This window comes from Chenopodium quinoa, unplaced genomic scaffold (assembly GCF_001683475.1).
Source record: "Chenopodium quinoa cultivar QQ74 unplaced genomic scaffold, ASM168347v1, whole genome shotgun sequence".
Classification (NCBI taxonomy): domain Eukaryota; kingdom Viridiplantae; phylum Streptophyta; class Magnoliopsida; order Caryophyllales; family Amaranthaceae; genus Chenopodium; species Chenopodium quinoa.
In genome coordinates this window covers 8,183,403-8,246,618 of record NW_018743252.1, presented here as the reverse complement: position 1 = coordinate 8,246,618, position 63,216 = coordinate 8,183,403, and the positions used below count along the sequence as shown (strand labels likewise).

At 38.1% G+C, this 63,216-nt stretch overlaps 2 protein-coding genes and 1 long non-coding RNA gene across 3 annotated transcripts in view; all 3 read left to right on the top strand.

The window, feature by feature from the left end:
- Window positions 1-3,749, top strand: part of LOC110735167 (cystinosin homolog) — an 11,028-nt gene extending 7,279 nt beyond the window's left edge. Inside the window, exons 5-8 of the mRNA XM_021915334.1 lie at window positions 2,317-2,359; window positions 2,943-3,060; window positions 3,157-3,206; window positions 3,293-3,749. Coding sequence (XP_021771026.1) covers window positions 2,317-2,359; window positions 2,943-3,060; window positions 3,157-3,206; window positions 3,293-3,439 — 358 coding nt within the window. The 3' untranslated portion in view covers window positions 3,440-3,749. The remainder of the gene's footprint in view (window positions 1-2,316; window positions 2,360-2,942; window positions 3,061-3,156; window positions 3,207-3,292) is intronic.
- Window positions 3,750-35,652: 31,903 nt separating this feature from the next.
- LOC110734857 lies at window positions 35,653-36,521 on the top strand. Its single transcript, XR_002513933.1, has 2 exons — window positions 35,653-35,846; window positions 36,144-36,521. It is a non-coding gene; the product is annotated as an uncharacterized LOC110734857 (long non-coding RNA).
- Window positions 36,522-38,308: 1,787 nt separating this feature from the next.
- On the top strand, window positions 38,309-43,326 carry LOC110735166 (protein WVD2-like 7). The gene is made up of 8 exons (XM_021915333.1): window positions 38,309-38,634; window positions 38,932-39,519; window positions 40,677-40,976; window positions 41,080-41,135; window positions 41,610-41,694; window positions 41,788-41,850; window positions 42,334-42,444; window positions 42,808-43,326. The coding sequence occupies exons 1-8, from the start codon at window positions 38,563-38,565 to the stop codon at window positions 42,955-42,957; spliced, it is 1,425 nt and encodes a 474-aa protein (XP_021771025.1). The 5' UTR covers window positions 38,309-38,562; the 3' UTR covers window positions 42,958-43,326.
- The last annotated feature ends 19,890 nt before the right edge of the window (window positions 43,327-63,216 follow it).

Below are 63,216 nucleotides of genomic sequence, written 5' to 3'. Positions count from 1 at the left end.
ATCAAAACTACAAAGTTTTTAAGAAAATACCAGCAAAATGTACATTTAATATTGTTTATATAAACTACACTGATTTCCTCAAAAAAAAAAAAAATATTAACTACACTGAAAAACTCTAGCAGTTATCAAGCTCAGTCTTCAACGTGTAGGTTAGATGTTGCAACCAAATTGATTTGAGAACAGTTGGAAGAAACCTTAAACAAATAAATACATAAATAAAATCTTATACATAGCATACCAAAATTACCTACCTTAAAATGATTATCGAGCATGGAAGAGCACAATGCCACCATAGTATTTTATCAGGCTGCAAATACATGAGTGTTCTTCAAATTTGCATTTTCTACTTAACTAGTAAAGTAGTCTAACTTAATACGTAATAATTGATAAAATCGAACAAAAAGCACTCATATGTACAGGGTGGTGCTGGTTGCACTCAGGCTATATTTCAGGGTGTTTAGACCAATTTTGCTATTAGTTTCTATAATTTTTACTTATCAATCTTAATAGGGGTAGAATTGGAATTGCACAACAATTTAGCAACGAAGCTTGAGGAAAAACTCAAAAACTAATTTAGAGGGAAAGGGGATTCAGGAAGTCTATATTTCACGGTGTTGAGGCCAATTTTGCTATTATTTTCTATAATTTTCATTTATCAATCAAGATCAACATTTCTTGTTCATCATTTAAACAACCTTAATTGGGGTCGAATTGGAATTGCACAAAAAACTCAAAAACTAATTTAGAGGGAAAGGGGATTCAGGAAGTCTCTATAATTAGAGGGTGGGAAGTTTATTTTGGTTTTGTACAGTTAACTTTGTAAGAGAGGCTAGTCTCTCAAATGCTTAAAATTCATCTTTAATTTTCTGTAATGTTCACATTATTGATTAACATCGCCATTTCAAGCTTTCAACATTTCTTCTATATGGTGGCTGCTAAAGCTTGCCAATGACTTAAGAGTTGTGCACCAGTGATAAACTAATTCGCTGTTGGAACAACTCCTCACAGGCTTAACATGTGCTAGGAACTTATCAAAGGCTCAAGTTCAGGTGTCCACTTAATATGCTAACTTTGACCCCTTAGCCTAGGTTTTTACTCATATTAGGTCTGTTGGACGTCTGATCCTCCTTCAAAGATGAGTTTGATTTTTTATTTATTTATTTATTTTATTTATTTTTTTATTCTCTCAATTTCAAACAAAAAGTTCCAGTCCTCTAAGTTCTCATACTTTTGGAGCTCTATTCGGCACTTTCTCAAGCATCAAATTGTGTTGTATTCACTAAACATTGAAGCATAATGTATTAGTCAAGATGATATCATTCAATTAGAAGCTAAATGAAGAGAGTTGTGTGTGCTTTTTATCAAACATGCTAATGACAGAATCTCTGGGTTTGGCCATAGTCTCATGCTTCCTAAAACATGCAAATGACTGATTCTCTAGATTTGGCCAATGTCTCCCATATCCTTAAAAGTCTCAACCCACTTTCCCATGATATCTTAAACTCTAGATTGTGTTGAATTCCTTAGAATTATAGGGCCATGGTTAGATCCTTGTTGCCCCCTTCTTTACAATATAGTTTCAAAGTGCTATAATGGTTGTTCCAAAAGAAGCTACTTTTATCTTTTCAACGTGATAAACTTACTTGTTTCCTCATCAATGATTGGTTGTTTGGAATTTGGATTGGACCAGTGGTAGTGTGTAGCTTTTTTTTAGTTTTGGTCATATTGTGTGTACCACAATTGAGGAAGCTAAAGACTAGTATGAGAAACTATATATATGTCTTAAACTGATTTACTTCCAGAGTTCCAGGTAATGTATATCACCAGGTACAAACAAACTTTCATATTACAGTAGGATTTTACTTTGACACTCTTTATTGATGGTTGTGTACAGCACTTTTTTACCTATTTAAATTTGCATTTAGGTGTAGATTGGAATCGACCACATTACCATTTCATTGTTGAATGATTTGGCTTCTGTCGTTAACTTCTCCAGCTCTTGTAGTTGGCAGCTAGATATAATGTGCAACGGTGTTGTTATGCACACATTATTCTGTGACCGAGTGTTTCAGCATTTTAATCAGGATATAATCATGTATTAACCCCTAATGAATTTTGAAGGGTTTCGTTTCAGTGTTGATTCTTATTATATTATGAAGACAAGTGGATTACATATTTTTTCCCTATAAAAGATACATGTATGCCATATTGCTTCTTGTTGTGGGCTAAATACTCAAAGCATTTGTGGAATGATAACTTTATGCAAACTCTCTGATCCCTTCATAACATGATTACCTTTTTGTTTTAATATTGCAGCACTATTCAGGTTACCATGACTGTCATTAAATATATTCCCCAGGTTGGTATTGGCTTCTTTAAAATTGTCTTGTATTTCCGTTGATGATTTGATCTTTTATCTAAACTGTGATGTTGTAAGTCTTAGAATTAACATGATGTCCAGTAGTCATAGATTAACTGATTTGGCCTGTTCTAGGAAAGATTAAAGGTAATAATGTTAGGGGCAGGCGTCGAATGCAAATAATCTACATCCATCTAATCTTGTTTAAAAACCTGATTTCATATACATGTTGCATCAACTCCTTGAGTTACTAGCTTTTTCACATAGTTAACCACCCTGACAGTATTAGCCTCCCTCCATAGTGTTGTTACTGCTGTACATTGAAAGGGATGACAACCTGATTGCTTGTTCACTACTACACTTTTACCATACTTTATTTTATAGTATACTCGTTTGATTAATTTCGAGGAAGAGTTGATTGTTTCAACATCTATGGAGGATCAGCAATAGCTCTTGCAGTATGTAAAATAAGTGTTGGACAGTATCTGTGTACCATATTTTCTTTCCTGTTGCATTGGTTTATTCAATTCTAATTTTTGAAATTTTGAAAGGGTACTCAGTCTTTTACTTTTTTGGAATTTAGGCATTTATGAACTTCTATAGGAAAAGCACAGAAGGATTTAGTATAGGAAATATTTTACTTGATTTTCTTGGAGGGGTGACAAACTACGGACAAATGGCTACCCAGTCTATCGATCAAGGTGAATTTCTTTTTATAGCAGTATATTGTTTTTGCAAATCTAAATTTATCTCGTAAAGTTGCCAATTTATATATTTTAATCTTTTTTTGCCTGTAGGTTCTTGGGTGAATTTCTATGGAAATATTGGGAAGACACTGCTGTCTCTTGTATGCGGTCCATCTGATTTCACGCCTTCTATTTACTGATCTATCTTTACTTTAAAGCAGTTTTCTGATGTCAAATTGTCATGCAGGTGTCTATCTTCTTTGATCTCCTGTTTATGGTACAACACTACGTGCTATATCGCAATAAGCCAATCCATCGTTCTTCTAAGTTGGATGAGGCAAACGACGAGGCACTATTGAAAAGCTCAGATCTAGCAACGTCTGACCTCCCCTAAAGCAAGAACTGGGATGTTCTGCTGCATTGATGTAACCATGAGTATGTTAAACATGATGGGTCTAAATCAAACGAGAACTTTATATACATTGATTGCCCAAAATGCTCTCCTATCTACAAACTACCTCATTCAAGGAACTCCCACACCACAGTATTTTTTATTCAAAAATTGTAGAACATCTAAGAAAAATTGTACATACTGTAATTAGCTTTTCAATTTGATAGTGTAAAAATGTTGGTATCCAGCATTCTAGTTTTAATACAATATATACAAGTTTGGAAGGAAATAGCAAGGGTTTTCATTTACCATATCTATTTTCTAGGTAACTAATGAATTTGTACAACCTCCATTTTTCCAAGTCTTACTCACTTTCCGTTTTCATTTATTTTCTATGTTTTATTTACCTGTACTTTATTCCTTTAATGACAACTTTTCATTTATTTTTTATGATCCATAACCTCATTTTGTGGAGCTTAATTTTATTTAATAAATTTTTTACTCTCTATCTCTCTCTTCTTTATTACAAAAGTACCCACATGTATGATCTTCATTTTTCCTTTTTCTTAGTTTGCGTAGCTATAATAACTGAGTAAGATTTAGCAAAATGGAAGTAGTAATAGAAATGATTAAATGATTCATGAAAGAGATATCATTAAGGGGGCATTTGGTTCGCAGAGTGGTATGGGTTTGGAATCAGGAATGGGCTTAAGGTGGTATCGAGTTGGAACTTGATACTTAATACCATGTGTTTGGTTTAATTCTGGAATGGAATCTCTCACTATTCCCTCCTTTTTTTTGATACCTAAGGGAATGGAATGAGCCAAACCCACCTTCCCCCAAAGATTTCTAAATCCTATATCTCATGGGTTTGAGGTATGGGTTTAAAATTCATACTTTTGACAACCAAACATATGGTATGGGTTTTAGTCATTCCAAACCCATACCTCATACCTATATTCCGCAAACCTAACGCCCCCTAAATAGGGTTATTTGGCACTAACAATCAACCTGTACAAGATCTAAATTCTCAATAAATATTAAACACCCAAAGACAAATGACATCACTTTAGTTCTACTCTTGAATAATGTTAGGGAAAGTATTGTGTTAGTTTGACCACATAAATATGATTCTCCTCATCTCTTCTTCACGGGAAATTCCCTGTTTCTAATAGTGAGAAACGAAATTTGTTTCTCATGGGGGCATTTTGTTTCTTACTATGAGAAAGTGGGGCTCCCTCCTTCTTCACCTTTTGCAATAACAATGGAGTTTACCATTTTCCTCTCCAAACCCCTTCCCACCACCATCAAACCACCACTCTCTCTCCTTTTAAACAACCCCAACCGCCATACAAGGCCGTCGGAGTTTTTTACGGATGTGCTCTCTTGGGTACTCTTCAAGCTCACAATGTCGACGGTGATGACTAGGTGGGCAAAAGTCATATTCATTGAAGAACCTAAATTTGAAAGTTACTCCTTTGTTATTCTTCTTAGTCTTTCAACATATTTCTATGAACCATTACTTGTCCACCAACCCCAAAATACCTTCTACTAGTAGTAAGGAATACAAGCGATACTAATCAATTATTCAATATGATCTCATCTCACTACCATTGTGTGATCATAATATTCTTTGTGCCTTCTTTATGCCCCTTTTGTGTTTGCTTTTGTTTGACCCGTTGCAGGAGCCCTATGAGTGGTTCAAAGGCACGTTCATACCTTAAGGAAGCATAGGAGCTAGCAAAGGGGAGACATAAAGGCTAAGGGCATGCTTGGATTGGGGGTAATATATGAAGGGGGTAATAAAAGTCAAATTTGAAAAAACATAAATAATTAGAGGTGTTGTTGTAGGAGGTATGATGCTTACAAATGAAATAAGGTAATGAAGAAAAGAGAGAGATGGAGGAATTATTACCCTCATAATGAAGGTAATAGTTACACATAAAGGTGTGCATCGTGCCGTGCCGTGCCGCCGCGGGCCACGGTCTCCGGCGTGTCGTGTCGTGCCGTGCCACCGTGCCAGAGTAGGCGTGCCGTGCCGTGCCGCCCAAAGTCGCAGGCCAGCCCACGGCACGACACGGCCCACGTGCCAGGAGGGCTCGTGCCGTGGGCCTGGTGGGCTGGCACGCTGCTGGCCTGGCGGGCTGGCCTGCTGGGCTGCTGCCTTTCCTTCCTTTTATTTATTTATTAATAGTTTATAACTTATAATCTTATATTATTATTTTTCTAAAATAAATTAAGTTTAATATTTATGTTTTATTATTTTTTATATTTAATATTTAAATTTATGTATTTAGTTTATACTATCACTTTATATTTTAATGTTTATAATTTATTACATTTATTTTTGTATTATTAATTATTTATTATTATAATTTTATTTTTGTTATATTAATTTACAAATTATAACTTAACGGGAAAAAAAGGCAAATTGGACTTTGGATGTGAATAATGCATACTTCATATTATTATTACTTGAAAAAATTGTACAATGATAATAATGATAAAAATCGTACAAGGATATTAAACAAAAATTGGATAATGATAAAAATCGTAAAATGATAATATTGATAATGATAAAAATCGTACAATATACAAAAATTGTCTTCTTCTTCTTCTTCTTCTTCTTCTTCTTCTTCTTCTTCTTCTTCTTCTTCTTCTTCTTGTGCGTCTTCGTCTTCTTCTTCGTCTTCGGCTTCAAGGTCATCGGCTAGTTGCATAGATTGGGAACTAGCCAAACCCAAAAGGTCGGAAGCGGAGGTTCCTTCATCGTTGTCGTTGTCGTCGTAAGGACGGTCTTGTGAGCGATTTTTCGCATCCAACCAATCTTTGAAACACACGCACATTTCAAGTGTTTCGGGTTTTAGACTTGTTCTTCTATCGTCTAAACCCCTCCTGGATGCGCTGAAAGCTCGTTCGGAGGCAACGGAGGAAACTTGGATACCAAGAATGTCTCGTGCCATTTCCGCCAAAGTTGGATGCTTCATGCTTTGTTGTTTCCACCATGCAAGGAGGTCGAGGCTGTTTATCTCATCGTCGTCCATGCCCTTGGTGAAGTCGTAACTTAGGTACTGACAGGCTAAAGTCGTATCACCTAATCAAAAGTAATTCCTAAGTCCTCTAGCTAAAGTAGATAGGGAAGTAGGGTCGAATCCATAGGGAAACAATGTTCTTTTACTCCTAATCAATTATTATAATCTAAATTATCGAGTAACCAATTTGTATTGTGTGAATTATACTAATAATTAGACTAAGCAAATTAAACAAGGGAATAATCAATAATAAAAGGTCTAGGGTATAGGTTCACCGTACCAATAAATAATACTCCAGGGTAAAACATAACAATCAATCATCAATGCATAAATTAATCAGATTATAAAGGGCTTTTGCTACGTATTATAATCACAAAATTAATCTACCGGTATTAAATCACATCTCTCGAATCTTGACCTAACCATTTATAGATTAACATGCCTATTGAAACTAAGCCTAAACATTCTCATCTCTCGAATCTCGAATCAATATTGCATAACTCATACAATTAAACCTGGCCAAATCTAATTGCATAGCATTAAATCAATCAATAGGAAATCAATCAAGCATTAACAATCAACAATAATAATTTACCCATTCATATTATTTATGGATCCCCAAGAACCCTAGAAATAAACTACTCACACATAATAAAAACTAAATTAATCAAAGCAATTAAAACAAGCATGATAAAAACAATAATTGTTTAGGGGATTTTCCCCCGCCACGTGGACCAATCAGCACCTGCCACGTGTCAACCATGTGGGCTAATCAGGGGGCTGCCACGTGTCATACTCCAGGAGGTCCAACATGGACCAACCATGTCACGCCACGTGGCATCGAGAATTGCCAACCTGGAAAACGGCCAACGAGGCCCGAATCCCGAGGCAAGCCCAATCAGTCCTAGGTTTACTATTTAACCTAGTATTGGGCACGTACTTCGAGGCTATAAATACAGTAAACATATTCAGAATTAATTAATCATCTCACCAAGAAAGAAACCTAAACACACGTGCATACTAACTGCTAGACCAGACTTAGCGTTAATTGCACACCTCGATCACTCCTCCCCTTAGAGGAACCAAATCACTTTTACTTTCCGCACCTTTACTCCTTAAACACGTTCTAACTTGATCGTCGGAGGCGGAGCTCCCACCAATTTGGTTTCCGTTGTTTTGCAGGTACAGGCGCACGGATCTAGTCCCGGAATTGTAACTCTCCCGCAGGACATCAAAAAACCCCGAAACATTTTGGCGCCGTCTATGGGGAGAGTACTTTCGAGATGGAATCACAGTATGTACCAGTTCTAAGTGAGAAGTGTCCCATGGACGACCCCCTGGTTCAGTCGGACCAGGACACTGACAAAGAAATTGAAGTCGAGACTCACACGGCCTCTGACGGGACCCTAAGAGCTCGACGCACCCGTCCCACTGAAAGGAAGGAACGGGAAGACTGCCCGGCTGGATCAAGTAAACCAGCTGGCCCGCCGCTTGATCATCAACAGGTGGTCGAGGAATCTACCCCCATCACCAGAAACGAACTCATGACCTTCATGAATAGTTTCAAAGGGGAGATCCAGGAACTTATCAACAAAAGGACGATTGTTCCACCAAAGGAATAGTCGGCCAGAAGACCCTCCCAGTCTGGGAGGAAGAAGCCTGTAAAGGATCGGGAGGCGACTCCTTACCCTAGGCCTAAGGAGAGAGAGCCACCAGTGATCGATCTAACTAAGTACCGCTTCCGCTCACCAGGGAAGAGGAAGCCCATCCGTCATGTTCAGCCGGACGGGTCAAAGAAAACATACTCCGATGCTCGAATGTTACTCGAGCAGAAGAAGAATGACCGACTTTCAGAGTCGGCCTCCACGTCTGATTTTCAAGACAGTCTTCACAATACCTCCCCGAGGTATTCAAAATCACACTATGAGAGCCAGACGGCCGGAGCCTCCTCTCGTTCTAGTTCCCAGAAACATCATGCGGCCCCGTATGTGCCCCCTAGCCATACGTTCCGCAGTCCCAATACTTTATGAGCCTACTCCTTTTGGAGGACAGGCGGCAAGGAATGTCCAGCCTTTGCACTGGCAACTTAGGTTGCTCAAACTTGGGGAACAGCCCTCCGCCTTCTCCAAGTAAATAATAGAGGCCGCCCAGCCGGCCAAAGTAAAAAATATGTTGGTAGGGGCTTATGATGGCACTACCAACCCGAAGACCACTTGATGGCATACACCAACCTTATGTACCTCCAAGGGTTGGATGACGCCACATGGTGTAAGTGTTTCACGGCCACATTGAAGGGTATCGCCCAGCAATGGTTCGGCAACTTTCCGAACCATTATTAACAATTTCAAGACCCTCGCCTACTTGTTCACATCAAATTTTGCAATGAACATTCCTGCTAAAAAGACCACCCTTGACCTGGGGGCCATACGGCAGGGAGAGAAGGAGGGACTGCGCTCCTACATCAAGAGGTTCAATCTGATGAGAATTCAGATACAAGGACTACCTGATGAAGTAGCTTATATAGACTTTTTCAAAGGTATAAAGGACGGGTCGGACTTTAAATTCGACCTCGTCAGAAAGAGGGTGACCACCCTCCAAGAAGCAATGATGGAGGCGGACACCTACATTCAGGCGACCGACCTCTGTAATGTTGGAAAGCAGTCGGACCACAAGAAGTCTGACAAAAGGAAGAGTCGGCCAAGCAGTCGGCCAATAAAGAAGAGAAAAAGAGAAAAGAAGTCTGGGCGGCTGATTCCTCTGAACAGCCATCCAGAAGAAGAAAAAAGAATTCAAACTATACTCCCCTAAGTATGAGGTTAACAAAGATAGCTATGCCATCCTCAAGGAATTCAAGGACCAGATCTCAATTGAGAAGCCGACTGCCATGAAGAGTTCCGTCAACAATCAGAACAAAAATAAATATTGCCATTACCATGAGGACATTGGTCATGACACCAATGAGTGCATCAGCCTCAAGCGCCTCTTGGACCACCTGGCAGACAAAGGAGACCTCAACTCCTATGTCAAGAAATAAAAGGGTATCCAATACCCCAAACAGAAACAGGCGGACAAGAAAAGGGCGACGCTTGCTGAAAGCTCGGACACATACGAAGCACTAGTCTATACTATAGTAGGCGGCTTTGCAGGAGAAGGCCCTACTATCCGGGGCAACAAAGACAACATCAGATGTTTAGATGTTAAGTCCGTCGATCAAGGACGGACCTCCAAGAGTTCATTTCCAGAGGTTGTTATTACTGAGGAGGACTTGGGAGGAATCAGGGGGCCTCATGACGACCCCATAGTAATTGAATGCAAGGTGGCCAACCAGAGAGTTGGCCGGATCTTAATTGATACTGGGAGTTCATCTGATCTCATCAGCCATAAGTACTTGGCAAAGCTCAAGTACAAGCCCGACAGCATACACCCGGTCTCCCATCCCTTAGTGGGATTTGGAGGAGGGGTCGTACACCCAGTTGGACGGGTGGATCTACCTATCCCCTGGGCGAAAAAGGGGAGGGCCGTCACATGGTGGTCCGGTTCTTGGTGGTCGACGAACTATCGGCCTACAACATGATCTTAGGACGACCCACCCTGAATAACTCAAAAGCTGTCATCATTCCCTCTCTCATGCTTCTCAAGTTTGAGAGGGATGACGGAACAGTCGGCTCCCTAAGAGGAGACCAAAAGATGGCGAGGGAGTGTTACCTCTCTGATATCAAGCCCATTGTGGCGGCATCCGGCCCCAGTGGAAAGACTACGGACCTTGAGCAAGTCAAGGGAGCCGAGCTTGCCCCAATAGCAGCCGGCAAGAAAAGAAAGGCCACCCATCTAGAGGCCGAGAGAAAAGAAAAACTATAGCAATCATTGGCCGAGGAGCGGTCAGATGAATTCCGCCCTCAGCCGGCTGGTGAACATGTAGACATCGTCCTAGACGACTCTCGCCCTGAGCAAACTGTTAAGGTCGGGACGGCTGCTTTTGCTGAACTTGGTGCTGACCTACACCCACTGTTAAGGGAATTCAAAGATATATTTGCATTTGAAGTTCACGAGATGCCAGGCATAAGCCCGGATCTGGCCGTACATAAGCTTGCTTTGGATCCCAAAAAGAAGCCGGTCAGGCAAAAAAAGAGGAACCATGGTGAAGAACGAAGCCAGGCGGCAGCCGCCGAGGTCATGAAATTGCTGGACGCAGGATTAATTCGACATTGTTACTTCCCAGACTGGGTAGCGAATGTAGTACTAGTCAAAAAGTCGAATGGGACCTGGTGCATGTGTGTAGATTACAGAGACTTGAACAAAGCATGTCCCAAGGATAGTTACCCGCTCCCAAAAATCGACAATCTGGTCGACTCTACAGCCGGCCATGCCTTAATTAGTTTCATGGACGCCTACTCAGGCTTCCATCAGATACCCCTGTGGAAGAAAGATCAAGAGAAGACGGCCTTCGTCACAGATCAGGGGTTGTTTTGCTATACTATCATGCTGTTCGAACTAAAGAATGCACCTGCAACCTTGCAAAGAATGATAAATATGGTCTTCTTCAACCAGATTGGAAGGAATGTGGAGGCGTACATAGATGATATGATTGTTAAGTCTAAGCTCCGGACGGACCACCTAGCTGACCTCCTAGAAACATTCACCACACTCAGGCGGCACCAGGTCATGCTCAATCCCAAGAAATGTGTTTTTGGAGTTGAGTCTGGGAAGTTCCTCGGATTTCTAATCAATCAAAGGGGGATAGAGGCTAACCCTGAGAAGGTACAGGCGGTCATAGACATGCAGTCGCCTCGCACTGTCCGAGAGGTTAAAAAGCTTACGGGTTGCCTGGCGGCATTGGGGAGGTTCCTCAGCCGGTCGGGTGACAAGTGTCTTTACTTTTTCCAAGCTATCAAGAAGAAGACCATGTTTGAATGGGCCGGATGCAGAGGCGGCCTTCCAAAGATTGAAACAACACTTGCACTCCTTGCCAAGGCTGGTCAGCCCTTTGCCCAAGGAAGTGCTATACATGTATTTAGCGGTCTATGACCATGCTCTTATGCCGTCCTTCTTGCTGAAAGGGACGGCTGCCAGCTCCCGGTCTACTTCATCAGCCACGTCTTGAAGAACGCCGAGTTACGGTACCCTATGGTGGAGAAGTTTGGCCTTGCCCTCTTCATGGCAGTTAAAAAATTGAAGCCTTATTTTCTGGCACATCCGGTTGTGGTCTACACTGACCAGCCAATCAAGCGGGCACTGACAACCATGGAGTCGTCAGGTCGGATGATCAAATGGGCCATCGAGATCCAAAGTCTAGAGATCACTTTTGAGCCAAGGAAAGCAGTGAAGGGGCAAGCATTCGCTGACTTCATAGTGGAACTAACCAGGCCGACTGATTCAGAGAATTTTGAGCAAGTCTGGAAAGTCTATGTGGACGGGAGCTCTACAATGAATGGTTGTGGTGCAGGCGTCATATGTCAGTCTCCTGAAGGGGACAAATACGAGTATGCACTATGATTTAAGTTCCAAGCCTCAAACAATGAGGCGGAATATGAAGCCCTATTGGCTGGTATCAACATGTGTAAGGCGGTCGGGGCAAGGAAGATAGCCGCCTGTTCATACTCACAATTGATCGTAAGCCCATACCATGGTGACTATGAAGCCAAACATCCGGCTATGATCAAGTACCTACAGGCGGTAAAGTAGGAGGTCGGGACACTTGAAGAATTTCACCTAAATCAAGTGCCAGGTCTGAGAATAACCAGGTGGACGCCCTCTCAAAATTGGCATCATCAGCTTCCTGCGACACACCCAGGACGGTTTTCTGGGAAGTAATGGATAAACGAAACATCAAGGAGGACCCTATTGGGATCCTAGACAAAAGCTCCACCTGGATGGATGACATCCGGGCATACCTAACAGACGGCACCCTGCCGGCTACTCACTCAGAGGCGGTCCTACAGAAAAAACGGGCGTCTAACTTTGAAATGCATAAAGGGGAACTCTTCAAAAAGGGATATCTCCAACCTCTCTTCAAATGTGTCACCCCTGAAAAGGGGCGAGAGATCTTAGAAGACTTGCACTCGGGATACTGCGCCTCCCATGTAGGCGGCAGGTCCCTAGCTCGTAGAACCAGGCGGCAGGGATATTTCTGGCGAACCCAGGAAGCGGACGCTATGGAGATGGTGAAAAAATGCGACAAGTGTCAGAGGTTTGGCAAGCTAATCCATCGTCCGGCCACTGATCTGACGGCCATACATAGCCCCTTACCATTTGCCAAGTGGGGCATGGACGTCTTGGGTCCGTATACACCTGCAACAGGCGGCCGGAGATACATCCTGGTAGCGGTCGACTACTTTACCAAATGGGTAGAGTCCGAGGCTGTTAAGGGTATCAAGACCAAGGACATTATCTCATTCATGTGGAGGAACGTCATTACACGATTTGGGGTGCCTATGTCAATGGTCTTTGATAATGGTCCTCAGTTCGAGACTCCTGTTCTTAAGAACTGGCTGGGGGATCAAGGAATTGCATACAACTTTGCATCAGTTGGCCGACCCCAAGAAAATGGCCAGGTAGAAGCGTTCAACAAGATTATCTCTGACGGTATCAAGAAAAAGATTGAAAAAGCAGGCGGCCTATGGGCAGACGAACTACCACATGTTCTCTGGGCCATAAGGACGACTGAAAAAGGGGCGACTGGGGAAACCCCATTCCTCCTGACCTATGGGGCAGAAGCTGTTCTACCCATTGAGCATTATGAGCCGACTCTTCGTGTCATGATGTATGACGAGGCGGCCAATTGGGAATCCATGCGCCTAGCATTAGACTCACTCCCTGAGCATAGGGGCAACGTAGCCCTACGCCATGAGATCTACCGTCTGAGAATGACCAGAGCCTATAGCAAGAAAGTACACAGGCGTCCATTGAAAGTGGGGGACTTTGTACTACGGAAAATGGAAGCAGTCGGTAGGGCTAATGAGTTGGGAAAGCTAACTCCCAACTGGGAAGGACCCTACTGGATCTATGAAGAGGTTAGAGACGACACCTATTGCCTAAAAACACTAGATGGACAGCTCCTACCTAGAACATGGAATGTAGACAATTTGAAGAAGTATTACTTCTGAATGATGTAATTATACAAGGGTTATTAATAACATTGCAATTATTTTCACTACTTTGTGGTCATTAGAGGGGCATGCCGCCTGTACATCTGCAGACGGCTACTCTCCAAAGTGTATTTTACTCTTTATCATTAGAGGGGCATGCCGCCTGTACATTTGCAATCGGCTACTCTCCAATGTGTTACTTATTAGAGAGGCACGCCGCCTGAACCTAAAACAGACGGCTACTCTCCAATACTTTAAGTCTGAGGTAACTAAGCACCTACGTTCACCATGAACTAAACTAGGCCAATGGTCGAATGATCAGCCCAGGCGCTAGGCCGACTGATCCTACCTTAAAATTAAACTAATACAACCTGTCCCAATATCATAGCAGACGTCCGACGACATCCATCCGGATGAGATTCGTCGCAGAGAGCAGCTCCCTTTTGGGTGGAATAATGTTCTATAAACCAAACAAACGACCCCTAACGACTGTCCCCAAGGACAACCACGTAACCGTTTACACTTGAGACAAATATAACCCTACTACTAACCGAACCAGTGATAGCCAGTTCACATCTGAGTCGGATGACCGCCTGTCATTACTTGGGATAAATGCAGACGGTACCTTTTGAGTTAATAGCCAAGCAAAACTTAGCGAATCAAGGGGACCAGCCGGTCTACGCCGCCTGGTACCTCTACTACTCAAATCAGTGGCGGAGACTAAGTATCCCTAAGGGAGTCTCATAGTCACCCAGTCCAGTTTGGAACCTAAAAGGTACAAGAACATTTTTATTTTTTGTCAAACAAGGTTACTTAGCCACTGTTCCAACTAGGTCCGCCAATAGAGGCGCAGTTGTACAGACCAGACGCCTCGTCCGCTTGAACAGGCGGCCTGTCTCTACCAAACATCAGCGCCCTGTACACTGCCAAAACATTTTGGCATAATTTGGGTTAATAGCCAAGCAAAACTTGGCGAATAAAGGAAGTCAAGCGGCCTCCGCTGCTTGGACCCTCTTACTACTCAGACAAAAAAAGTGTTGACTGGATAACCAGTCGCCCTCCCTAGAATGGAACCAAAAGTATGAAATGACCGCCTGTTCTTGAAAACAGGCGGCCCTTCAATATTGTTCCCTCTAGACCTAATAATGGAATGTCTGTAGCAAATATAGGCGGGTCCTATCAAATAGGCGTCCCGTTTACAGATGGCATGTTTCCATCAAACTTGGAAAATAATTAAAATAAAAATAGGCGCCCAGCCACCTAGGTAGCGCCCTTACAAGAACAACGCCAGGCCTACTGAAATAGGACAACTGTTCCTCAACAAGGCGGCTACCCACAATGGACCAAGTCAAACGCTGACTACCATTGTGCAACCTGAACTAAAGCTTGGGGGAATCCTGCTAAGATCTTGGTACTTAGCCCCTCAACTACGCCTACTACGATCATTGCTCAAAACCCTCAAGACAGCCGCCTGTGCCCAAGCGCGACCAACAAACGGCCTGGGTAACGTTCCTGAAAGAATCCAAGTTTGGAAAGTCTGCTATCCCAAGCTTTCAAGGGACGGCCGACTGAACTCATGACCGACTGACTGATAAAGAAACAATCAGTCGGCCAGGGGAACAATATCAGTCGGCAACGACACCCACTAAGATGTCTTCTATACTTAGCAACATTCAAACTTTCAAATGGCAAACTTTGATGCAAAAAGGAAGACAACAAGCAAGAACAGTCGGCATGATAAACAAGCGACTATTAAAGACATTCTACACTTGGCAAAGGGAAATATCAAATTTAAGATTGCTGGACAAGACGACTAAACAGTCGCCAAAATTCATTCACAAACAGCCGGCCATGGAGGCCAGCAAAAATATTCATAGACCCCAATCCCTTGGTCGGGTAAAGAGATATAAAAAAAGAGACGCCACGCAGGCCAAAGAAGAGTTATAAATATGCAGCTTAAGCATTCGAGAGAGGGGTTTCAGTAACGGCGGCCCCTAATCAGCTTCGGCAATGGGCGCCTGCTCCTCTAGCACACTCTCTTGTGGCTCATTAGCAGGCGCCTGTTCTTGATTGGCGTCCGCCTCCTCTTTCTCAGTCTCCCCCTTGTCGACGTCCGCCTCCTCCTCCTCTTCATTCCCAACCTCACCACCAGAAGAGGAGCAGGCCGCCTCATCCTTCTCTTCATCATCATCAGCTGCTTGCTGCATAACCTTGATATTATATTCTTCAGTACAGGCGGCGAATTTGGACTCCCATTGCTCATAGTCTAAGTCTGGGAAGAGGGTAGTCCAGGTCATCTTCATGATGGAAGAAGAGTCCTCCATCCCTAGGCCAGGGCCATCCTCTCGGTCTCAGCCTTAGCGCTGAGTTGCTGGGTCAGGGCCGCCTCCTAGTTTGACAGGCGCTCCTTGAGCTTCTATTTCTATTTTTTAAGCTCTTCGGCCGCATGTTTTGCATGCTTCAGCGGCTGCAACTGGTTTTGAAGGTCTTTGACCGCCTTCTCCAGCTCCAAGTTTTTCTTCTTGGCTGCCTCTAATTCAATTTTGACCAACAAGATGGCAGTCGCCTGATAATACAGAATGTCAGTTGTCAAAATATCATTTTGGGCAATCTGAAACATTGCCCAGTCACAATTAGAGGCGGCCATGGCCTTCGCAGCCTTTACCTCCTTGTTCTTTTCGTTGATGGGGCGGCGGAGACCATGAACACGAAGCAAGGCCTGCGAATCAACAAAATAGGCGTCAAAATTTTCCAAGAAACAGGCGGCACTTAAATGCCAATGTTGCCCAATGTCGAAGAAAATTCATCAAGTCTACCTCAGAGAGTAGACCCATGATAGAGTCCAAGTCAAGGGTGCCGACTCCCCTGACTAATTCCCTGTCATCTAAGGGAATAGCCTTGACCATAGACTTGGCCATCGGAACTAAGTCTGGCTCCTGATGGCCGCCTGCAATAGGAAGCATGGAAAATTAGACAAGGGGAAAGCATCAGGCCGCCTGATCTAAGAAAGATTGACAAAGAAATCTAAAACCAATTATACCTCTTGGAGGCCAAGTGTCCCTAGGGAAAGTTGTCTGTTTTGACCCACTTTGAGGGGTCCACGCCTGCTTTCAGTCGGCTGCTTCCTGGCAGAAACAGGCGTACTCCCAGCCATCTGTTTCCAAACCTTGGGGTTCGGCTGTTGGGAGGGAGAAGATCTGGGTGCCCCGCCCTGCAACAAGAAAAAGTTATTACTATGGTAAAAAGGGGGAAAACACAAATAATATTTTTACAAGTGTGGGAAGCTCACCTTGGACTTCTCCTTTGAGGGAGAGTCGGTAGAGGGCCGCTTCCGGCTAATGATAGCCGTACGCAGGAGGGCGGCCGCCGTTTTGGAAGCAGTGATTCTGTCCATGGCTTCACCTACAAACAAAGCATCTCAGAGTTAGTAAAAATTCAAGCAAAACAAAAAAGGCAAGAACATAAAAAGGGTCGACTACCTCTAGTGGTCCGGTCACTAAGGCCACAGGTGGCCAGGAAATACTCATCATACAACCAATTGAATTTGGGTATGCATTTAAGGGGGATAAGCTCTCGGGCCCCAATATCAGGTTAGCCCTGATTTCTACTTTGAAGAGTCCTCGATCAAGGATCTCCTCCCTAGCTTGACGAGGAACAGGCGGCAGGCTAGAGCCGCCTGCGAGGAGAGGTGGATCCCTATTCCACCTATTGTACCTCTTGTTAAGAAGTTTGATGGGGCTGGAAACAATGAAGAAGGTGTTCCTCCAGTCCTTCCACTTGTTCTCCTTCCCCCTTGTCATCAAGTAGCCCTTATGGCTGGAAATCTGGTACCAGCCGGTACCGCTTGCTTCTGGGGTCCGACTCAGATAGTTCATTTGGGCGAACGCTGCAAAATTTGGTTCAACCCCATACATTTCATAGCCAGCTACAAAGCCCAGAATGTTGAACCATGAGTTTGGGGCCAACTGCCAGAGCCCCACCTAGTACCCATCCAGGATTTGTTGAACAGCCGGATGCAAAGGGAATCTTATTCCAGCCTTAATGGCCGCCTCATAGTAGCGAAAGCAGGCGTCCCCAAAGCTGGCCCCCTCAGGCCAGACTACTGTATCCTCAACATCCGGCACTGATAGAGTATAATCAGGACCCATTACATGGTCCGCTTGAAAGGTCCCTAACCTCTCGGTCATGGCCTTAATTCGGCCTTTTGGGACATGACAATAGTAGGGAGTGTTCAATTCCCTATGAGAAGCAGACGACTGATCCCAATCGTCCCCCTTCTCAACAGTGTGAGATGCTCTCGCCTCGTGAAGACGAGAATGCCTCTCTTCTGAGTCTGGAGAATGCCGGCTGGATGAGCTAGACTCAGAGTCGCTTGAACTCCCATAAGAGGATGACTCCTCTTTCTTAGTAAGGACTGGCTCTTGTCCGGACATATCAACAAGGATAGGAGCGGTCCCCTGAACCTCCTCAAATTCTCCCAAAATTGAATCACTCGGAGTGCTTGGGGGACCAGGCGGCCGGTCCGAAAGCTCGCTCATTTGAACATAGTACGAGGAGCCGTCTGAATTTGTATATCTGGTCGTCTTCTTTGTTCTGGCCATTGTATCCTGCACAGACACAGAGACAGTCAGACTTGGAGCACAGGGCAAAGTTTTGTCCAAAAAGGGGCAGGCGGCACTCTTAGTCCTAGATTCAGCCGTCCCCGGTGACCAACTGGTCACTAACTTAGGTCGTGCCGGGTGCTTTTGGGATACCATATTTTCAAAAGAAAAATGCAAAGAAATGAAAAAGTGCAAAGAGCGAAACAGACGGTTACCCGAAGTGTGTTTTCTGAGAAAAGGAGATGGAAGTCTGAAGCAGTCGGTCACCACAAACAGTCGGCTAGCGCAAACAGTCGATCGATTATCAGTCGTCCAGAAGTCTCAGAGCACAAGTTCAGGGTTCCGAGTTCTCTTGCAAAGTTCACAAAATGTGAACTAGACTTTGGTCAAATGCCCTTATATAGGGTTATCCAAGAATTTGAAGGGTCACACCCTAAATTCAAAAATGGGCGGGAAAAATCAGACGGCCTACCACAGGCCGACAACTGTCACAGGCCGTCGCCTGGTTACGAGCTGACACCTGTCGCAGGTGTCACGTGACGAGCCACGTGACCCCTGTGAGGGGCAAATATTTAGGGGATTTTTCCCCGCCACGTGGACCAATCAACACCTGCCACATGTCAACCACGTGGGCCAATTAGGGGCTGCCACGTGTCATACTCCAGGAGGTCCAACATGGACCAACCATGTCACGCCACGTGGCACCGAGAATTGCCAACCTGGAAAACGGCCAACGAGGCCCGAATCCCGAGGCAAGTCCAATCAGTCCTAGGTTTACCATTCAACCTAGTATTGGGTACGTACTTCAAGGCTATAAATACAGTAATTAGCCTTCATTAAACATATTCAGAATTAATTAATCATCTCACCAAGAGAAACCTAAACACACGTGCATACTAACTGCTAGACCAGACTTAGCGTTAATTGCACACCTCGATCACTCCTCCCCTTAGAGGAACCAGATCACTTTTACTTTCCGCACCTTTACTCCTTAAACACGTTCTAACTTGATCGTCGGAGACGGAGCTCCCACCAACCGGAGTTTCCGTTGTTTTGCAGGTACAAGCGCACGGATCCAGTCCCGAAATTGTAACTCTCCCGCAGGACATCAAAAACCCCGAAACAATAATAATAATAATAATAATAATAATAATAATAATAATAATAATAATAATAATAATAATAATAATAATAATAATAATAATAATAATAATAATAATAATAATAATAATAATAATAATAATAATAATAATAATAATAATAATAATAATAATAATAATAATAATAAAAGAATGAAAACTAAACTAAGGAAAAACTTCTGTCAAACTAACAAACTAAAATCAAAGAAATAAAAATAAAACTAATTCCTAAAAGTCTAACCTCCCCCCTACCTACGGTACTACTACACCCTATTTATATAAGAAAAGTCCAAATCCCCAAATTCCACTAAAACAAGGAAGCTAATCAATTAGAAGCCCAAATACAAAGAGTCTTGCGCCCAGATCAGGAATTGGGCCGCTCGATTGGGCCCGTTACTTCTAGCCCAGCAGCTCCACGAGATTGGATCTTTTCACTTGCAAGTGGGCTAATTCAAACCCTGAGCCCAATCTCTTCTTTTGGACTTGACCTGATTATTACTTGGTCCGTGATACTAGTTTGTAAAAGTTGGACTTTTTCATCAATCGAGCCCTTAATCACCGAATTAAAATCCCTTAGCTCGGTCTTGGGCTTTAAATATACGGTCATGAAATACGATCTGACTCTAATGCTTCGTAGTGGTTTAAATAGCTCAAGAATTGTCATAATTCTGCAAATTCCTACAAAATAATACTAACTCTACAAAAACACTAGAAAACATATATTGGTAATAAAAATAGCTCCGTAGATCTCAAATAAGCACAAATATGACCATGGGACGGGGAATAAAAATATATATAAAATAGACTTATCAGGTACATTTGCAACTCCGAGACATCGCTTTGCATTCTCCTTATTGATGAATCACCTGAAAACCTTGAAATCAAGTTAGTAGCTTGTGAAAATAGATGTTTGGCCTTCTTACTTACGTTTTTGGATGGTTAGGAAGGGCCTGAGCGAGGAACGGTGTCATATTTGGCTTCATAGACTCTATATAAAGCAAAAAACTGATCATTCACATTACTCTTATACGTTTCTACATTACCGTCAAGAAGCATGCATTGAAAATAAATGTCAACTAACATAAATGTATTTTCATACTTTTGCCTAGGATCTAATATGGAAGCAAAAATATGAATCAAAGGAATTTCAGTATAATATTTACGCCACTTTGTCTCCATTGCTAGAAATACTGATCATAATCACTTTGGTTGCGATGATCAGCGAAAACTTGGGCGAGAAAACATGCATTTGAAAGAAAGTTTTGATCACAAGGATTATAAACAGAAGAAAAACAATACGTCATGTTATATAATAACTGTAAAAATTTCATATATCGTTCACATTTATCCCAATCATCCTCATATATAGCATTGTTTGGAAATTTTTGGTTGTAAAATATTGTCAACGGATTCTTGTACTCAATTGCGTTGGTTAACATGTCATAGGTGGAATTCCACCTATTGGGCAATCGGTTTTGATTTTTATTGCCCTTATCTTTTGTTGTCTTAGAAAACTCTTCCATTCTTGGTATCTCATGTTTGAGCTATTAATAGACATAATAGCTTCTCTAATTTTGTTATAGTATGGACCCATTGCTCTAAGTCCATCCTGTACACACAAGTTAAGAACATGGCAAACACATCTAGTATGAAGTGCGTCATCATCTAATATTACATCGGTCAAGTTTTGTTTGACATAATTAGCAGTATATGTCATCGCGGTTGCATTGTCAAATGTCATAGACATGATTTTATCTCGAACGTTGTATTCATTTATTGCTTCCACTAAATGGTGAGCAATGTTAATACTGGTGTGGGGGGTATTCCAGCATTTTGAAATGGATTATTCGTTTTTGTTACAACCATTGATCATCTACCCAATGGCAAGTCACACATAAATAGTGATATTTATAACCACTATCCCAAGAATCGGCAGTCAAAGACACTCTGAAGTTTAGGTTACTCAATTCTTTTTGTAACCGCATTTTGTACTCTAGGAAGTTTTTCATGGCGGCGGAACGAACGATTTTCCTAGAGATTCTTTTATGTTGGGGATGTAATGCTTTGTTAATGTAAGTGTTAAATGGGTCACTTTCGGAGAAAAGAAAAGGTTGTTCGGCGTGTACTATCATTTTCCCTAGTTCATCCCTATCCCTCTCATAGTTGTAGGTAAAGCCGTGTGGATGGAATTGAGAAATTTTTGGCTGGGTTGGATCACTAGCTAGTTTTGCACAACTTCTCATGTGTCTACTTAAGTGTCCCGTCCCTGATTTGGATTTTTCCGAGAATGGATGACCACATGTTTTACATTTTGCTCTTGTTTGGTCTCTACTCATGAGGAAATAACGCCATACCTCACTTTTGCGGCTTTTGATATGTACCATCTCACTTTCGGTTAACCATTCCTCATGTGTGTTTGGGAATTGGGTGTTTGTAGAATCAGGGATTTGTTGGTTAGTAGTAGAACCGGAGGCATTTAGGGTTTGTTGGCTACCTTGGATAGAATAAAAATTTTGTGGGTCAAAGTAATTTGGTGGGAATTGACCGAATTGTGGATATTGGTTTGGTGGTGGAAATCCGGGCATATTATTCATGTTATAGGGTTGAAAACCGGAAGTACCATCGTGCCTAAATTGCTCAAAGCCTAGGGGGACGTTACCGGGGTCATTGGTTGGAATGGCCGGACTCGGAATTTGGGGGCTCGTTGGATTAGGTGATTCCCTAGAACTACTACCACGGACAAGTCGGGTTTTCCCCTTCCCCCTAGATGATGGGTTGTTCGATGCCATAATTAACAATAATAATTTTAATAATAACTAATTAACAATAATAATAATTAATAACAACAATTTTAACAATAATAATAACAATAATAATAATTAATAACAACAATTATAACAATAACAATAACAACAATAATAATTAATAACAATAACAATAATAATAAATTAAAGATTAGTTTAGATCTTACAACCGTGCTTCAACGCTTTCCACTAATTACGATTACGAACTTTTAATTTTTTCCGATATTAAGAAATAATATTTAGAGAATTTAAGTGAATTATTAGAGAATATAAGAGATTAAGGATTATTAGAGAATATAAGAGATTAAGAGAAGAAGATTGTGAATATTTGATTTGGGAAGTGAATGGAATTGGGTATTTATAGGGAATTTGGGAAAGAAATTGGGGAAATATGGCCGTTGGAGCAACGGGAAAAATGACCGTTTATAGCCGTTTGTTACCGTTGGCATGCGAGCCGTGCCAAAAAAAATGAATTCGATGTCCGTGGCACGGCCCACGGCACGCCCGGCGACCACCGTGCCAGGCCGGGACAGGTGGCAAGCTAAGTTGTGCCGCGCCGAAGACCGTGTCGTGCCATGCCGCCCGCGGGCCAACCCGGCCCGTGCACATCTTTAGTTACACGCCCTCCCCCCTAGTATAACTATTACCCCCAAAATGAGCCTTTTTTCTTCACCTCATACCTCATCATCACTACATAATTTTTCTTACAAGCACGCCATCACCATCTCTTCCTTCCCTATTTACTTTCATTTTACTTAGTTTGACTTTTATTACCCTATTAATACATTTCCCTCAATCCAAGCATGCCCTAAGAGTTAAAATCACGAGGACAAGGTGTTTCGGGGTTTTCTATGTCCTGCGGGAGAGTTACAATTCCAAAACTAGATTCCGGGAGCCTGTACCTGCAAAACAACGGAGACTCCGGTGGGTGGGAGCTCCGCCTCTGACGATCAAGTTAGAATGTGTTCGGATGCATAAAATACGGAATGTAAATGGGATCAGGTTCCTCTTGGAAGAGAAGTGATCATCCGGCTATAGCGAACAGCCTCAATATCTGAGTGTAAACTCTCAAGTGTATTCAATTCTGCAATTAATGCTCTCTAAATACTTTTGAATGAAAAAAAATGTCTTTCCCCAGGTGGGAACATCTCCCTTTTATATGGTCTCGAAGTACATGCCCAGTCCTAAGTTACGGAAACCTAGGACTGATTGGGCTGCCTAGGAGTTTGGGCCTTGAAGGCAGTCGTTCCTAGTCTAACATCTATCTGCCACGTGTCGTGCCCTGATTGGTCCACTTTGGACTCTTCACTGAGTGACACATGGCGGACTCTGATTGGTCCACGTGGATGACACGTGGAGGGTCTCGATTGGTCCACATGGCGGGGTAAAAATCCCCTAATCACAAGGGAAGATGTTTGTTTAGGTTGAACATGCCTTAGGTTCGCCCCAACCTAAGGGGAGTTTGAGCGAACTTCTATGATTTGACCGAACTTGCCAAAAAGTTTGGTTGAACAATTTTCTTAAGACATTTGAAACTTTTGAGATTTTGGAGGTGTGCCTGAACCACCTAGAGTTTGCCCGTACCAACCACAAGAAGAATCACCCAAACCTACCCTCGATTCGCCCGAACCTCCTCTTGGTTTGCCCGAACCTACCCTTTATTTGGTCAAACATTTCCTCGATTCCAACTTACTATGTATGAAGTATTTAAACACTTGTTAAGACGTTTGGTATAGTAATTTGGTTAGACGATAACTTTCTAATATTAACTTAATAATTTTAAGGAAAATTTGTTAGTTAACACCTTTTATAACCTTTTATAAGTGGTGGTGTCGGCGAATGAGAGGTTGGCGGCTAGGCAGTGGTGTTGGCGGCTAGGGTTGGCTAGGCTGTGGTTGTGGTGGATTTAAGGAGAGAGAAAGGGGGTATTCTAAGCACGTGATCCTCACATGAGGGATCAACGCCGGTAAACCAAGTCAATGGCCTGAAACCGGGGTAAGGTGTGATCTTGCAAAAAAAATCTGGTTTTAGGTGTGTTTTAATAAAAAAAAATTCTAAGGTGGTTTTTCACAACAAAAGAGTTATAAAAGGTTTTATTTGAAAAAAAATTCTAATTTCAAAGAGAGAAACACTTAGTTTTAGCTGTTGGATGATTTTGTAATCAAGATTACAACATTTTTGAAGATCAACCAGGCTTCTTTAATAATCTCTTCCACTCTTACCTTTTTTTGTTTTTTTTTTATTATTTATTTTTATGCTTTGAATATTACAACTTTGATTGTTCTACTTCTGCTAATTACTTGTTCATCTCCTTATTTAGTTGTTAATCATGTTTAGCTTTGTTAATTTGTTGGTTAGTTTGATGTTAATTGTGATTACTGAGTAGATCTTTAGGTAAAGGGATGGTGATGGTTTAGCTTTGTTAATTTGTTGGTCAGTTTGATGTTAATTATGATTAGTGAGTAGATCTTTAGCTAAAGGGATGGTGATGGTTTAACTTGGAACTTGAGTTTATATGGGTTAGGATTGGACTTTTTTGTGATGAAATGCTTTGCTTTGCATGGTCTTCCAACTGTATAATTTGAATAGCCAATCAATTGTTGTAGTTGGGTGGATTGAGCTAGATTACGACCACAGTGTATGTGATCTAATGAGATCCATTGAATGATTTGTTTTAGTTTATGACCTTGTTTCATGCTAGATTATGACGACAACGTGGTATTGTGTGTATGAGAAATCAAATAGCCCTAATAGAGTAATAAGTGGTTGAATTGTGCTTTTTAATCATTGATCATGACTTAGGGCTTGTTTAGTTCACCTTATTTTTGCGTATCTAATCTAACCTGATCTGATCTGATTGTCTAATTTGACCAAACTATGACTTTATGAGTACAATAATCTATAAAGAAAAAAATATATCAAGTGAGGTCTTGTTAAATTTGTAATAATGTGTATTTTATTAATATGTAATTTTCATAAATTTTATCATTACGAAATTAAAGATATTTAGCGATAAAAAAACGCACACAAAATGATAAAGTATGTCCGAACTTTTTTTTTTTCCTGATCTGATCTAATTATTTTTTCTGAAATAAGTAAAAAATAAGGTGAACTAAACATAACCTTAATTAGTTCAAATTCTCTGCCGATATCTTATACTCTTAATATTGCTTAAGTGAATAATATGCTTGATCCATTTCCTTAAGTTTTGTTTATCTAGGTTATTTCCATATATATTTCTTTAGTGCTAGTTAAATTTATTTGGTTTAATTATCCTCCCTTTCTTTCAAACTAGCTTAAGTTTCAAATTTCGATAGGTATTGCTTAACTATTCCTCGAGAGTTAGTCTTAAGTACTCTTGGAGTACTATAAGTATGGTGCTCCTTGGATACCATACTACCATATGCTCCATTGTGTGTTTTTTTTTTTATTATATCTTTTTGTTAATTAATTTCTTTAGATATACATTGTGTTATTTTAAATTTTAACTTTATGTTATTATTTTAATTCTAATGTTATTCTGCTTAAATCATGTGTTATAAATCTTGTATAAACATTGTGTTATTTTGGATTGAACCTTATATTATTTTGCTTATACTTTGTATTATTTATTAATATAAATTCTTTTATTATATTTTAAAAATATGGTACCTGGTATGATTTTTCTAAAAAACTTGTTTATTTTGTTTAAACATATTTTACGTCAAGAAATATCTAAATAATTATAGAGAAATGATCGGTGGACAATAGGTCGTTAGTTTACTAAACTAGATTAAAATTACAATTTGTATCTCCTATCCTAACTCTATCAATTTTACTTTAGATAGCGGTTAGGTAGGGTCGATTCCCAAGGAAACGGGGGTTTAGCACAATTAATACGAAATCTAGGATAAATTGCTAGTAACAAGAAAAAGGGGTATTGAGATTTATGTTTGAAGAATCCTATGGACAAACCAACTACTATTGAGCCTAGAATAAACTAAAAACAATGGAAATAGATTAAACACTCTTAAATGCAAATAAATGGACAAGATTAGAGAGATAACAATGACAAAAGCACTAGGGAGAGGGGATTTCAATCATGAACAAGGAATACTAATGAAAACCGATAAGGAACCAATTCTAGGAGTATAAACTCTACCTAAGATAGTCATTCTCATGCAACTACTCAAGCAAGTGGATGAAATCATTCACACCTAGATTAAATCATTCTTATGCATTCAATCAAGGGCTAGACTCTTGGGATTAGAGGTGCACACACTAACTCCAAGCATATTTTAGCTCAAATCATCAACTCAAGAATAAATCCCAATCAATAATCAATAGATAATCACATACTCATGATTTTCACCCCCTTCCCTAGCTAAAAACCTAAGCTAGAAGGAAGGGAATAGCCATAGCAACTGACATAAGCATATATTCAATATCAACACAACCTAACATGATTCTAACTTGAAAGGAAATCAAAGAAACTAATAAAGCTTGAATATTTATGAATGAAAACTCAAGTAGAACAATAAAACAAAGAGAACCAAAAACTAGATAAACAAAAGTAAAGATTGATATTATAAAGATGAAAGATTACCAAATCATCAAAGTAGTAGCAACAATCTAGAAGAAAGCTTGAATATTTGATTACAAAGATTGATTCTTGAATACTAGTGTTTTCTCTCTCTAGAAGACATGGATATTCTCTCTCTACAAATGATTTTAAACCAATGGAATAGTGAATGCCTCAAAAACTCAAGCTAAAGACTATTTATAGTCTTCTACCAAAAAGAAGAAAAAGGGCAGGGGAGAGGGCTCTCCGAACCGGCTGCCGCGCCCTCTCCAAACTGGATATTAAGTTCGTCCGACCCAGATTGCCGCGCCCGCGGAGGAAAATGCCGCGCCCGCGGGTCTTCTCTGCCGCGCCCGCGGCTCGCCATCTCCACTTTCTTTAGCTTGTATCAGGACCTCCCTGTCCGCGCCCGCGGCTTCCAAGCCCGCGCCCGCGACCATTTCTTAACAGCTCGCCCTCTCCATTTTGGCATCTCCACTTCCTTGGCAAGCTCTTTAGCGTCTCTACTCGAGCTATCAATTCATGATTCGCACACGAGCGCTAGGAGCTATCAAAACACACAAAAAGGAGGTAAAAGCTAAAAGAAAAGACAAAAAGGGAAGGGAAAACATGAGAGGGAGTTAGAGTGACTAAAATCGAGATAACAGGGGTGAAAGAGGCATAAACAAGTGACAAATCCGGGGGAAATCTCTAATGAAAGAGGTTAAAATGGTGGCATAAATGCCACACATCAAGAAAAAAAAGTGAAAGAATTAATGAAGGCAGGAAAAACAGTAAAGAAATAAAACCAAAATATTAGTAGAGATGAATATAATGAACATAACATACAATATAATGTAACAAAAAGTTTCCTACCTAATAACATAGAATTTGATCATACAGAATAACATAATGCACTAAATAAAGTAACATCCATCTGTTACTGTATAGTAAAATAATTAATAATGATATTGATGTTATAACATTACTGTATAATAAAATAACATAATATACATTATTGAATAATATAATTAACACTTGAAATAACATGAAATAATAAGAACCAAGAGTACTATGCTCACGGTACTCCAAGAGTAAGATAGAAATTGCGATTCTTCGAGGCTCAACCCTACTTACCCTAAACTTGTTTAGGTTTGATTTGCTAGGTTTATAAAATTGAATTTTGGTTTAGGGATTTTATTTACGACATATTTCCCTTGATCATCTAAAAGGTATCATTTTCTTTCCAAAAACCAAAAAAAAAAAAAAAAAAATCTAAGAAGTGTCATTTAAGTCCCTTTTTCACAATCAAATTTGTTTTTAGATTCAAATTTGACATTTTCAAGGCTAATACCATTTAAAAAGTATGAGATAACTCTAATAAATAGTGTTTGAACAATTATATCCTTTAAAATATTTATTTATTTATTTTTCCTCATTAATGTTAATTGCCTCTTTATTTGAACTTTTATAAATAGTGTGCAGACAATAATACCCCTTTAAATATTTGTTTACATAATTTTTCCTCACTAATGCTGCCAACATCTAAAGTCGTGACATAAGGTCAAACCGAAAGTGGTCTCCAAACCCATGACTATTTCTTTTTATATATATTTTTTCTTTCCTCTTGTATATATTACTTTTCATTTAAATATTAACCCTATGATATTTCTTTTACAAATTTTTAATGCTCTAAATACCCCACTTAACTCTTATTTTATTTAAGTCAATTAAATTGCATAAATTATGTGCCTGTCAAAGTGTAAGACCTATAAAACTACACAAAGGATGTAGTGAAAGTTAATTTATTTTTACTCCGTACTACATCAGTAAAAAAGTAATAAAAGTTAAAAATTCAAAACATGTCATTTTTTTTTGTTGACAACAGTCGGAAAAGGGACTAATCCTGTTATTACTTTATAACAACAACAAATACAATAAAAAACGGAAAGAGATCTATGAGTCTCTTTAAGATGTTTCGGTGCTCCACTCTTTCAGCATTTGTCCATTGATTACTTGTGTTAGCAAAAGGCTTGGGGCCTTAATCTGAATGTGAAGGAGACCGTTGTTCCTAGCTGTTAAAAGACCTTCATAGATTCCTTCAAGCATACTATAGTCTCTGTCCATACTATTAATAGCAGCATGCCCCCTACCCCAACATGTGTCACCATCTCTCAGTTCCCATTCCCCTCTATTCCAACCCTATCCCTTTTTTGGAGCTCTAATTCTAATAGCGCTTCGTCTGCACTTCGAGTTGCCAGTGATGATGTGTTCCCGTTCGTCGCTCTGTTCTCCGATCATGTTGTTAAAACATGGTGGTCCCTTTTCATTTTGTCAGCCTTTTGCTCTAGTCATTGCCATTGCGTAATCCATGTCTGTAAGCTTGAGAATCCCCTGTGGAGTAGCATGAGTGCCACGGAAAATAGCTTCATTTCTTCCAACCCAAATCGCTCATAAAGTAGCAATGAAGTATTTTGTGGGTCAGAAATTGTCATCCCCTTCCTTTTGCAATTTGACGATCCAGTTGTCTACCTAAATCTTGATATCACTGTTCTGCTATCGTCTGGTATCAATACTCAGTCTTCCTCCGCGCTATACCTGACTCGTAACCTCGCAATCTCTTAGAAGATTACAAGAGGTGGGGAAAGGAAAGTTTCTTCTCTTGAACTCATAACTAACCGGTAGCGCCCTACTCCTAATCTTCCATAGGAACACCTTCCATTTGTTATTTAAATCCTTATTTGATTTGTTTTATTTGTTTGTTTAATCTTTCTTGAATTTACTAACGTGTTTATTGTTTTAATAGAAAGAGATATGAGGCATCAAAGTGAGTATATCTACTATCTTTATTCCTTGCTTTAGATATAGAAATCATGCTTAGAATATTTTTTTAATTTCTAGTATCATGTTAGGATGCTTTTATGATTTTCTAGTATCATGTTAGGGTGTTAATCATATTTTGATGATGATAATTTGTTGTGTGTGTTATCGCTATCGCTGCGCAATGGCTCCTGTTTTCTTGCGTCGAGTTCTTCCGACATCGCGCCAGGAATCTGCCTTCTTGTTTTGACCGATTCTAGTACTGTTTCGCCGAATCTACTTCTTGATTGAATTTTTCCTTCTTTTCTAAACCCCTTTGTGTTCTACGTATGGTTTTAGCCCCTGGGAATTCACGCTCCATCTACCCAATCAAACGCTCCGTGCAACGACGGGTACATCCGAGTTTGTGAATTCACCAAACCATGGAAGTAAGTCTAACTTGCAGGGTCCCATCCATAAGCGCCAACCCTTCCAAAGTTAAGGCTTCAGCGCGATGCATCCGGACTCATAACCATGGACCCTCTTTGACTACCATAACTCTTGAGCTTTAGAGAACTAGAGCCATGGTTAGGTTGCAAACTCATTGCATCATATTGTGACTATTTGACTAGTTGTGCATTCCTTACTTGTGCGTATCTTGCTTGTGATTAAACTAACCTTTTTGTGTTGACTCATTTTATAAAGCCTTAATAATGACTAAAAAATACTTTGCTTAATTAATTAAATTGGATTAATAAAGTCTAAACATACTTGACGTACTAAGACTATAGGCTTCCCTTTTGAAAGAATTACCGAAAACAAGTTAAACTGACGTTCTAGTTCTGGCGCAAAAGTCTGGCTTGTAGCGCAGAACGTTAGTTCTATTGTGACGCAATATTTATATCGCGCTGTGATAGAACCAACGGGATGCGATAGTTCCATCGTTTCGCGATGGTTCGATTTTCCTTTTTGAGTCTTCGCGTCGAGTCTAAACTTTTTTTGATTAATTAATTTAAATAACCAAGGTCTTAATTTGGTTTTTGATTGAGCCTAATCACATAGTCCCATGGTCATTACACGAAGTCTTGAGCATGTCACTTTCACTCACTAGTCAATGCACACACTTTGTACATACCTTTTTCACACTATGACCATGTCTTAGGTCCATGCATGAGTCATCTTTTCCGTCATTTGAGTTGAGGGTCCATTTTATTCCCGGATTTTTCCACATCTTTCCACAAAAACACTCTTTCCTTTTACACCATCACATACCTTACACTTTCTTTCAAATAACACTTTCCACATTCCTTCATCTTACATGCTTTCCCCATACATGTCACTCACCTCATAAACTATGATATTTCCACATCTATGCATGTTGAATCGAGTTCAAGTCATGTGATTGACAATGAGTGTCCATGATTTCCCTTTCCACAACATTTATTCAAGGAGAGAAGGGCGTTTAATCAAGGACAACACTTTCGTTCAAATACTACTATTTGATAGACCGATTCGACGCAGGAAAAAGTTCGTAATAATGGCAAGTCAAGAAGAAGTCGACCAACTTAAAGAAACTATGAATGGACTCGCCGAGATGCTCAAGGGGCTCACTACTTGAGTCAACGACCCTAACAAGAAAGTACCCATTGAAACCATTAAGTGCATGGAGGATAGCTTGAGTCAAATCTCCAATGACTACAAGTACTTTGGTATAAGCTCCAAAGGGGTCTCAGTGGACAAAGAACTTCTTCCGCACAATTTCTCTGCCGATGACATCCCCAAGTTCAAAGCTATTGACAACCATTACTTCTACTTGAGGGCATTTGAGACAATCATGGAGATCAAGGGGATTGACAAGAAGGTTTTTTCCTCGCTCTTCCCATTTTCTCTTGAACCAGTATGCCAACAATGGTTTTTCTCCATAAGCGCTGAGAAGATTGCCACTAGGGAAACTATCACACATGCTTTTTTTGATAGATACAAATGTAATATTCAAGTAGAAACTGATCATAGGGAACTTGAAATGCTTAGACAAAAAGAGAATGAAGGTTTCACAGCTTTCTATAATATATGGAAAGAAACTTCCGCTAGAATGATTGAAGTTCCTAATGAGAAAGAATCTTTAGGGATGTTCATTAAGAACCTCCGAGACAAATATCAAAAGCATTTGAAATATCAATGTAACTTAAATACATTCAAAGTTGTTTACAACATAGGCATTGAAATTGAGGATGACCTTATGAAATCAAAAGCTACTAACAATAGTAACAACAGTGGCTGGAAAGGAAAGAAGAACGACAATCCTTCTTCTTCCGAAAACACCTACTCTAGTAACAATGTTAGTACCTTTAATCTTAATGATGTCTTAGCCATGGATAATCAAGGACCAAGAAAGAAACTAAATCTTAATGATGTCTTAGCCATGGATAATCAAGGACCAAGAAAGAAACTAAGGAAAGAGTTCACCTCTATTGGGATGAGCTAAGACACCGCCTTCGATCGACTCCATGCCAAGGGACTCATCACTCCCATTGGACCTCTTCAAGATCCAGCAATCGAAAATAGATCGCCCAACTGGAATCCTAACGCCCATTGCAAGCACCATCAAGGTAGGGGTCATACTATCCAGAGTTGTTGGAAGCTAAAAGAGGGCCATCCAATATTTGATCGATAATAACAAGCTTCCCATTCCTCCAGCTGGCAAGAAGACCGAGTGATGATAAGCACAAAGCATGAGGCGGGCTTCAATGACAAAGATTTCATGATTCTTTTCTTATTTTTGATTTCCCCTTCCCCTTAATAAGTCTAGCATAGGCACCCTTCATCTTCCATAGATTTATTTTATGAGTTTGTATTACGTTTTCCATTTTAATAACATGAGCATTTATTTCTTTGCACATGATCTCATTGCATTGCATTTTACTCATTAAAAAAAAAAAAAAAAAAAAAACCACACCGGACTAAGCACAAGGTATACCAAAGGAATTTTCGCTCATTTGACAAAATAAACAAAAAGTTGTTGCTCATTTGATAAATGAGCAAAGAATTGTTTGCTCGTTTGACAAAATGAACAAAGAATTGTTACTCATTTGATAAATGAACAAAGAATTGTATGGTCATTTGATAAATGAGGAAAGAATTGTTTGCTCATTTAATCAAATGAGCAAACAATTGTTTGGCTCATTTGATATATGACCTAGGAATTTTTGCTCATTTTATTTTTGTTTGCTCTTTTTTTTTTTTTTTGCTCATTTTATTTTTACTATATTACTTGTCATATTTAGTTTGGCATCTTAATTATGTTTGCTCACTTTACATATCTTCTATTGAATTTATCAAATTTATAGCATTAAGGTTGAATGATATGACAAAAAAAAAATTACAAATTAAGAACATTCAATAGGAAATTTCACAAAAATTAGCTTTAATTAATGTAAAAGTAACATGTAATAGGAAATTTTTAATGAAAATCCTAAAGTGAGAACACTCAACTCAAAAAATCTAGCAAAAATCATAATGTCAAACTCAAATAACCAAAATAAGAGCATTCAAATTCGAAATTTTCCAAAACACTAAAATTTGATAAAATTAGAACATCAAATTCGAAAATTTTGATTAAAATACTAAATTGAGATAATTCAATTCGAAAATTATAATGAAAAACCAAAATTAAGGGCATGATATCCAAAAATTACTTACCAAAATTATGTATAAATGAAGCTTCAAGCCATTGATGTTTCACCTTCAACTTTGGAGAGAGAGAGAGATAAGTTGGGTAATTTTTTCTGGAGAGAGAAAGAGGTTATGTGTGATGTTGGATTTGGGTGGGTTTTGTTAGGTTGCAAATTACATTTTTGCTATTATTATGTGAATAATATCAGTAGTTGGATCTTGTAGTATCTAATGGTTGTGATTAGTTCTCATATACTATAGTGGCTTCACATAAAAACCTACTCTCACCAAATCCCTCCCACAATGCATCATTTTTTAAATGCATCATTTTGACTTTTGCACTATTCACATGCCATGTTTAACTTAGTTGTTTTGCTATTATAAAATAAATAGATATTATTTTATAATATTTCATTAGATTCGCCACAATGTACTAATAGACAATTAAAGATATTAGTGATCAAAGTTACGTATTGGCAAATGTACCGGTCAAATTAATGCATTTAAAAAAAAAACAGAGGGAGTAGATTACTTAATGAAAATATATACATATAAAAATATTTCACTTGAGGAAAAAAATATACCGCAATTGCCAAAGTGGAAGGTGAATATTATAGGCTATAAATACTTTTACATGAAAGACGGACAAACCCAAAAAATAATAATAATAATAATAATAATAATAATAATAATAATAATATAGAGGGAAATTTTCAACCATTGAATGATATGTGTCATCGTTGATTTCACTTCTAGTATTAAATTATTGATAGATGATTATACCGATTGTATAATACATTTGTTATTTTTATTTATAGCCGTCAAAACTTAATATTAAAGCTGAAAAGAAGTTGGGCCAAGTTAATGAAAGATTAGTAACTTGTTCGGTTTACCTTTTGCTTCAATCCAGGACAATGTCACATGCAAGAGCAACGGCAACGGTAATCTTTGTCATCAAATTTTCAAATTAAAATATAAACCAATTTCACACTCTAAATTCTAAAAGTAAATTATCTGACTCTTTCAGAGTTCCTTTGTTATCTCTTCAAAAAAAAAAAAACAAAAAAAAAAAACAAAAGTTCCTTTGTTATCATTAAATCCTCTCGTTAGGTAATTGGTATGGCTGTATTAAAGAGTACATTGGAAGGAAGTTTTTAATCAATACTCCGTATTACAGTACAAAGATAGATTTTAAAACTATCAGTCCATATTTGACGTTATATTTTTTTTTCTTAATACTATCTCTGTTTTATATTATGTGCAATAATGAGGAGAGAGATAAAGAGAATGACATATTAAAAAGAAAAGAAAACATTTATTGCATATCATCTGTAATAATCATTTATGATAAATGTTGTACATAATATGAAACGGAATTGGTATAATTAACATGGACATTTTATTAAAACAAATACAAGTCCGTCAAAGTAATAGTTATGTTTTGAGGAAAATTATCCATACAAAGTTACAAACATACTTTTAGTTTCTTTCGATATCTATGATAATGGGTAATATTTATTTCGTATAATCATTTAGAAGAGATGATACGGATTACAAAGTATTTTAACTCTGATTAAAAGTCGATTATGAAAATTTATAAATTCCATTAATTTCGCTACTTTGCTTTAAACTTATTCCAACATAATAGGGGTACGTACTTTAGTATTGGAAGTTAATTAAGCAAGTATAACAAGTAGGGGTGTACAAAAACTGGACCGGACCTGAAACCGGACCTGAACCGACCTGATCCGGACCGGACCTGACCCGGACCTGTTGATTCAGGTCCGGTCCCGGTCCTTGAAAATCAAGGTTCCCGATTCCGGTCCGGACCCGGTCTAAAACCGGGGGTTTCAGGTCCGGACCTGAAACCCGGTTTTTTTTTTTTTAAAAAAAAAAAAAACAAACACAAAAACTCAAAAAATCAGAAACGCTGCTCAGTACTCTACTTCAATTTTTATTTTATTTTCTAACCCTAACTCGTTGCTCACCCTGCTCTGCCTCTACGTTGCGCCTCCTCCCTCATTCTCACTCTCTCCTCGCCTCTGCCTCTGCACTGCGACATCTCCCTTGCTTCCTCACTCTCAGGCGACGCCCACCCAAGGCTTGCTACATCAGCCACCGCAAATCTCCGGTAAGTTTTTTTTGCATATTTAATTATTCTTTATTCTTTTGTTCTTGTTTGAAATTCCGAATTATGGTGTATTGGTGTTCATGTTCAGTGTTCTTGTTTAATTTATATACATAATTCGAATTTATATATGTTTAATTTTATTTATATACATAATTCGAATTTATATATGTTTAATTCGTATAAGATATACATAATTCGAATTTATATATGTTTAATTCGAATAAGATATACATAATTCGAATTTATATATGTTTAATTTTTGGAAGTATGCTTAAATTTATATATGTTTAATTTAATTTATGTGGGTCGAATTTTTGTTCATTTTGGCCGAATTTTATTTATGTTCAGAATATATATTCGAATTTATATACGTATTCGAATTTATATATGTTTAATTTTATTTATGTGGGTAAGCTCTTATGTTTAATTTTATTTATATATGTTTAATTTTGGTTGTTAAGCAGGTTTGATGATTAGGGTTTATTGTTTTTGAATTTATGAACTTGAATTTGTGTTGGGGGTAATTGTGGAAGTTTGATTTTGTGAATTGGGTTTTAATTTGCAGGTTTCGATTGCTTCTGGTGGTGCTTCTAGAGAGAAAACTCAGGTTAGGGAATCAATTCAGGGTTGTGATGAATTTGAAATTAGGGATTGGTTTGTCTTGATCTATTAATTTTAGTTGAATTTGAAATGGAATTATTCAATTGAGACTTGTTTGAGCATGCAATTCACAATTTTTCCTGTCTTGGATGGTTAATTGTGTGAATTTGCCGTGTTTTTGGATCATTAATTTTGATTTATTAGTTTGATTCTTATTGTTACCTGCTTTAAAGATACAAGATTATCTACATTCTGCTCCTATAAGTTGATTGTTTGATTTATTTTTGTTTCGAAATGAGAGTAGGCTCACATAAGGGAGCTGGAAGAGGAAGTGAAGCTGCTTAGGAATATATCACACACAAATATAGTTGCAAGTATTTTATCTTTTCATGTACCAAAATACGATCCGATATTGCTGGATTCTGAGCTTAATTTCCATGCTAGAGATATTTGGGGACTGCAAGAGAGGAGGAGGCTTTAAATATCTTATTGGAATTGGTTCCGGGTGGATCCATTTCCTCACTTCTTGGCAAGTTTGGATCATTTCCGGGTGAATCTTAAGAGACTTTATGTAATGTTATGAGTTTTCGTGGACTCATTTGTATTTTCGGTGGACTCATTTGTATTTTTGGTGTTTGGAAATTGGAACTTTAGAGACGTTATGTAGTTTTGTGATTGATAATTTTGGTTAGTATGTAATTATTAAATTATGCAACAGGTCTAAAAATCACAAAACAAGTCCATATGCAGGTCCAACAGGTTATTTATAAAAAAAACGAAAAAACCACAAAACAGGTCCATTCAGGTCCAAACCCGGACCGGACCTGATGTTTCAGGTCTGACCCGGAACCGGACCTGTTAAATCAGGTCCGGTCCCCGGTCCTCAAATTTACCCAATTCAGGTCCCCGGTCCAAACAGGTCCGGTCCAGGTCCGGTCCGGTTTTGGACCGGTGTACACCCCTAATAACAAGCCTAGCTATCGTTTTAAATGGAGTAACAAATATTCATCTTTAGTACTGTATACTTTTTTTATTTACAGTGAATGAAATTATATATTGTCATAAATACACATTAAAATGGGGTAAAAGACATGATATGAGTGTGTTGTTTGGTTGGAGGTAAAAGATATGATGGGTGTGTTGTTTGGTTGACACAAAATTATCAAATTAGAGAAAATGAAATTTCCAAGAGAAGTTTCAATTTCCATAGAACATGGAAATTCACTTACCAAGACCCCCTTAGGTAAGTCACATTTCCCATAATTATTGTGGGTCCTACTTGCATTTTTAGCTAATCTCTTTCTTTTTCTCTCCAAATTAGTTACTCTATCCATTTTATTTTGTTAGTCTCATATACTATTTTAGGCGTTTTAAAATGATATACTCATATGGAATATATTCCTAACATTATTATAGGGTGAATAATTTTCAAAATCTATGAATAATTAATCTAATTGGGTGTTTAAAGAGTCTAAGAATTCTAATTAGTTAATTGTTGATCGACATGGCAAATTCTTCCAATCAAGATTTATTATAGGCGATTTAATTACATCCAATTCCCATAAATAAAACAAATGAAACATGAATAAAACAAATAAAATAGGAAAAATCAAAACATTAATTACAAAGCTTTAATCAGATTCCAAATTATTAGGATTCTTCCTTTTCTTATTTTAAGTGATTGATTCCAAAGGTGACTAACAAAGGGAAACAAGAAGTAACTTAAATAGAAATAATCAGGCTAACCAATAAAACATAGAAAATCAATTCCAATGAAATTTAAGTTCCTATATTCCTAGGAAATTTAAGTTTCTATATTATCAACCATGCAAAGTTAGGTCAATTCCTAAGAAAAGAGATAAAGGAAATTATTTCCAATATAATATAATTTTCTATGGGAACTTCCTATGGGAACTCATTTCCCATGTCAATCAAACAATACCAATGGACATATTAAAAGATTTCTTATAAATAAAATTTTTATGTGGGTCTTGCTGACAAGCGACACAGGACGTTAGATAGCTAATTAACATATTACTTAAAATAGTACGAGTATTAAGTTCCGAATGCATGACCAAATTACGCGTCTGTCGGTGTAATTAATGTTAATTTTACTTTAAAAAATTTCACATTTAGTTCTCTTATCTAACGCTTTCGGACGCTCGTTAGTTTTTACCTATATAAATATGTTAAACGAGAAACAATCAAACAATCCATACCTTAGTTTAAATTTAAAAGTGAGGAAATTTATTTACTCAATAACCGAAATAATAGTGAGGAAAATTTCCATATAGATTCACCATTATTCCCCATGTAATTATTTCCTTCTTGGTAAGGTTCTCATATGATTTGGTAGCAAAAAACATTAGACAAACAATAATTAATATTGATCCACTAGAGAGGAGTGGGACCAATGAAACCAAATAACAATAACAAGAAGTTGGATAAAAATTGACACTTTTAAACCAAGTTTAATCACTTTTTTTTTTCCTCATCAAACACAAACAACGACATTTTTCCCTCTCTATCCTCTTGGTTGCCTTTTTCCCCCAACGAATAGGACCTACTGTATGTCTTTCTCTTTTCTTTGAAATTTCAAATTTAAAAAACACAAAAATATGAATTCTTACTTTATCTGTTGAACATGCTTGTCAATTTTCAACAAACATTTGTAAATTTGGTTTTCTCACTCAAAAAAAGTTTACAAATTATAGCAACGAAACATGGCTGAGCCTACTTGTGTTATGCATCCTTTCTCTTACACCACACCATCCTTCTCCAATGAAACTCGTGAGGTTTGAAATCTATCATCCCTTCTTTATTGTTTTGATATAATTTGGGAATCGGCCCGTTTGTTTTTTTAGTATAGAGAAAATCACAGAGTGTAAGATGTAGATGGGATTTGATCAAAATCTTTGGTACCGCTTGTAACGTATAAACCAACTTAGCTAGTTGGCATTCACAGAATGACCATCATTAGTAGTTCTATCATTTTTTGGCTTTCAATCTTTCATTTTACAGTACAAGGTTCTTTTTTTTTTTTTTGTTTTTTCTTTTTAATAAATTTCGTCTTTATTTGTTAAATTTGGCAGGAAAATCCAATGTATGGAATGGGAGAGTCAGTTTCATTTGGGAGATATGTATGTGAAGAATTGGAATGGGAAAAGTGGTCATCATTTGACAGTAATAATAACAGAAATCGTTATGTAAAAGAGGCAGAAAAATACTCCAAACCAGGCTCAGTAGCACAAAAGAAGGCTTATTTTGAAGCTCATTTCAAGAGAATGGCAGCTCTTAAGGCTGCAGCTTTACTTGATGAGGGAAATGGTTCGGAAAATACGTCTGATGAAACTAACATAGACCAATTTAACGGCGATTCTGCAGTAATTACGAGCTTGAATCTACATGTTGACGATAACAGTTACGAGCAGGCCAAAATTGTTCCGAAAGAAGGTGAAATTAATAATGCAGGGGAATTTGTGGTTCACCAAAATGAACTTTACTCAATTGGTGTAGATGATGGGAATGGTAATGATGACAAAAATGTAAATCCGCCATTACCGGAACACAAATCTTCCGACAAAATTGATATTTACTCAGCTTCTAAGAAGGATGAAAATTGCAAGGCAAGCAATGAGGAGTCAAGTGGGATTCCCCAAATATGTAAACTTCCTTTGCAGGTGAATCTCGCTCCTTTGGTTTTTTTTTTTTTTTTTAATTAACAGATGCTAGATTATATAATTGGTTAAATGGGATAAGTAAAATGGTACGGAATTATTATTATTACTAGATGATACCCGAGCTATGCTCGATTTTTAATGAGGGTAATTGAAATTAAATATAGTGAAAATTAAAGTATAAAGTTTCTAGACACATTAATAATTCTGCAAAAAATCTAAACGAAAAAAATAGAGTTTAGTAGTGAAAATTTCCTGCAAAAAAAATTCTACTCAGTAATATAGTTTAGGTATATAGATAGATGGGCTTAGCATTTGAGCGGGAAAATTTTTCATGAGGTAACACCACGTGTACAGTTTTGGGAGAAGATGACATTAATGGTTGCTACTTTATTATTATTATTATTATTATTATTATTATTATTATTATTATTATTATTATTATTATCATCATCATCGTAAACACTGTTACTGAATTTCTGTTTTAAGTTAAAGCTTTTTTAAATAAAATTTGATGCTGGGTTAGGTAGTTGCAAAATTTCTTATAGATAAAATTGGACGGGGAGCATTATTATTGATGTAAATATTGTTTCTGACTTTTATTTTATAGATTTTATAATAATTTTTGAATTTTGATGCTTAATTTTGTAGTGGCAAAATTTCTTACAGTATAGTATGTAATTGTTCTGGTAAAATGCTTGTTGTACGTATAAGAAACTGAAGTTTGTCTAGGTGCTTGTGTAATATGCGTTACATGAGCTAAATTAATATTTCCTATGCTCATTTTCAGTTACTAACGAGTGATTTATTTTTCGTCGAAATGCATTGTACATAAAAAGGTTGTTACAACTGAGTGTTTGAGAGCCATATAGTACATGAACTTTGTAAAGGTGTTGTGTTTGGGATTTTGGGACTTGATACGACTACTTTTATGATCCTGTATATGTTGCACATGCTTAAGAGCCGTTTGTCAAAGCCTACGAGACTGTCAAATTTCCAATGCCCCCCAACAATGCTGTTAATCGTATCATTTAGAAGCTAGGAGATTGCTTATATAGTAAGATTAACGACGTTGTGGAGTGAATTAAGTAATCCTTACAGTAACTACTCACCAAGAAGCTAAATTCGTTTTCTATTCCTTAATAAAATCTTTGGTGCAGGAGAAGGCTTATTTAACTGAGGAAGCATCTGTAACAATAGTAAAAAGGAATCCACCACTTTCATCCTACATTCCATCCCCTGCTAGATCTGCTAATCCGATTTATCCTGGGAAAGAAAACTACGCAACTCCGGTTAAAAAGAAGTCTTCTGTTAGTGAGCCAGATAAAAAGAAAACTCCACTTCGTATGTCAATCAACAGAGAACTCAACAGAATCATGTCACCAGTCATTAAGAAACTTGGAAGTTCTTCTAAGGTTTCCAAAGATTGCTCCACTGACCCTTCAAGAACTCCTGCCAAGGTCTTTTCTTCCTCTTATCATTATTGTCATTGCATATATTTTTATTTATTTTTTTGTCTGAATAACATGTGCTTTAACAAGAGCATTTTGTAACAAATTGCAGGCTTTCCTGAGCGGTGTACAAGTTCCTCCTATGACTCCAGATTTGTCGAAAAGAGGGTATGTTATTCACACATTCATGAAAAGGAAAAAAAAAAGTAGGCTAGAAAAGGGCTGTGCCTATCAATCTAGCATAGCTGAATAGGAAAGTATTTTCTGTGAGAATTTTTACTGAAGCTATAATTAAGTTTACTATGAAAGAATTTTACTGAAGCTATGATTAAACTATGGGAACTTTGGCTAACAAAATTACAAGTAGTGCCTTATTATTTAGGACCATGTGCTACCTCTGCCCTAATGTCACGAAATTAATATAAACATAACTTTAGGTTAAAGTTTCTAAGATTTGAGTGTATGTTTCCTAATTTCATGACAAAATCATCCGTCTTTCTAGATATGTTTTGATGTACATTTCCAAATTACCAATTTTAAGTACATAATGAATTGATACTAATGGTTGTTAAATGGAGATTGTGGTTAGAAAAAAGTCTCATGATGTTTGTGTATGCCATTCATTGTATCTACTTCTCCCAGTATGAGCAAAAATAAGATAAGCTCACCCATTATTCCCAATTCATTTTGCCTGAGGAGTGCAGACAGAACTGCTAGAAGAAAGCAGGTAAACCTCCAGTTTTTTGCGAGGCTGATTATTATACGAAGTTAATGTTTATATAGTTTTCCTCAAACACGGTTAAATCTTGCTCTATTGCAGAAGCTAGAAGATAAGTTCAATGCCACAGCTACGGAAAAGGCACCTCAACCATCAAAATTCAAGGTTACTATTTCATCGATATCTTTTTCTTGGTTTCAATACTGTGCTCTTATTTCACTGAAACTAAATTAAAAGATACAGGAAATATGCAGCATCAAATTTTTTAGTCTAAAAAACTTAGCTCAGTTCTTATGAAGGTGCAAAATAAAATCTATCATTTGTACCAACCTTATCAATAATTATGTTTGTTGGTTATCAATGGGTGTAATTGAATTGTAAAGCAATAGTTAATTGTTAGGTAAATTTCTCTCCTATGATACCCCCTCGGAGTAAGTGTGACATCATATGGTTGTATAATATCTGATAGGATGGGGTTGGCTATTATAGGATACGAAATGGCTTTTGTAAGCGAGTTTACACAGATGGGTGACTTATACTTCAGATAAAGAATTTGTTACAAAATTTTGTCTTACTTGCCCTTGGTTTGTGTTACTTTGCACCCTCATTTTGCATAATATAATGCTTATTCGAGTCTTGATCTTGCAGGAGAAAGCGGAAGCAGAACTAAACAAATTCCGCCAGAGCTTTTGCTTTAAATCTATGGCTTCTCCAGACTATTATGGAGACAGCGGAACATTCAACAGCCCTAAGCCCAAGGTTGGTCTCTTAATTCCATTTCTTTTCTTCAGTCAAGCTCTATCGCCTTGTTCTAGTCCCTTCTGTATTAATATTTGCAATATAATAACTCCGTCCATTTAGAAATAATAGTTCATATACTCCGTATTACTAATGAATTTTTAATAACAAGGATTGGGAGAGCAGGACTATTAGTTTTAGGTGGAGGGATTATTTGATTGAGATAATCATCTATGCTTTGCATAATTGATCCTCTTAGAAATTAAGCTAGTGACAACTATAGTTTTCGCATTTATATTCTAATTCATTGGCTTTTCAAAGTCCAAATTTCTTTTTTAGAAGATTCACTTGAAGAGTTATAATCTTTGATTGTATCTGTTGCAGAAAGAGTCTACAAATCGTAAGTCCCCTAATGAGGTAGGACAGGCGAACAGAACAGCGTCTCAAAATAAGAGTGCATTACCACCAAGAAGGCCTTCAGCGAAACAAATTGGCTTGAAGAGTACTAAAAGAACTACTCATGTACCCAGCTAACCTTAAGAAATTTTAACAAGATTGCGGTCAAGTGTTTGACAGATTATAGGAACCTCCTCCAACAGACTGACAATATTCGGTACACATTGTCAAGAAAGAGCAACCCTATTGAATCTCGTAAGAGGTAATTGTTTAAGTTCTAAGCATCGAAGAACTTCAATGATATGTATATTAAACAAGGGTGGACATCCAATTTGTTTACTAGAGAGTGCTGTCATTTTACAGTCTTCATTCTGGTTCTGTAAGTGTTCAAATCTTATAAGTTGCACATATGTATTTGTTGTGAATTAGACACTTTGTTACATGGAAGTAACTGCGAGTCTGCAAATAACTCTATTGATTTACGATTTTCTGTTTGTTTGACTTTAAGCTGATTACCTACGTACGATTTTAATGGTCACATTACTAATTTAAATTATACTATTTATCGATGGATAGAGTGAGTATTCAATATCAGATTTTCAGGTATATATTATCTTACGAAGTTCACTAATATTGATTGTTTAGCCATTTGATTATCCATGATAATGTTCTTCCAATTTTCATGATAATGATTTACGAAGAATTTTTTGAATAAGTATTATGATTTATGAGCAGGAAATAGGATTCTCTCCGATTCTTTACCTTTACATTCAATGTAATCTAAGCTGCCCTATTTATTACCAAGGCAATAAAAATTTATTGTAAATAAGTTGAAATTTATTTAGTAAGCACTTAATAAAATCAATGACTGCAGGTCCTACATTTAATGATTTTTTTTTACTCTATTTTTACAAAATTGTCATTAGATAAACTTGGATTTTCGTAGCAAATCCTAAACTAAAAAATCAAGAAACTTGGATCAAATGAGCAATGGATTAAGTTTTTTGATAGAATTGTGATGATTCGTGGGGCAAAAGTTCAAGATTACTTTATATGAGCATGCGGCATGTGCTAATGTGCTAGGTATCATGGTTATGACTTATGAGTTCAAAAAAATGGATGTAATTATTACAAGCACAAGTATTGCTGGGTAGAAGGCCATCAAGTTTTATCCTTCATCCATTTTGTAATAATTGTAATGAGAAAAGTGAACATATTTAACAAAAATATAGGATGACTTTAATAAAAGAAAAAATTGGTAAAAATAATCTCAACTTTCAGTATTCTTTTTAAATAATCCAACTTTGAATTATTTTTAGGAAAAATTCACAACAATAATCTGAAATATAAGCATTCTTCTCATATTAATCCCAACTATGGTTTATTATATTATAATCAAAACTATTGGAGACATCTTCTCAAAATAATCCCGGCGACGGAAAACCTATTAAACTGATTAATTATTTTATTTATTTATTTTTTTTAATATATGCATTTCTTCTTATCTCTCTCTTCCGAATTAACTTAGCCAAGCTCCACACATGTTACCACTCTCGCCACCCTCCCTTAGCCACCATAACTCAACCACCATTGCCATCGTGAACAATACCTTTCCCAATTATCAACCACATTGCATCACTAGCCACCATAACCTAACCCCCACCACTAAAATTGACACATAAACTGATAAACCTCACTCTTAGCCATCAAAATCAATGCCTAACCCCTCTCTTTATCATCAATTACCACCCATATGCTATTGCAAGTCTGCTACTGTCGTCTGTCGAGAAAGAGAAAAGATAAATTAAGATGTTCTAATTCAACGTTTTACAAGAACAAGCACCATCACAAACAAAAATATAGGGAAACTATTTGGGTGGCTTAAGAATTAAGAATTCCTCTTGTTTATGGATTCTTCATTTTAAACTGGTCTAAGATGAAATCTTCACAAAATTCACATAAATGAAGATTTATGGGAATTTTACCAAGAATTGTCATTGCCCCATTTTCACTTTTTTGTGTTAACCAAACAACAAGTCTAAAATGAAATTCATGGGAATTTTAAATGCCCATAAGAAATTAAGCCATCCAAACAGCACCATAGTGTTTTTCATGGGACTACTTGGGCGGATATATATATATATATATATGGTAAGGCTTATGTAAGAACTCTCCTTTATATAAGAACCCAATCTTATATAAAAACCAATCTCAGCCATTTATTAGTTTTGATCCAACCATCTAAAATGATCCTTTAGTAATGACATTTCTGAAATTCTGCTTTTATGTTCTAAATTTTTTTGCCTACTCCTATGTTCTACATTTAGTCTATTTATGTTCTAATTTTTTTTCTTCTTATGTTCTAAATTTAGTCTACTTATGTTCTAAAGTTTTATTTCCTATGTTCTAAATTTTTTCTACCTATGTTCTAAAGTTTGTTTCCCTATGTTCTAAATATTCTTTTACCTTTTGCCTATGTTCTAAATTCAGTCTACTTATGTTCTAAAGTTTTTTTTTTTTCCTATGTTCTAAATTTTTACTACCTATGTTCTAAAGTTTTTTTTTTTTCCTATGTTCTAAATATTCTTTTACCTATATTCTAAATTTTTTTTTCCTATGTTCTAAATTTAGTCTACTTATGTTCTAAAGTTTTTTTTTTCCAATGTTCTAAAGTTTTTTTTTTCCTATGTTCTAAATTTAGTCTACTTATTTTCTGCTCATATAACTTAGTGCTAATTTAATTAGTTTTATTGGATTTTTTTTTCAAAAAAATATTTGAAGTTTTTTAGTTATTTATAAAGATAACCTATGTAGGAATTGAACCTGCATCCTCTATGCATTTGCATAGTGCTCTTCCAATTGAGCTAATAGGTTTTATCATATGTTCTAAATATTATTTGCATATGTTCTAAAATTTATTGCTTAAGCTCTAAATTTTTCAATCTAAGCTCTAAATATATGTATGCTCTAAACTATTTTCCTATGTTCTACATTTTATTGTTTATGTTCTAAAGTTTTCTGTCCATGTTCTAAATATATATCCTATATTCAAATGTTTTTGTCTATGTTCTAAATTTATTTCCTATGTTCTAAATTTTTTCCGTATGCTCTAAATTTTATCCTATGTTCAAAAAATTTTCTACCAATTTTCTAATTTTTTTTTTCCGTACGTTCTAAATTTTTTCTATCTATGTTCTAAATTTTTCACCTTATGTTCTAAATTTTTTCACCCTATGTTCTAAATTTTTTAGTATATGTTCTAAACTTATTTTCTATGCTCTTATTTTTTTTCCCAATATTCTAAATTTCTAATTTTTTTTTCCTATGATCTAATTTTTTTTCCCAATGTTCTAATTTCCTATGTTCTAAATTTTTACTATGTTGCAAATCATTTTTTTATGTTCCAAATTTTTCCTATGTTCTAAAGTTGTTCGTATATTCTACACCTATGTTATAAAGTTTTTTCTACCTGTGTTCTAAAGTTTTTTTTTTCCTATGTTCTAAATTTTTTCTACCTATGTTCTAAAGTTTTTTTTTTGTTTCCATATACCCTCCATCCAGGAGAGACCATTCTGGTACACCATTTTAATGCTGATCAGATCATGGGCTTAAAAAAGTTTAGAATCTTACAGGTTTAAAATCATACAGTTTTTATTTTTTTTTTCTTTTGTATTCTTATCAACTAGAGAGTTGGGATTTCCTTACCTATTTAGATGAATTCAAATTACAATAATACTTCATTACTTAACCATTTAACTAGATATGCATGCTCTTCACTCCCTTTTTAGACAAATAATTCACTATGTTGCTTCAGGTCTCAGCTAAAGACACCCATATGGCAAACATGTTGTTGAACTATGTGCCCGTCTAAAGACAAATAATATATGTATGTTCTAAGCTATTTTCCTATGTTCTACATTTTATTGTTTATGTTCTAAATTTTTTTGTCCATATTCTAAATATATATCCTATCTTAAAATTTTTTATCTATATTCTAAATTTATTTCCCATGCTCTAAATTTTGTCCTATGTTATAAATCTTTTCTACCTATTTTCTAATTTTTTTTTTCGTACGTTCTAATTTTTTTGTGGGTGATGGAATACATTGCGTTGATAAAATTAACAAAGCAGTCTTATCTCTTAACTCTAAAATAGAGAAAGAATTGAAGACTATTGAGACTCAATTGAACATGAAAACGCTCTTTATTGATGCTTATAAAGTCGTTGACTCCGCAATTAACAACCCAAAGAGATATGGTAAGTCCAACTAAAGTTTAGAAGCTAGCTTAGCTTGTGTTGTATGATTTCCTTTTTAATTTGATAAAAATGTGCTATTCTCTCAAAAAATTATTCTCTCCGTCTCTAAGTTGTATATCATATGTCAATTAGGAATACTATAGTTGAAGAAAAATTAACCATGAGTATTAATCATCGAAATATATGCATGTTGATTCACATGAAAAAAAAAACACTAGTGTAGGATTGTATGTATACTTGTCTCAATGTATGTGTAGATTCAAACAATTACTGTTTTATGAGTTTAATTTAATTATGTACACTTAATTTTGTTTTAAAATACATGACAAATGTATGCAATGAAAATTGTACTAAAAACAAAACATGAACTTAAAAAAAAAAAAAAAAAGAAACGATAGTACATTGTAACCTAACACAAACACACACAATACTCATATTCTTGGATGAGCAAATTAAAATTCGATATGATTCACTAGACCAAGTTAAGCTTAATTAGTATAAATAAGATATAAAATTAAATTATTAACTTTAAATTTTTTCTATCTATGTTCTAAATTACTTTACTAGTCTATGTTCTAAACTTTATGTTATGTTCTAAACTTTTTCACCTTATATTCTAAATTTTTTCACCCTATGTTCTAAATTACTTTCTTGTGTTCTAAATTTTTAGTATGTGTTCTAAACTTATTTTTTATGCTCTTATTTTTTTCCCAATGTTCTAATTTCCTATGTTCTAAATTTTTACTATATTGCAAATTATTTTCTTATGTTCCAAATTTATCCTATGTTCTAAAGTTGTTCATATATTCTACACCTATGTTCTATAGGATTTTTTTTCCTATGTTCTATAGGATTTTTTTTCCTATGTTCTAAATATTCTTTTACCTATATTCTAAATTCTTTTGCCTATGTACTAAATTTAGTGTACTTATGTTCTAAAGCTTTTTTTCCCTATGTTCTAAATTTTTACTACCTATGTTCTTAAGTTTTTTTTTTTTTTTTTCCAATGTTCTAAATATTCTTTTACCTATGTTCTAATTTTTTTTTTCCTTTGTTCTAAATTTAGTGTACTTATGTTCTAAAGTTTTTTTTTCCTATGTTCTAATTTTTCCTACAGTACTACATTTTTTATCTAATGCAACGGTATAAAATTAGCTAATACAACGGCTAATTTCATACCGTTGTATTAGCCTAGCTAATACAACGGTTTATACTAAAACAGGTCTAATACAACGGTTTAGACTAACCGTTGTATTAGATGAACGAATCCGTTGTATTAGATGAGCTAATCCAACGGATTAATCATCTAACACAACGAAGTGTATTCTGGGCTAATCCAACGGATTGCCCAGAGACTTAATCCAACGGCCCAAAACCTAATCCAACGGATTAGCTAGGTTAAAAAAAATTGAGTTATATAAATTCATTTAATTTCACTCTCTCTCTCTTCACTCTATTTCGTCCTCCTTTCGTCTCTTCACTCTCTCTCCTCTCTCTTTCCTCTCACTCCTCAATCTCTCAGGCGTCTATCTCCTCTTTCTCCTCAATCTCACTCTCCTTACGCTCCTTACTCTCTCAATCTCTCAGTCCTCTCTAATTGTACAAGGTATTGTTTCGTTTTTGGGTTTTTTTTGGGTTTTTCATAATTTTGCTTTGTTGTTTCGTTTTTTTTTGTTTTACGTTTTTAGATCTTTGTTTCGTTCTTTGTTTTTCAGATTTTCGTTTTTCGTTTTTGTGTTTTTTTTTTTTGTTTTACAGATTTTTCAGATTTTGGGTTTTCCGGATTTTGGGTTCTTCATATTTTTGTTTTGTTTTTTTGTTTTTCATTTTTCAGATCTTTGTTTCGTTATTTGTTTTTCAGATCTTCATTTTTCGTTTTTTGTTTCTTTTTCAGATTTTTGCTTTTTTATCTCATTTTCTAGATTTTTCCCATTTTCAATTTTTTTAGATCTTTGTTTCGTTTTCTCGTTTTTCAGATTTTTTCCATTTTCGTTTTCAGATCTTCGTTTTTCAACTTTCGGATCTTCGTTTTTCGTTTTTCGTTTTCAGATCTTCGTTTTTCAATTTTTTAGATCTTTGTTTCGTTTTCTCGTTTTTCAGATTTTTCAATTTTTCGTTCGTTTTTCGTTTTTAATTTTTCGTTTTTCAATTTCTGGATTATTTTTAGATCTGTCTTCGATTTCTCGGTTTTTTTTTTACTTCAAATTTTCAATTTTTCAGATATTCGTGTTCTGATTTTTCAGATTTTTCTATTATTCTGATTTTTCAAGTTTTCGTTCTCTCAAATCTTCGTTTTCAGATTTTTCGTTCGTTTTTCGTTTTTTCCTTTTTCAATTTCTGGGTTTTTTTCTGGGTTTTTTTTTCAGATCTGGTTTCGATTTCAGATTTTTATTTTTCAGAATTTCAATTTTTCAGATATTCGTGTTCATATTTTTCAATTCTTCGTTCTTCGTTTTTCAATTTTTCATATCTTAGTTTTTCAGATTTTCAAATTCTAATCATCCAGAGATAACAGTACCGAAATTAAGATGCAAAGTGGCAAACTAGACAATCTGATCAGTTGACACTTCTGGACAATCTAGACAGGATAATAATAATAATAATAATAATAATAATAAAAAGAAAGACCTAATACAACGGAAGAAAGGCCAATCCGTTGTATTAGGTTCAGTTATTCCAAAAAAAGGAGAAAGGAAGCTAATCCAACGGATTTGGCAATCCGTTGGATTAGGTATACAATCCGTTGGATTAGGTTCCATTTACCGTTGTATTAGACCTAATCCAACCCTAGCAAATGTGACGGCTGCTAGCCGTTGTATTAGGTCTAATACAACGGTTTTTAACACCTAATACAACGGAAATAGGGGTTTAGCTCTCAAATATAGTAGTGCTATGTTTTAAATTTTTTCTACCTCTACTCTAAAGTTTTTTTTCCAATGTTCTAAATATTCTTTTATTTATGTTCTAAACTTGTTTTTCCTATGTTCTAAACTTTTTTCATATGTTCTAAAAGGGATTTCAACCAATCCAAATTCCATCCATTACAACTAAGATTAATTTTTGGCAAGTTTAATCATTTGGAAAATTGGAATGCTTTCAGAAGAAAAAACACAAAAACTAGGACCTAAGTTTGAAGAGTTGACTAGCCTTTAGGATATATAAATTATAAAAGCATAAATTGCCTCAAAAGCTAAGTTATCAATACAGACACCAAACCACCAGCATTCCTGGACACCCTCCAGCACCATCCGACTCATCGCAAAAGCCACCTGATTACATCAACATCCTCTCACATCCCCTACAATACCCCACAGAGCACAACCACGTACCACATTTAGGCAACGGGACGCCAAGTTTAACCACTGCCACTCTATACCATCAAATGACCTACAAGACCCACTACCTTCACCAAGCACAAATTGACAAACCCCTTCACTCACCCTGCAGAGACTAGTGCGCACACCTCCTGCACCCTCTCATACCACTATAGACATCTCATGTATTTGGCAGACAGGACTGCTGAAATCATATGAGCACTAGGACAACAAATGTATTTCCTTTTTCCTCTCCGAATAGGGAACCATATAAGTAGACTCATCGTTTAGGAACATTTGAACCAATTTAACATGTAGTTTACAAAGTACAACTATTACACTGCACTTAATTACAAAAATGTGCCCTTCAAATAGCAAAGCTCACTTGCATTTAGGTATTCACTCAACCTATTTATTCAACCTGAAGAATCCATCTCATAAAACAAACCTTAAGACCACAGAAAGGTCAAAAGCTAAACACCCTTACATCCCTCCTCTACTGCCAGAATTAAGTCAAATTTCATCCCAAAGCCTCCATCTTGACATTTTAATTTCTTTTTCTATTTTCCCCAATCTGATTGACTAGAAACCAATAAAAACTTAAAAACCATCAAACCAGCACCACACATAAGACAGCGAAACCATTGCATTAAACAAAAACGTGCTTCAACACCGAAGATGTAGGACGATAATGGAGAAATAACATCCAAGAAACCTGCCCCTATATCAACCAGGTACAAACCCTAAAATAACCCCAGTGGACATGTATCAATATACAAGGCTAGACTGGTGGCAAAAGGTTATAAACAAATCCACGGGATTGACTATTATGAAATATGGCAAATGGATGTCAAAACCGCCTTCCTAAATGGGATTTTAAAAGAAACTATGTGTATGACACAGCCGGAAGGTTTTGTTAATCCAAGCAACGCTGGAAAGGTATGCAAGCTTAAGAAGTCCATTTATGGACTAAAGCAAGTAAGCAGAAGTTGGAATCTGCGATGCCATCATCAAGTTTGGTTGTATCAAGAATCCAGATGAGTCTTGTGTCTATAAGAAGGTCAGTGGGAGTGACATCGCATTCCTAGTCCTGTATGTCGATGACATACTGCTCATTGGAAACAACACAAAATTACTAGAGTCCGTAAAGGGCTGGTTGGGAAAGTGTTTTACAATGAAGGACTTAAGAGAGGCACAATACATATTGGGCATCAAGATCTATAGGGATAGATCTAAGAGGATGATTGGATTGAGCTAGAGTACTTACATTGATAAAGTACTAGCACGATTCAACATGGAGAATGCCAAAAGAGGGCACCTGCCCATGTCCCATGGCGTGACTCTCAGCAAGAAACAGTGTCCGCAGACACCTGTTGAATGAGAGAGAATGAATCAGATTCCATATGCTTCGCTAATTGGATCGATCATGTATGCCATGATATATACCAGGCCAGATGTGTCGTATGCTTTTAGTGCTACGAGCCGATACCAATCAGACCCAGGAGAGGCGCATTGGACTGCGGCCAAGAATATCCTGAAGTACCTGAAAAGGAACAAGGATAAATTCCTGGTCTATGGTGGCCACAAAGACTTGGTTGTTGAAGGTTACACCGACGCTAGCTTCCAGACTGACAGAGACGACTTCAAGTCACAGTCAGGGTACATATTTTGCCTAAATGGAGGAGCGTTTAGCTGGAAGAGTGCCAAGAAAAGCACCACTGCAGATTTTACAACTGAAGCCGAATACTTGGCAGCTTCAAAAGCCGCTAAGGAGGCTGTTTGGATTTGTAAGTTCATTAGTGAACTTGGTGTTGTACCCTCCATCAAGGGTCCGATAGATCTACTGTGACAACAATGGAGCTATCGCTTAAGCTAGAGAGCCAAGAGAGCACCAAAAGGTCAAACATGTCCAGAGGCGATTTCACATGATAAGGGAATGGAAATCTGAAGGTGAAATCAGAATTTGCAGGATCGGAACGGATGATAATGTGGTCAATCCTTTGACTAAACCTCTGCCTCAAGTGAAGCACAACAAACACATTGAGGCAATGGGAATCAAGCACGTTGGAGATTGGCTTTGAAATTGCCTGTACATGTGTTTTAATTAAACTAGTCGTTTTAATGTAAGACACTGTGTTGAAACCATTCATTTATGGAGTAATGAATTTTATATTTTCTATTCACTCCATTGCTATTTAATTGTGGTTTAGAATTAAATAATAAGTCCATTCTATTTATGGAAATATTCAAAACAGGGTATCAAGACCATGTCTTGGATAAAGAAACACCTGTTAAGTGAACATTGAATATTTAAATCGAAAACTATCCCTAATCAAGGTCGCCTAACTGATGGACGATTGATGACCACTAGAGATTAGTGTGTAGTATGATTTACAGCACCGTTTCTTGTGCTGCAAGGATGTAATGGTCACAAATCATTTGCACAGGTGCTAGTTTAGCACTGCACTGGATAGACTTATGAGAGTATTTTAAGAGATTCAAAATTGTCATAAGTACATTTCTCATTATAGCTATCGGAACCTGTTTCCTCAACCATGAGTATTGTGAAGTTTTCTTGTTTGAGTACTAGTCTCTTTGATGTTGCCTAACGTCTGCCGTAACTGGGGATCATAACGGGAACACTCGGGAGATTAGGTCCTCTTAGTAAGAGAAACTTACAGTACAAGACTGGGAATGTCCCCTTATTAACATAGGGAACATGTCTTTGTTGTTTACAAGGCCGCTCGAAGAGCGAGACTGTGAAAATGCATGGTCGTGCTCAGATGGATTTTAGAAATCATCTGCTTATTGACAGTCGAACTCGGAGATCGAGAAACACTTCTGAACGTAGTAAGGATGACAACGTATCTTACCTTATAGTTCACGAAGAGACATTAAGCGACATAGGAAATGGGCTATACACTGTATGCACACTTGTCCGAAAGGACAGGTGGGAGATTGAAAGGAATGGTGTCCTTCCAACAAGTGTATTATTCTGATAGAGGGTTCAGAATTATTACAGAGCTAATTCTTCAGTAAAGTCAAGTGATCGGAATGCCTAGGTGGAGGCCGCATCCGATCACTAATATTAAGGTACATTTAATATTACAACTTAATCTTAACAGAACCCTTCGGGTCGAACCCAATCGAACAATCGAACCGAGACGAAAAATCAATCCGAAGGATTCGATGAGTCGTCGGAGTTTTACGAACACAGACGTCGGATATTGAGCCTAGGGCGTTGAAATCGAGCGTCGCAAAATCACAAGCAACATGTTCGAGCGTAGCCGTAACATCACTATGGCCTAACTATATAGACGCTAGGCTAGCTCGATATAGCATGCACAATGCATGGCTAGGCACAAGCCTATACGCACCATCGCATTGCTAGGCACACCTTGCTTGCTAGTCACACAACACAACACCATCGTAGTGCTAGGCACTAGCGTGTGTGCGTGCGTGTGTGCCTTCGCACATCACAACACCATCGCAGTGCTAGGCACTAGCGTGTGTGCGTGCGTGTGTGCCTTCGCACAGTACAACACCATCGCATTGCAAGGCGCTTACGTGTGTGCGTGTGTGTATGCCTAGGCCTATCGCCACGCACCAACCATCAAGTATATGTGGTGTGTGCATATGCGAGTGCCAGGGGCAGCAGCTTGCGAGGCATAGCCCAAGGCCTAGCAGTGCATGCTAGCTGTGCTGGCTGGTGCGTGCAGTGCATGCTAGTTGTGCTGGCTGGTGCGTGCTGGCATGCTAGCTGGCTACCAGCCCAGCAGTCCTTGTGAGTGGCGGTTTAGGAAAGGTGGGGGCCAAGGCCTCAAGGCTTCCCTTGGGGAGCAAGGCAATGGTCCCCCCATGGGATATGGTCCCCACCTAACCCATTCTCTCCTCTTGCCACTTGTTGCTATGTGATTGCATTTGCTTAATAATTTATTTTGGAATTAAATAAATTAGTGCAATTGCACATGATCCCACATTGATCATGAAATGGGATTCAAGTCCCCATTCTCTATAAATACCACTTGGTTAGGATTTTGAGAATGCACAACTTGAGTAAAACTCAAAAGGTATCTCCAATAGTTGAGAAAGCCTTAAGTTCGTAAAACTCCCTTTTTATTAGATCGGTTCCCGACTAACCTTCAGGACTTGGATCGCTCAGTCGGGGTTCGTGGGTACGAGCGTCGGAGACCTTGCGATTGCGGGGTTCAAGTAAGAGCTCTTTTGGTGAGCGAAGCACGCGTCTAGGGTATAACTCTTTCTTCCTTTTCTCTTAATTATGTATTAATTATGTTTTGCATGCTTTAATTATCGGGGCGGGTCTTGGTGGGTTACCTTCCGCGTAGAGTGGGTCTCTACGAAACCTTACACGAGGAACATTCTTGCTCCTCCTCTGAAAAGGAAAGCAGCACAGCCGGTTAGTATCAAAATAAGATTCAAATCATGCAAACGATAAAAGAGCTAAGCCGGCGCTTACCCCATCATCTTTGGCCACCAGTTGGGCCCTCTTTTTCTCTAGTTGATCCTTCCGGATCTCTGCAACAGACTTAGCCGGTGTCTTTTCGCGAGGCACCATCTTTAATCCTTTCTTTGCAAGGAAGAAAAATAAAAAAATCAGAACCCATTCAAGTATGATACAGACGGCATAAAGTGCCGGTTAACAATCAACATACGTCTGCTAAACATTGTGCTTAGGCCACAGGCGGAAAGGAACGCCTCATCCTTTAGCCAGTCCGGATGAGGGACCCAGTTTTTGGGGATAATGACTTCTGTCCCATCATCCAAAGGCAAGGAGGTCTTTTTGAAGAGACCCATCTCCATTATTTGATCCCAAGCCTCCTCCGGTACTTTAGGAAGGGCGCACTTCTTTCCAAGGAAAGTCGGGTGTGTGTTGTAGCAACGCAACCGGTGGTTTAGTTGCAGCGAGGGGGAAGAAACCATGTTAAACTTGCTCTTCCAGCTGCTCCACTTAGACGGCTTGTCAAGCGTCATCATAAACTCCGGGTGCGTGGTCAATGTATACCACTAGGGGTGATCACTACTGGGTACCCGGTGTAAAATTAAAGACCCAGTCCCGGAACCGATTAGTATCGGGTCCAAGATTTTGGAACCAGATCCGGAACCGGTTAGTACCGGGTCCATAATTTTCAGATCCGGAACCGGAACTAGTAGGAACCAGTTCCAGAACCAGGTACCCGGTTGGCTTATACAAAAATGATTAAAAAAAATAATCAGAAACCGCCTAGCCCCCACCCCTGCTCACCGCAACCCTCAACCCCACCCACTGCCGTTTTCTTCCCCCACCAGGAAATCCACGCCCCACCCCGAAACTCGAACCCCGACCTTGCCCCACCACGGATAACACAAGAACCCCCTCCACCGTCCTAGTTTGGTTCAATTAGTTTACTTTTTTGTTGCTTGAAATATATGTTGAGTAATTGTTAGTAATTGAATATTTGGTTGCTGCTTTGTGTTGGTATTGATTTCATGATTGTTTCGCATGGTTTGAATGTTTGTGGTATGTTAAAGCAATTAAATGTGGTTGATTTTGGAGATGGTGGTGGGGGGAGGTCGGGCATTAGGTTTTAGGGAGGGGGAATGGGTTTTCTGGTGAGTGTAGGGGATGACGGTGGGTGGGGTTGGGGAAGAGGATAAAGGGAATAGAGAGGAGAGAGAGAGGGGTGGGGGCAGTGTGAATGTATGATATTTATGAACTAGGGTTGGAAACTTGGAATAAGTTGGGCTATTTTTACTTGGGCTAATTTTCATATGGATATTTAAACAAAATAAAAAATTCATAACTGGAACCGGGTACAGAGTCCAAATTTTCAGGACCCGGAATTGGAACTGGTTCCAACTGGGTCCGAAATTTTGGAACTGGTCCCGGAACTGGTGAGATCGGATCCGAGTCTGAACCCGTAGATCCAAACCATTTTCGGGTCCGGTACCGGGTACCCTGGGTCTTTGCTCACCCATATATACCACGCATTCCAGCCACATGAGGCACGGCTGAGGTAGTGCATATGCACAAACGCCTCCCAGCTAAGCGTTATTTCCTGCATCTCGCAGGTGGCTATATATCTTAGTATATTCAGCCAAGAGTTGGGTGTTAGCTGCCAGACGCCAAGGTTGTAACCCCTTAGAATGACCTTTATTGTGTTATGGAGGGGAACCGAAGGCCGGCTTTGAACGCCGCCTCATAGCAGCCGAAATAATCATCGGCATGATCTAGGTCGTCATTCCAGACGACGGTTGCCTCTACAGGCGGCACAACAATCTCCCATCCGGGCGCTTTTCCAAAAATGCGGGAAGGGTGGCATTTAAAGTGACCACGTCTCGGGCGGTCAGGTGCGCCTCTGTTGGGTTTTTGATGGAGGGCCACTTATATGCCTCCTCATCCTTTTGAGGGGCATCCGGTTCCCATAGTTGACTCAGTGGAGTCTGATTTTTGGACAGTCTCCTCGCCACCTGTACTCTCGGACTCGTCCAAGCTATCTTACCCGGGCGTGCTAGATACGCCTGGCTGGTCATAAGGTACATAGTCAGCCGAAACTTCTGCTGAGCCGTTTGACTGATACCCCAAACGGTATCCTGGATGTACCCCTTTGAAGAGTAACTGAACCTCGTTGAAGACCTAGACGTTTTTCTGGAAATTTACTTAAAGATACCCCAGACGGTTGTGACCGGCTGTGGGTGTATTGGAAGCTAAGGAAAGGTCAAAGGGTTCTTAGGCGGTTTGAAGGAAATTTGCTTGAAGAGGACCCCAGACGGTTGTGACTGGCTATGGGTATATTGAGAGCAAAGGGAAGAAATGTGAGTATGGTCAGGCGGTATCTAAGAGCTTTGAGCAAAGAGCACTCAGACGGTGACCGGATGAATGAAGAAAGAAGAAGTTTTTTAATGCAATAACAGTCGGTATCAGAAAGTTCTCTCAGAAAATTCTCTCAAAAACTAAAATTTGCAAAGTGTGAAAATGAGAGGGGGGTCTCTACTTATAGAGAACCCCAGAAGGCGAACCGTCACCTTCCCAATTCGAATTCAAAATTTGAATTCAAAAAAAAAAAGGAGAGAAGGAGACGAAGCGTCACCTTCTCAGAGCCTGACACCTGTCACAGGTGCCACATGGCAAGCCACGTCACACCTGTGAGGGGAAAATGTTTAGGGTAAAAATACCCTGTCCACGTGGCTTAATGGCATGCTGACACGTGTTAGTCTTAGAGAGGCTCAAGGGGATCCAATCCTCTACTAACACGTTGCACTTTAACCCTAAAAGGGAAACTGATCCCCTTCCACTATAAATAGAGGAAAATCCTCATTTATTACACATTCATAAACATACACACAAAACCGAGCAATATTAATTGCAGAATTCTCTCGGAATCCGAGAGAAAAACCTTTACATTCCGCACTTTTATACATCCGGATACGTTCTAACTTGATCGTCTGAGGCGGAACTCCAACCGGAGTTTCCCTGGCTTTGCAGGTACAGAAGGTCGACGCGCATTCTTGGAATTATAACTCTCCCGAGGGACTCTAAAAACCCCGAAACAGATCCGTCTTTCAGACCCTTAAAGAAGTCTGTGTAAGCCACTTCGTCAGACTGTCCTTGAATCTGGATTCTCATCTGATTGAACCGCCTGACGTAGGACCTAAGCCCTTCTCTGTCTCCCTGCTGTATGGCACTCAAGTCTAGACTTGTTTTCTTCAGGGATATTCATAGAGAAGTTTGAGGCGAACAAGTACGCAAGCGTCTTGAAGCCGTTTATGCACCCGGCTGGCAAGTTGCCAAACCATCGTTGAGCAATGCCCTTCAATGTAGCCGGAAAGCATCTGCACCAGGTGGCATCATCTAACCCCTGTAAGTACATGAGGTTGGTGTATGCCATCAGGTGATCTTCTAGGTTGGTGGTACCATCATAGGCACCCACCAACACATTCTTAACCTCAGCAGGTGGTGCTACTTCGGTTATCTCCTTGGAGAACGCAGAAGGTTGTTCCCCAAGGTTTAGCAGCCGAAGCTGCCAGTCCATTGGCTAGACATTCTGTGCCGTCTGACCTCCAAAGAAGGCCGGTTGCATGTATGGTGATCCATACGGCATGTATGGTTGTTGGGGCACATACGGAGCCGGTTGGATAATATGAGGGCCAGTACGCGCAGACAGGCTGTGTGAATGACTCTCTCGGTTTGTTTCTGAACACCTCATTGAGGTATTCAAGAAACTGTCTGGGTAGGTCGACGTCGAAGCCGACTCAGACAATTGTTGACTTCTCTTCTCCTGGATTAACATCCGGGCATCTGAGAATGTCTTCCTTGAACCATCCGGCTGAACATGTAGGATGGCCTTTCTCTTCCCTGATTCAGGGAATTAGATCTTAGTTAGGTCGCCGAAGGGCCAGTTCCCATCCTTTGGCTTGGGATGAGGAGTAGGGACACGGTCCTGAACTGGCTTTTTCTTCCCCATGGGAGAAGGCTTTTTAGCTGACTGACCCCTTCTAAAGCCACCAGTCTTCTTGTTTAAGAGGTCCTTGATCTCCCCTTTGAAACTCGTCATGAATTTCATAAGCTCGTCTCTGGTGACGGGAGTGGCACCCTCCGCCGCCTGGGGTTGTCCAGCAGGTATACCAGCTGGATTACTTGGGCCAGCCTTGTCTTTGCACCGTTCCTTTGTTTCCTTGGAACGGGTGCGTCTTGTTTTGAATGACCCGTCAAAGGCCACATAGGTGTCGACCCCAAGGTCGTCACCACTATCTGGGTCCGTTTGGACCTCAACTTTGACCGTAGGCTGCTTGCCTTCGGCAGGCGGTACAGACTCTTTGGATGCCATCTTAGAAGTACTCTCCCTACAAACGGCGCCAAATGTTTCAGGGTTTTCTGTGTCCTTCGGGAAAGTTACAACACTAAGACTGGAATCCGGACGTCTGTACCTACAAAACAACGGAGACTCCGGTTGAGGGAGTTCCGCCTCCGACGATTAAGTTAGAACCGGAGAGGAGTCTGTAATAAATGCGGGTTAGGAATCTTCTCGAATTACGAGATCGGGAGTAAACGATCTGTAATTAATATGCTCAGTTGGGTATTGAATGTGAATGATTTCCAATGGGGAAGCATCTCCCTACTTATAGGGTCTGGAAGTATGTGCCACGTGTCCAGAAGGAATTAATTCTTATGAACACTCTGAAGGTGACACGTGTCACGCATTGATTGGTCCACGTGTCATAGGGTATTTTTACCCTAAACAGGAGTAATGTTATGTATTTGCAAATACATAACAAACATTGAAATATTGTTAAATCACATGAAGAGAAAGAAAGAAATAGAAAGAGAGATAGGAAGAAAAAGATAGATGAGTGAACCCCACATAATTTTTTGTCAGATTGCAATAACGTGATAGGACCACACTTTATTTGTACCACTGATAGCTCATTGCATGTCCAGTGGTATAATATATGCATTTACTTAGTACTATAACGCATATATGTACCACTACATGAATATATAGTACCATTGGATATCCAATGATACTATTTGATCACCCAGTAATACTACTCTAAAATTGAGGATATGCATTTGCTCATGTGTACATGAAATTACTTATATATCCCTTGTTATGTACCAGCAAATGCAGTATTTTACTCCCTTTAAAATGCCTCAATATAATGAATGTAGGTATGAAATCGTAAAATGGCAAGGCTGTGTGATAAAGTTAGTGGTAAGTGATGTGAATTAATGATATGATGAGAGAGAAATTATGGGGAGCCCCCATGAATGTTGATGCTCTTAGATGAAGTGTCAAAAATACCATCAAATTATTCTTATTCTTTGTACATTTTTTTTAGAAACCTCTTATTCTTTACACATCATTAATCCACTTGTTTATTTTAATATTTGTTCTCATTAGAAAAAGCAAAAAAAAGCACACACATTTCCTCTCTCTTCTGATTACCAATTTTGTTTTCCCATGTACTTTTAGTACTTAGCTTCCTCCTTCCCTTTCATAATCCTGTGTTATTTTCCAAATGGGAACTATATTTAGGGATGGATGGAGTAGTATGTACAACCTTGTTAAAGAGACAATCTAACGATCCCTAGAAAATATAACCTTGTTGGAGACATAAAGTGGAACATCGCCCGCTTATATCGCTGGAAAATACAGCCTTGTTGGAGAGACAAGCTAACAATCCCTTGTAGTTGTGAGGATGATTTACATCGGATTCATCTGATCGTATTTGAAACTTTAATAACTTTTGCGACCCCGCACAATTTTTCACCAGCGAAACAACATTACGACAATCCATCAGACCTATTATCCCATATTTGAAGCTAAAGAAATCCCCCCTCGAAAAGAGGAGAAAAACTCTATCTTTCGAAGGATGTCAAAAAAAAAAAAAACACGTCTTTCGAAGGAGATAAAAAAAAAAAACCCTTGTCTTTCAAAGGAGATCCAATATCCTTTTTTTAAGGAGAAATCACTATTATAAACATAAATAACAAACGAACAAGTTTAAGAACAGAGGTTGATAGAACAAAAAAGTTGGAAGCAATTTAACCATAAACCATTACAATCAAAATATATGAGCATAATAACTCACATTGGTTGTGTTTGCTTGCAGCTATAAAATAAAAATGCTACTAACTTCAAGGGAAATAAAATTAAAATTTAAATAGAACTAAATTAAAACGATAATTAAACTAGAGGTAGCTAGTTGAATTGATCCAAACCCTCAATCGACTCTACCTTTCAAGCCTTGACCTAAGTAATGAGCTTCAAATGTAGTACGAACTCTGTTCTTTGGAGTGCTTCGAATGTAGTACTAAACAGGGCCCGGAATGTGAGATACTAATTGTGTGTTCGGAACTCGTCGAATGAGCCCCGTATTTATAGGCTAAAATGGTGGAGGATGCCCGGAATGGTAAAAATAGTGCAGCATCAAAAGCAAATGTACCGCGTTACATTACACTATACCGTGACACGGTACTATGTTTCGTGTTAAGATACATGTACTGTCGTGTTTTACATGCTTTTCTTTCGGCTGTAAACGATTATTGACAAAAAAAAGAAATTATGCGCGATCTATGTACTGTGTCACGACATACGTACCATAGCACGGTACTTGTACCATAGCACAGTATATTCTACCGTGTCACGGCACACGTACCGTAGCACAATACAGTTTATTTTTTAAGAAATTGTTGTATTATTAAATTCATGTCGATTTTCATAATATACTCAATCTTTAGGCGTCGTTTTATCATTCCAGATTGGAATTAAAGCTTATGGTTATGTTTAGGGTTTTAATTTTATGTTTTTGGCTTTATTAAAATTAAGGTAATGGTTTAGTTGAAGGGTTTGGGCTAGGAATAAGAATAGAAAAAGAGTTTGCATGGAAGTTTGGGCTAAAATTGGGTTGGTTTATTGATATGAGTTGGGCTATGGCTGAATTTGTTCATTATCGGGTTTGGATTTGGGGAGACACAATTAGGTGTCTACAAAAGCCCCCACTTTGACTGAGTTTGTAAAAACGTAAGTTTCAAAAACAATAGTCAAAGTAAGTCTATACGGACGGAGAATGATTTAAGACGTTCTAGGTCCTAAATCACTCTTTATATGTTGTTACATGCAGAAAATGTTAGTTCCACTGATAAATGAGTAAAGGAATAGAAATGCGTATCAATCTAACACCTATGTGTCGACACCAAATATATTTGGTAGCTTTCTACGCCTCGAGAAATCTACTAGATGTCGAGTGATAGTCTTCTGCACCTTAGGAATCCTATCATGAACCACTGTGCTTCGAGCGGTTTACTGAATGAAAGGGATAATATTGTTCAATTGTCTCCAAACGGAAGTTGTGGATGATGATGATGGCGCCTTCAAGTTATGTGTATCTGTCTATATAGGCATTGCTCGATACCTTCAAGTCATGTGTGTCTGACTATATAGGTATTGGTGGTGATGATAAATGATGATGGTGGTACCTTTAAGTCATGTGTATCTGACTCTATAGGTGTTGCTCGATACCTTTAAGTCATATTGCATCTAACTGTTTAGGTATTGATGATGATAATGATGATGATGATGACACCTTCAAGTCATGTGTATCTAACTGTATAGCCGTTGCTCGATTTTTCCCCGAACATAGATTGTTTGCTCAATTACCCTCGAATAGAGGCTGAAGATACGATTGCTCGATTGTCCCCGAACAGATTCAGTTTGCTCGATTGTCCCCGAGCAGAGGCTCAAGTTACGAGATTGCTCGAATGAAGCGCACCAATTTAAGCATGTTGTGAATATGCTTGAAAATAATAGGAAGTGGGATTTGACATTATACGATTAGGGACACAAAAGTAGGGAGCCGCCAAAAAGTTTTTAAAAGAACTTATAAACCGTTCACGGATCATTAAAGACAACCACGAAAAGGGGTCAAACGAAAGGCAACAACAATTTGATCCATGAAGGTCAATCCTTTTGTTCGTGAAGGCACCTTGGGCTAGACTATCATTTGTTCGTGAAAATGTACAATCAAGCAAACTCCGAGTGTCTTATATATCAGTTAATGATCAACTGACAAATGCTCTAATAAAACCACACCCTCACACAACATATACTTTTATGGTTCGCAAAATTGGTCTTTCCGCTTGGCTGATTGGTGAGGCATAATAAGGAATAATCAAGTCAAGGTCAATCCTTGATTTGATACTGATGATACTTACACTTTAATTATACTCAATATTCCCCTTAATACTCTCCTTGATTCTAGTAATTTACATTAAGTAATATCCTCAATTATCTTCCCCTTATTCTTTCCTTAATATTAGGATGTATAT

Excerpts from the sequence above, each read along its gene's own strand:
- LOC110735166 (XM_021915333.1), top strand. The coding sequence starts at position 38,563 with ATGGCTGAGCCTACTTGTGTTATGCATCCTTTCTCTTACACCACACCA. Across the intron at positions 39,520-40,676 it reads TATGTAAACTTCCTTTGCAG|GAGAAGGCTTATTTAACTGA; the intron begins GTGAATCTCGCT and ends TCTTTGGTGCAG. Across the intron at positions 41,851-42,333 it reads CTCAACCATCAAAATTCAAG|GAGAAAGCGGAAGCAGAACT; the intron begins GTTACTATTTCA and ends TTGATCTTGCAG.